Source organism: Diadema antillarum, unplaced genomic scaffold (assembly GCF_040938485.1).
Source record: "Diadema antillarum isolate AM-2024a unplaced genomic scaffold, OU_Dant_1.0 seq00000837_RagTag, whole genome shotgun sequence".
NCBI lineage: Eukaryota > Metazoa > Echinodermata > Echinoidea > Diadematoida > Diadematidae > Diadema > Diadema antillarum.
In genome coordinates, this window is record NW_027271713.1 from 19,760 (window position 1) to 88,943 (window position 69,184).

Genomic DNA, 69,184 nt, shown 5'->3' on the forward strand with positions numbered 1-69,184 from the left:
TTTATTCTTCCCTCCCCTTACATCAAATGGCCAGACTGCAGATTTTATGTGATTCTGAGCATACCACAAATCATATTGCTGTGCATTGCACACCCTCACTTTGTAATTAGATTCTGTTCCACAGAGAACTTCTCTTGAGGGAGAAATTTCAGCATATTTTTTTTTTTCTCCATGGCTGGATATATTTGACAGGTGCCTTATAAACAACCACTTCATGAAAGCATACATTTTAAACATGAATTGCTTACAAGCTTTGCTTTGAGTGATGGTATTACAGGAGCACTGAATTCTTCTTACAGACATTTTGTGACAAGACAAATCAAAGCCTAACATTGTCCTAGATCATAACTATGAATTAAATGTCCCTTCCAATGTATCTAATTTGATATTTGAAGTGTTCATTTACTTCTTATCTATAGTGGCATTCACAAAGATAAAATTGTGGGATGTTGATCACGATCCAAATATCGAGATTTTTTTTCTTCATCTGTTCAGACAAACAAAAATATCTTGCAATTACTGATTGTGATAATATGTCGGCCAAACTGTACATGCCTGAAATCTTAAGAAACGGTGACCCTTTCCCTTGTGAACGTGTGCTGTTGTGATATGTGTTTTGAATGACGGGATACCAAATCTCAAGAGTTTTTGCTCCAGCATTCACACACTAGCCGCGGTGCAAATCATCACACTATCTCTCAAGTTACCACTATACAAGTAATTCTGAAATAATCACAAATTTCTTAGGATATCAGTCGCAATGCTGATTGCACTATTTAGAGTGAGGATTTTATGTCCATACAGGCAAAATTCCTAAAATTTGGATCGCAATGGAAATCTTGAGATTTGTATCCCGCTAATGTGCGTCAGTGTGGATCACACTAGTTTGTAATTATGTCATGCTGATATCAGTTCATTGACATATTGAAGTTCCCAACTACCTCTTACCCCTTCTCCCCCCACCCCCAAAGCTTGGGGGAAAACAGCATCTACACCTCCTTTTGTGAAGAATCATGGAAAAAAAATTAGCGTGACATTTTGAACAAATGAGCCAGTGCCACAGGCCTCGAGATGTTGTGGACACTCAAATAGCTTGCTTCCTTGCTCTAATCTGGTTGATCAATCACGGAGAACCGATGATGCAAATTTTAGCCAAAGCTAATGTTGGAGCATCCATCCATCCCCCCCCCCCCCTTCCCCCCAGGGGAGATAAATGTGTGAAAACAGCACGTACTGGAACCACATGAGTAAACAGACTCACAATATTCTCCAACATCATCAGTCAGGGTTCGGACTGAGCCTTAAAGGTACCCTTCACCATTACAGTGGCTCAAATTCAGAAATTGCAGAATTTTGCTGAATGAGCTATATGATGACATTCAGTACAGCACTGTTGGGGCAACAGAACCTTGTATCTCAAAACTGTCAAACGTTCAGCAGAGCATGGTGACCAAAGCGCTATAAGAAATGGGATCGCCTTTCCTTTGACATGCCATGGAAGGCTCCATTTTGGGGGTGAAATAGCTCAGACAGGACATCACTTGACTATCTGACAATTAATTAAACAAAGAGATTTTCACCAAAATTTGAGATATGCAGTTTTGCCACCCAAGCAACTATTGGTAAAAAAAAACATTCAATACACCCAAATAAACAAAAGCTTTGAGAACTTCTTCTTCCCTATCAAGAGATCTATGAATAAATAATACCACACTAATAAACCATTCACTGAATAATTTATTCAAATACTGCTGTCTATGTGATATATTGAGTACCGTAAATCCAGTCACTCTCTGATTTTTTACTACTTCAGAGTGCTAAGGATGGAATTTCAACCCTGATTTTTTCCTAGCTTCATATTCACACAATATCAGAGACTCTGGTATCACAAGGAACATTTAGCTTGGATCTATCAGTCTGGAAACATTGTTGAATGTTACCTTTAACCCGTTCAGGATGGGCTGATTTTGCTATAACACATAATTTCCATAGATTACTCGGGACTCGTCCTCAACAGGTCAAGACGGGGGGATGCAGAAAGGGCATTAACCATTCTGACGCCGGCCAGTATCATTTATTTTGCAAGGAGTTATGGAAGCATATCGCTTTTTCATTTAAAATACTTGAAGCAGTACACACAAAAATCTTTTGCTTAATATGAGATCTCTTGATTTCAAATACTTTCTCTTTGATTCTACATAAATGAAAACTACAAAATTGTGTTCACATAAAACAATGTATCCACACACACACAAAAAAATCTTCATGTTTCACTGTAATAAAACAAAATTGAGAGGACATATCTCTATAAGACTGTTTGTGACTAGAAAAAAAAAACACTATTTGCCAAACATAGCAACAACTAATATGCAAACTGGGTGCCAACTTTCAATACATTAAGTGAGAACAGATGAATTGGAGATTTCATTGTGAGGTCCCGACTGAAGAAAAAAAAAAGAAAAAGAATTATTGTGAATGCATTAATTAAGGGGTTTATGGTCTTGTGAATTCAAATTTGCAGAGGTTTCTTATCCAAATTCCCCTTCAATGTTTTCTGTACATCACCTGCCTCTTTCAGGCCCATTTCTGGGGCTGGAAAATTCACTGTGAATACAACAATTTCTGACGTAACTTCAGTTTAAAACCAACAACAGGTATTAACCCTTCACCTCCTACAGCTTTCTCATGATGTTAAACTCTAGTCCATTGTAGGAAACAAGTTTGGTTTCCCTCCCCCCCCCCCCCCCAAGAAAAAAAAAAAAAAAAACCCGTTTTTGCATGGGAAGGCAAACTGGTAGTGTATTCTTTATAATATCCAATTGCAGACTGGGTGATACTATATGAATACACAAAACACACAAACAAATGACACACACACTGACAAAGAACACACAAACACACACATACATGCATACAGGGGCAGCCACAGGCAGTCATCTTGTTTTCGTGAGGGGCAGCTGTAGGCAGCTCAGGAGCTTAGGGGTTAACGCCTCTGTAAAAAAGCTTCACGGCAAAGGCAAGCATAAAATTTGAATACACTTCGTATTAAAGTAAACTGGCATCATAATGGGCAGCATCTGCTCTTAAAACGGAACAAAAAAGGAATAAAAACAAAGCTGTCGGCAGTCCCTGCACTCACAGCTATTTAAATGCTAATTAGAAGGAATGGGTGCCTGGGGCCCTTTTGCCCCTCCGCACGGTGCGATCACGATCAGAACTACTTGCAAACTTTCGGACATGATGCAAATTTGGGCACTCATTACCATGGCGAAATGGATGAAAACAACCTGCTGGGTGTGAAGAGCAGATGTTGGATCAAAACAAAACATATTTGGAAACCCAGGAAAAAAAAAATATATATGACATAAATGGTACCCTGGGGTACCAAATAAAAATCAGCCATTTTGTTGAATTATTATTATTTTTTCTTTTTAAGGTTGTACCCCGGGTTGCCAAAAAGTGGGAAATTAAGCCACACAAGATAGTTAGCTGGAGCTAGCGTGCGCTAGCCACTGCACTGCCCTGCACTGCACTGCACTGCACTGAAGCACACGCTATTGCTAGAACAACGTACCATGCATGCACAGTATAACATGCAGTGGCATGGGAATGACTATGTACACGCACACACAGTGCATGCATTTCTCTGCGGCTGTCCTCGAGTGGAGTGGATGTGAGGTGGTGCTACACAACGTGGTACCCCGGGGTAACGTGTGATGCTTCATATACAAATTGTACGTATATATAGGCTAAGCTATCTGTAATGGTAAAGAGTTCAGTGGCAATACTCCAACATGCTGTTTGTGGCCTGTTTAATATTGTATAAGCTGTTATTTTCGCGTACAGATATTTTTGCGAATGAGAAGGTGACAGACATTTTTGCAAGATGTTGTTTTCACGAATTGACACCGAGGTTATTGTAACTGCGCTATGAGCCTAACGCACGGCACCATTTACATGTGTTGTTAAAACTTGCGGTCCAACTGTGATTCGCAAAATTCTCGAAAATTAAACCTTCACAAAAATAACAGCTTATACAGTAACAGCCCATTGCATCGGTGAGCAACATTTTCACTATAATGGTCCAAGCCCCTCAAGACAGCACCGTGAGTGTGAAATATGAATTATCATTTGTTCAGCTACACAAAAAGACATACAAAATATACGCTAAATAGAATATTCTAGATATTACATAATTTACAAATGCTATGCTCCTTTTGGAACGACTGACCAAAACTGAGGGAGCAAAGATTGTGCGTACATTTCATGTACCTTTCTCCTACTACACAAAATGGAAAACCTCCCAATGATTGAAACATATCTAGAATAACCTCACCATTATGATTGTCAATTTTATCCTCTTCACGTTATATATTGGATCAAATCACACAAGATATTCACAGAAAATTCACGCATTGCAAGGTGACTTTTATAAAGTTAAATTACACTATAGTGTGGAACTTCATGGACTCATTGTGAATTTGCCAATCTCACTACTGTGGCCATCTCTGCATCAAACTGATCTGTGTTTAGAATTTTCTTCGAAAGATTGAATTACATGACCAGCCCTCACACTGCTCTCACAAAGTCAGAAAAAAAAAAGATAAAGAAATGTGGAGAAGCTACAAGATGAGTCTTGCCTTGAATGCAATCTTGTGAAACTCAATACCTTCATTGCTGAAGGGTGATCAACAATCCATTTCAGCTCCGAAATAGCCATACATGTCATTTCCATGGCAACTGCATCGTCATGTCCACGCTAAATTTGGCTGCTTGGTGGACCATTACCCGGCAAAATGTGACAACAGCTGTTATGAAGCAAGCTGTAATCCTTCAAAGTCTTCACCATTCATCCGAATTAAATAAAGGATGGGTTCTTTTTCAAGGAAACACAACTGCAGTATAATGTATTGGATAGTCTAGATTTCAGGCTGCCTTTTCTTTTCTTTTTCTCTAAGATCTTCACACTGCTGACAGCAGTGTATTGCACACATATATAGGCCTACATGAATTGCTTCATCCTTACAACTCTAGCATCCAGCCCTTTCTCTGCAGACACATGTACTGTCCACACTGTTTACAAAGCAAAAATATTTTTCAGTTGTTAATGAGTGTACATGCATTTTCCAAGTCAGTGATATGATACATATTGTAGATATTCAATAAAGAAGAAATCAATTGAAGAGTGTGTAATGATTGGGCCTTGTGAATAATATGTGACTATCATAGCCCCTGGTAATGGAACCTACAACACTGATCATGTTCAACACCACCCAGCCAGCTCATTAACACATATGTGTATAGGGACATAAGAAAATAATCTGATAATATAGCAAGTATATACACAAGAACGACAGAAAAACGGCACAGTTTTGAAATCTGCACAAGCAGATAATAAAGGTTAGCTGGGAAAAAAGCCAGAGTAGAGTATCCTTTCCAACTACACAATGATTCCAATAAAGCCCCTATTTCTTTGTGACAAATTTGATTTTGACATTTTGATCAAGCGGAGAGTCTTTCACAGACTTGACCGCCTTCCACAGAACAGCAAGCCTACAGGTCGTCTGCTGAGAACACCCCACAGATTCATTCATTTCAGCACGCAGTGTATTTTCTTTTCCTACCAGAGCTCGTACTTTTTGAAGTAGCGTGCACTGAGACAGCAACAAGCAAGGGCTAAATTGATGAGCTTCCTGCTGTCTTTATGGGAAAGTCGCTGCATCCGAAGTCTGGCGGCAAATCTAATAAAGGAAAACCAGCAATAACTTAACTTCATAGTGCTCATTCCACATTGTACTGGACCCTTCTAGTAGTAGAGCAAAGCTCAAGTAAACTTTGATTGTGCACATACATTTCTACTACACCCCTGTGGAGGCATGTTTTTTGAGTCCTTATGCATGATTTTCTTCAGAGAAAAGACAGTAGTGAAACTGCCATGTTCATGGAGTAAAAGATTTGCTAGACTGCTCACCTGTAGATGGGATGCTGCATCAGAATTAATCTGTCTTGGTCCCAATCCCAGTCTTTCTTCTGCAATGAGAAAAATTAAATATTAACAATAATATTAAATCATCAGCATCATGACAATAATAATGATGACGATAATAATACTACTAATAATAATGATAATAATAATAACAATAATAATACTACTAATAATAATGATAATAATAATAACAATAATAATAATAACAATAATAATAATAATAATAATAATAATAATAATAATAATAATAATAATAATAATAATAATAATAATAATAATGATAATAATAATAATAATAGTAATAATGATAATAATTTCAAAGACAAGTTATGGAATCACAGTCTCATGTTTACATCATAAATTCATCTTTTTTCTGAGGAAGGCTGGGGGTGAACATTTGCATTCAGTGGACAAAGTAAGAGAAAGAGCAACGGCTCTGGTAAAAAATGCAAGTAAAAATTAAAGGGTGTGTAAAGTTCTGGTCGAGGTGAAGATTTAGCTTTTAACGTTTTGTGAGATATTCAGAAACCACTCTATGAGATGTCAAAGAGCTTGCAATTCTAAGGGGTATCAAAAGTTTATTCGATGAAAATCGGTTTTGAAATGGCTGAGATATCCAAAAACAAGGTGAAACAAAGAGGTACTAATAAAGTTGGGGCATGTCGCCTTTTATTATTAGCACTTTTTTGGATATCTCAGCCATTTGAAAACCAATTTTCATCAAATAAACATTGAATCCTTCTTAAAATTACATGCTCTTTCATATTTCATAAGAGGCTTTTCATTATCTCACTTAGGAATGTTCAAAACATGAATCCCTACCTCAACCAGTACTGTACAGCCCCTTTAAACAAAGTATTGTAATACCTTCAGGAAAAAAAATCAGTTGAAACAGTATTCATATAATTCCTATAGTTTACTGTGTATAAAAATATCAGGAATATACTTCCTGGAGAGATAAACAGTAGTTTCTTCCAGACTTTCTAAGTGATAAGATAGGGATATCATGTTAGAACTCATATTGATATTATAACATCTGAAAATTCATTAGAAAAAAACCAGTGCAATCTAATATTTCTGTAGCACATCATCGCTCTACTTTTATAAATCAGGTCGACAACAATGAAGTCAGAGTCTGAGGCTGCGTTTATCATCTTTCCCCTGTTTAAACGGCTTTCAAAAGCTGTTTCCAAAGCCCTTTAGAAACGGCTTCCAAAATAGTTGCGTTTATCAACTCTTCGCGAACACGATAACTGGCCTGTCACTGCACAGCTGCATTGCCCAATTCGACCCGAGGAGAAGAGGTCATATAAGGTGTGCATGGTTTGTAACTGCAGTACAAAGCCGTTTCAAAACAGCTTTGCGTTTATCTCGCTTCAAAAGGCTTCTAGAAACAGGTTTCTGGAAACCTGTTTAGGAAACCTGTTTCGGAAAGCACAAATTTGCGGCTTTCCGAAAAAGGCTTTCAAAACAGCTTTGCGTTTATCATCCCGTAAAAATTGTCTGAAGGTCGTTTGGAAAACCTGTTTCTGCTAAGAAAAAGAGTTGATAAACGCACCCTGAGATGAGAGACTAACATCGGAGGGGCCATGTATAACCTTTTTCCCCCTGCTGGATGTGAAGGATTTAATGTTCTCATTTAATGACGTCTTGATTGGAGCCTTCACATTGACGAGTTCGGCAGGGCCTGGAGAACATACAGTCATCATGACCACCTGACGGTACCTGCTAGTCTTCACACTTAAACCCAAAACAATGAACTTGATAGGTAAGAGGGGCATGCAACTTTGGAGGCAGCATGTTTCTAAGGGCTCCTAATATCAGAGTGACCACAGCATCATTTTGTATCCTCTGAATACCTTTCTTTATAGTGTCCAAATTAAAATGACAAAATATACATTTATGAATTTGCAAGAAGGTATCAACTCCATTTTATACAGAAGGATGCATAATAACCTAATTTGCAACCAACTTTGCTCCAGCTAAACCATGAAACTGTAATTCTATCAAAAGAAAATGTAAAATTAGCAAAAATCATGATCAAAACAAATTACAGGAATCAAGCCAGTAACACAAATATCAAGGTTTCATTCAGAATTTTTTCTGTGCTCTTAATTACTTCTTTAGAACCGAGTTTACAGAATATACACTTTAACTTAGGGCTATACATCCTGAGCTGTAAAGTCTGGAAAACTGAGACTACACAGTTGTATCATGCAACAGATATTACCCCATGATCACATGATTCATGTTTTGTCTTTACCTTGTCCTGTTATTATAGCATGTGCAGGTCTGCCTCTAATTTGCGTCATGAGACGCAGATTGGACGTGAGACAGACGGCTACAACCCATCTTTCGCAGCTTAAAGCGTTAACGATTAACATTTGACTACAGGAAGGGTACATGAATCACAACTTCAAGGTCGGAGATGGGGGAGGGGGAGGCGGGGAATGATACCAATTTCGCTGTTATACAAATAATGCACAGGTGACAGTGCCTTAGCGGAGATGCAGCACACTCAAGGGTATGGTGGAACATGCACAACATTTTGAATACCCAAGAGTGAGCTGCATCTCCACTTACAATGTATTATCACAAACTTAAATCTGTGCATTATTTGTTTTATAAGAGGGGTCTAAGAACTATTCTTTTTTTTTTACCTCTACGGACTATCAGTCAGCTAGCCTACATGTACATAGAACTAGCTCAAAAGCCAAGAAGTCCAAAGAAGTGTTCCAAACACACTGACCACAAACATAGAAATTGTTTCCAGGAAATACACGAGTGATTGAGTGCATGCTGCTAAAGTAACTACATGTACATTGTGACATCATGAGTGTGCAGTTATGTTCTCTGCTGCACACTTTTTGCACACTCATGCATATTAGTAAGAAAGTAAAAAGCACACACGTGATGTATTTCAGCATTTGTGATTGGCTACATTCTTGAACCCAGTTTACAACGCGTAATAAAGCAGTCCTCTCTCTTTTACTCGTCCCACAACTTACATTCTATTACTTCTACAACAGCTACTACTACTACAACTATGCCTACTACCACATCTGCTACACAACTACAACTACCACTGCTACTAACACAAACACAGGAAGACCACTACATTTATACAATTACTACTACTTCTGCTACTGTTACTGTAAAAGCAGGAATTTCCAGATTTTCATGAATGTTCCTTGTCTTAACTCCATGGAAACAAAACATGAAAGAGTGTTTGATGTTTTTCTGTGAGTATTTAATGTTTTTCTGTGAGTAACTCGGCATGGATTTTTGTGCAAAATCTTTTCTGAACTCACAGCGAAAAGCAATAAGAATTTTCTCATTGATTGGCTAACAGATATGATTTCCCCCGATATAGACAGCAAAGTCACAGCACAAATCAAGGGTATTTCTATCACACATTCCATCTGTGTACACTCTGTTCTGAGACAATCCAAGACTTTCTCACTGCAGACAATTTTCAACACTTGTATCCTACTTTTTCTGACAAATCAAGATTTTTCATTAGCTTTGAATATTTAATTACGTATCTCAAGGGGGAAAAACTATGTAGAGGGATAAAGCCAGGTGGAGACACACAATAATCTTACCTTTCTCTTTTTCCGTAGTACGACTCTGATCCCATCAACTGATATCACCAAGTTCACTTTCTTCTTCTTGATTCCTTTGGCTTTGAATTCATACTGGAGAGATAAGATTCAAGAACAAAGACAAAAAGAAATATAAAATGAGAACGAATGAAATTTGAGATAGCACAATATGAATTCAACAAAAAAATTGAATGTACAAGCTGAGTAGTAACAGGACTTCAACCACCATTTGCTTCAGTATTGCTTGACTTGGCATTAAAGTGGGAGCATAAACCTGGTTGAAACTTGTTCCTGTGGCTCACTTGATTATAAAGCCTTGATAGCATAATTTGAGCTCATTCATCAACACATCCATTGGTGTGTGCCAGTATCGCTGATTCCAACGCAACTGTTCTGAAACGAATCATCAGTTACACAGAAATTCTGAACCAGTTAAAAGTCAGTCTGATAAAAATAATTATGAGCACAGCAGTAAAAATTTGATTAAAATCTGGCAAAAAAAAAAGAAGAGAAAACTTATGAAATGTGCCACTCTTGATCAGTCAACATAAAATTAAATATGCATATAAGCGAGTTGATGATGTCATCACCTCATTAAGTACTAAAAGTTTGTACAAAAAATCTTGAAATTTCCACTTTATACTAGCACAGAAAGGGTTTATTACAGACAATATGCTATCTGGGCAAGTTGCAACTACGCCTGTACCAGTACATACATGTACATAACACACATACAAGAAACGGGAAGGATCAAATTCAGGCAACTTTAAAGCGATCGTATAGTTTTGGTTGAGACCTAACTTCAGGTTTCTAACAATCTCTGGTGAGATAACGAGAAACCTCTCATGAAATAAGAAAGAGCATGTGATTCAAAGAGGAAATCACCGTTTATTTGATGAAAATTGGTTTGAAAATGGCTGAGATATCCAAAACCGAGTGATCCTAATAATTGGATGTCTCGGGCATTCCAAAACCGATTTTCATCAAAAAAACTTGAATTCCTCTTAGAATGATATGCTCTGTATACTATTATATGAGTAATTTCTTGATATCTAGCAAAAAGTTAAAAGCCCAATTCTCATCTCCACCAATACTATACCATCCCTTTAATCAGACGCCCTAAACCCGAAGTACTTCAGCGGTCATTTGTGGTTACAGTTGGCCAGGCACGGCTGGACACTGCTATTCATCTGGAAAATGAAAGCTCATTCGCAAACTAATTGATCCAGCAGGATATCATAAATCATCACAACACATTTCAAATGGTCAAAAGAAACCCCTAGTAACCAAATATGGAGGGGAGGGGTGAGTTCAAGGATTTTGAAAACCAATGAAGCAAAAAAAGACTGTAGATAAAGACTGGATGTGTTAAAAAGTGACACACAATATCAGTAATGACAGTATGCTGATTTTTGTGATCCATTTTTCACACTGTGTACCAACTGCAGTTTGTTTTTAGCTACTTGTGTGTGGGTTTATAATTTATTTCGAACATATTGCAGTTCTCTCATTGTTTAATTTTCCTACCCAGACTGCAGGCCTTACTTTTCCTACAAAAATGAACAGCAACCATCAATGAGTCAAGTAACAAATTTGGGGTTTAAAATGATAGTTTAACTACTTAAAGAGACTAGAAAAAAAGAAAAGAAAGCTACTGCCTTCTTTGCAGACGGTAGCACATAAAGTGATCATTCCCAGCAAGTGCAGTTCACCTGAATGCAAGAAAAAAAAAAAGCATCCTTCTTTTAATCTGCCAACAATCTGAACAGATTTACAATCTTTCCTCCAGACTTTACTGAAAGTTTGCCCTTAGCATCATCCCTCGCCTTCCATTCAATCAAGACACCTGTCCTGGAGCTCCTGCTATCACCAAGGACACAGACGGTTGCCATGGCAGCAACATCCATTAGTATTGCATCCTGATGGTATTCATGAGTGGCAACATCCATTTATTAGCTCTTCCTTGCCATTGGGGAGAGCTAAGCACAGCCATACATCACTTTTGGAGACTGGATCATGCCTGTGCCAACCAGCATCCCAAAGGCCGCAGTACTTTGAAGGCCACGCTGCATAAACTCTGCCCTTGAAATACACATTCAGCTTTACTGTTGTCACGCTAATTACATCATGCAGAGAACAGAGCTCAGAGCAAGGGAACATGTCACAGTAAACTGTATTGCCAAAGCAGAACACCAGTACAGCCCAGGTCATGTACAGTCAAACCTGTCTATAGTGGCCACCCAAGGGAGACGGAAAAAGTGGCCGTTATAGACAGGTGGCCGCAATAGACAGGTTATCCAACTTTGTGTACATTGCCTCCATGTACATGTATCATCGTTGTATACATCTATAAGTATGAACGTGTAGGCCTATATTGTACGTGTGTGTCGTGTGTATCATGCATTGAACAATGCCGGTGTTTATGAAATTGTTGCACAGTAACATGTGTACGATGCATTATTATGACTGAATGAGTGATGAATGCAGCGATGGTGATCACGAACGTTTCCCATGAATGACTGGCACGGCTACCAAGCAGAAAACGCGCTGAATTACCGGCTCTTTGGCCGCTATAGACAGGTTAAAATCTACTACGGGAAACAAAATTTGTGGCCGCTGGCCGCGTTAGACAGGTGGCCGGATTATACACAGGGTCTTTAACAGGGTTTTTCTCTCGGGGGGGGGGGGGGGGGGGGATTTTTCAGTGGCCGCTATAGGCAGGTGGCCGCTATAGACAGGTGGCCGCTAAGGCAGGTTTGACTGTATAGTAATCCACTCTCTAACCCTCACCTTGCCAGGGTGACATGAAACAAAGCCATAGTTTGTCTGTCACGGAAGGAGACTGCAGCCAATTTCTTCAAAGATTGAAATATTAGCGACATCTACACTGCCACAACCCACAAAAAAGAAGATAACCACAAACTTTCTTCATGGACCTAGTAGGTATCTCAGCCATTTCAAAACCAATTTTCATCAAATAAACCTTGAATTCCTCATAGAATTACCTGCTCTTTCATATTTCATAATAGGTTTTTCATTATCTCACCAAAAAATGTTAGGAACCTGAAATTATACAATCCCTTTAAACATTTTGAGAAGATGACAAATTTAGGGAGCAACTGAGGAAAGAAATACTCCTGTAAAATGTTTCTCACTGCACCTTGCAAGACGCGAGGCCAGAAGGAAAACAACTTAACAATTTAAAGAGCTTATCTTTTGCTGCAACATTCGTTTTTAGGCAAATGATAACTAGCTGCCTAATCACCCATTGCTATTTGACTAATGTGAGAAAGATGATGTAGCACCCAACCATGGGTTCATTAGTAAGGGACAACCTAATCTACACAGTATGTGTGGATATCAGACAATTGCGAACAGCTGAGATTTGGTGTGTTGCTATTTTGTGCGATGTTTTTGTGTTAATGTTTTCAAATGTGCTCTCTTATTTTCCTTTCTCCTTGCTTAGCACAGCTGTTTCCATGTCAACAAAAAAAAAAAAACTCTCTTAATTTTTGGCATTTTAGTTAGTTATCATGTTTTCAGAAAATGCCCAAAAGAAATTTAAAACATATTTTTCAGTTGATTTCACAGATCACTTTAATTCTGCTGGATCCCCCCCCCCCCATAAAAATACTTGCTTTAAAGAAAAACAACCCCTTGAAATAATAACTGCCAAATCCCTCACATTATTTGCTTGTTTACAGAGTATTACAAACTTTGATGATGACTTCTTCATGGTTCTGTAGTGGACAGAAATTGTGCATTTTTTTAATGTGGACAAGCAAATCAATAAAAAAAACAATCACAACCCACTGAAGATCACATACAGGCTGAAAAAGTCCCAACATATTTCTGAGTATGTGGGATTAGTGCTACCATGTTTCATTCATGGTAAATCCTATGTTAAAAACACTGTTTATGTCCCAAATCTATGTGCACACATCTTATGAACAATTCCTTCTCACGTTTCATATTCAAACAAGATTTCAGTGTTCACCTGACAGATTCTCAAAAAGTGCATTCCAAAGCAATCTCTTTCTGATTTTCTTTTCTATTTTTTTGTGCTCACAGTAATTCAGTGCAAGCCCTCAAAACACTGCATTACAATGCACAGTCAATACCAAGACACAAGTTTTCAAAAGCAAAAATATTAAAGTGGTATGTGATTCATACTTATTGACCCATGAGAGCATCTCAATGAAACAAGAGTCCTTTCTGGGACTACGTAATACATACACATGGTGTTTATACTGCAAACATCTCTCCCTCATCTTAATGAACATCTGCAGCTTGGTCATGAATTTGAGTTCGTCCTGAATAATCCTGCACTTGAAAAATTCTCAGACTCTCCAATGAATGCAGACTCAGAGGCACAAGATTTCATTGGCAAGGAGATTTTGATTTGCTTGGCTCGGGTGTTTGACCTGGAATAATTAGAGACTGCTAAATAATTTTCTTTTTTTACTCATGAGAAAAATTTCAAATGCGGGGGAAAGTGCTTCGGAGAGATAATGAAATATCGACTGCACGAGAGATCGTGCAGAAGACAGGAAGATGGTGTTAGATTGAGGTTCGAGTGTATGTCAGTCAAACACGCTTCGCTCGAGGGCAGGACAGCTGGCGGAAATAGATGTGCCGGTCTGTAGAGGGACGCTGGTAATAGCATTGAAGAGTGCGCCCCTTCCTTGGATCTCAAGCTTCCTACCACCGTTTGCTGAACCGCAAATATGCGGGAAGGAACCAAAGAGCGGAAGGATAACTTCATCTGATTTCTTCCCGCATACCGCATCGACTGAGCAGCATCGATAAGGGCCCTCAACTCTCCGGGCTCATTGCAGAAGTTCCAAAAGTTTGTGGGTTACTTATCTCTCACCGTGGGAAGGGGACAAGCACGACATGACCATGGATCACCAAGTGTCATTAGCGTTCGGAGAGTCGAGCGCAGATATCGAGATCAACGGGATGTTATCTTGGTGACTCTGATGACACGTTTAATTAGCGGTTTATATCTACATGCCTCTCAGATTAAGAGTATCATGTTCATTCCTGACTTTCCTTCCATGTTCCAAAGACTACGTATTAATCAGCATGCCTTTACTCTGATGTTCCAAGATTTGCTTTCAATATCAGGATGTACATATTTTTCTTCTTTTTGTTTCCATTCACAGTAGATTACACACATTCCATGTTAATAATTTCCATCAATACCAAACGGACCTCAAGGTGAAAGGATATTAAAATGTTGGAATGAGACCTTGAGCTTCAAATTAATTTGTTAACTGATGGCGACGTGTGAAGGGCTGTCACATCTTTCACTACCTTCAGATTAATTGCACTTGCCAGTTTTTTTTAATTCAACGTGATATCTGTTGAAGATCACAGGATATGATATCTTCCTACACTCCACCCCCTCTCACCCACGCACACTGAATCTACACTACAAGATTCATAACAGACATATATTGATGTTAAGAGATGAAACTGTAGATATTTGATGACCTAAGGATTTTTTTTCTCTCTCTCTCTTCATTTGCCTGACCATGAAGAATCTCACATTCTCCATGAAACACTTGATTAAGTTCAAATACCCTGATTCCACTGTATGGAAAAGAGGTGCAAAGACTGCTATGGCATTGACTACAAAATTCATTAAAACAATGTGGCTTTGTTGTCTTGTGCACCTGTTACTTACACAGTAGCATGTGCCCCGGAGCATTTACAAAATACAGAGTCAAGGGTTACATACACGTACTGGATTGGAATTTTACCTTGGGCTGTTACAGGGAACAGTCATGTTCAGGCACAATTGGCCATTTATGTGTTGATTCTACCGTGTAAAATATTTCGCTTACACTCTAGAAAGTACACTGCTTCTCCGGAGTGCTGGAAAAATGATTTTTAAAAAGACAAGATACATTTTTTAGCTGTTTCTAGTTGATTATAATTGTGTTTTGACCTTAGATTCTTGCATTATGTAATGGCTAATCAGGACAGAGATTGAGTGATTGGGAAAGAAAGAAAGAGACATTATGACAGTGTGAAATTAAGTCCTGATATATCATTCTTGATACAATATTCCCTTTGAAAGAAAGAAAAAAGTGGATAATCATCTCAATTGTTTACTACATATCTATCTGAGATAATTCTGCAACTTGGAACTAGACTGACAACTTTCTAGGTATGCAAAGGGTTTAAAGGCATAATTTACCATTCGCATATGAAACAGAAACCCAGCATTAGTGCTTAAAAATACTTCTAAAATGTGAGTTACGGATAGAAACAACCAATATAAAAATTTGAATCAATATAATCGATGTTAAGTATTGTTAAATATACAAAATATGAACAATAGTTATAATGAGAATGTTTCCAGACTAAAACTGTCTACAGTTATGGTTTATTGAGTAAAACAGTGATATCTCCTTATATTTTAGGCTTTATTGCGAAAATTTTAAATAGTAGGATGTTTTGTGATACAACTGACCTACACATATGCATCAAATGTGATATCTTGAGCATTATTTAAATCACTGCTCCCAAAGGTAACAGGACCTTTAAAGTAGACCAGAACTTGCCTCCTTCTCCTTCATCTTCTCCCTTCTGAATGTCATCCTGGGCAGCTACGTCTCTCCGTGAGTCATGTGTATACACGAGTGAACATTCGCATGGTGTCCCCCTCGCTTGCCATGATGCAGTTTATAGGCCATATTTGTCTTCCCCTAAATGTCAACAGACTCTTTTGACAACCTCTGTGGCGTCTGCTTTTGAAACGTTTTAATCAAAGTGCGCCCAGGGCGAGTGAAGTCAACGTGTTCGACCAGAATCCCTTCTCCTCCCCCCCCCCCCCCCCTCCTTTTTTCTCTCTCTCTCGTTTATTCTTCTCAACTGGGTGATGTAGGCAATGTTGACTGCTATATTTGCTAACAGTGTTTTCATTTAACACCTAATTGTATTTCAGGTTTTCTTTTGGGTATTGGGGAAAATCGTTTTGGCAAACCTGAAATTTGACTGCTGGGTGAGCAGGCGGCTGCAAATATTCAGTCTTTTCTCCGTCGTCGTGTTATTTTACTGGGGGTTGTCAGCACTGGGGAGGCACAGAAAGGGAGAAGTCGAGCTGTGAGCTGTGCTTCGGCACTACCCTACATCTCCTGAACCTCTGCCGCATGTTCGTGAATCACAATCAAAACAATTGGAGGTTGGGCAGGGGGACATCTTCCCAAAGAGAACAGGTTGCAACAAAAGTAAATCCAAACTGAACACATGTCGTAAATCACTATCTTTACGTAAAATACTGAGTACCAGGGATGACGTACAGTCTGAAAGACAGCTGTATGAATTCTCCAACAAGAGTAAATTCCCACAGTTCTGACCAGCATTCCTCACGTGATGAGGGGAAAATTAAGGAAAGCATTAGAGTTGGGGCAGGGGAACATCTTCCCAAAGAGAACAGGTTGCAACAGAAGAAAATCCAGAGAACAGAACACATGTTCTAAATCACTCTCCTCTTTAAAAGTAAAACACTGAAAATCATGGATTATGCACAGTCTGAAAGACAGCTGTAGAAATTCTACAACAAGGGTGAATTCCCACATTTATGACCAGCATTCCTCAACTAATGAGGGAAAGATCATTGAAAGCATTACAGGTTTCAGATTTTATACAAGAAAAGCCTAAACCATATGATTTCAAGTCTGAAAGAGATCTTATTGGCAATGTTCAAGTCATGACTACGATGGAATATTTCCATATATGAGTTTTCAAATATCAATGATTACATCTTTATACACTTAGAAATTAATAGGAGCGAAAGTAAAATTTAGTAGCACAGAGGAAATTCATGAATAATCATTGCATTAAATTCTGTTACAAAATTTGTGAAGATGGCATGCCATCGACTGAGTCGGGTATGCGAATGAAGCACACACAGAGTTGATAGACAACTCGCATTTGACAACAGTTTACAGTGGGACATCTCTCCAGGCCTCTAACCAGCACATGCAGAGAGGCTTAATCTTCTAGATGTTTTTTTTTTCTCTTTTTCTCTCTTTCCCATTTTTTCTTAAATTTCTAACAGCACTGATTGATCGGATCAAAACCAATGCCAGGATGCACTTCTTGAACCCTGATATTGAAGTTGATATTTTCACAAATTGATGAAGTCGAGGAAAGTTCTTTCAACCCAGCCCTTCCAAGGAAGTTACAATTTGACCTTTGACCTCATGAGGTTATTATATTTTTTTTTTTCAGAGCCAGCCATGCCACAGTGAATCTAGTTCTACCAACAGGTGGTTTGTTACCAATTTCTCTACATCAGAGACCCTTTCACATGAGTCCAGGGTAACACTGCACTTTTTACCACAAGCCTATCCATATTCCCAGCATATGCAAGGAGAAAATACTGTCCAGGAGGACACTTTCGCAGTGTGGAAATTTTTGCGTATTTCGCAAAACCAGAAACTAGCATGAAAATAAAAGCATGAGAAGATTTTTATTTGCCCTACATTCCAGCGGTTAATGTCATAAGTCTGCAGAATCAAAAACACATGACAATGAAATTCATCTTACCTGGCCGAATGCAATTAAAAAATAATAAAAAACTCACACAAAGATATCCACTTTAACAGTAGTGCTAAAAAGAATTCCACTTTATGTTCAGCTTCACTGGTGTAAACAGAGTATTTCAGCTAATAATGGAGACTCCAAGAGCAGTAAACATTTCAGAAATATTGAATAAATAAAGAATAAGAATTTTGATAAGTTGTTTAGTCAATAGGTTTCTACAAATGGGGATGTTAATATTGATAAAATAGCAATCAATTCTGTAAATAAGATGAAGTTCATAGTGTTCTTGCTTCACAAGTCCCCTACACTAGAGGCCTGCATACAAATCTTTACAAACTATCCATTCATTTAGGGCCTACTTCAAAACGAAGAATTATCACTTATATCAAATTCCTGCGATGTTTTAGAGCTGCAAATGGTGTGTGTATCAAAGATAACTCATAAACAGTGAATTTAGAGTTCACTAGATCACAAACAAAAATCATTCTTCATATAGGTTCGCTTACAAAGACTGGTTTGCCCATTCACCTCACAGCTGTGGAATTCCATGAACAAAATGTTCAGGTATATATTAGTAATATTCATTTACTAAACCAGTCACAGAGAAAAAAAGATAGAACTAGAGATATACACTGATACCCATTTATACTGAGGATGAAATTTGGAGACTCCTGGAGGTTTGAAAAAGCAGTCTCTTGTCTGTTTGTGCTGCTCAGGCCACCTGCCCAAAGGGGGCCCAGACTGGCTCTGCTTTCATGGTAACCGAGTTCCCCTAAATGGTGCAGATTTTTGAATTTCTTACATAACTGTGAAGTGATTGAGCGCAAAAGAGTCCAAGTTCTGCTGCATTTATCAGTGGCAGTCTGTCACAAGACGGCTGGTTTGCTTACGTTAGCTGGCCTTGACCTTCAGAGATTAACTTCCTGGTCGGCAAAAGAGCCATTTCTCAAAATATCCAGCATTTATTGTGTAGCCAAGGCTCCTCAAGGCTGTTATAGGAGGCTCTGAAACCACCCCCTGTAGGTGGTTTCAGAATCTGATCATATCCCCTTTTCCGTATGCTGTCTGTTTATAACTGACCTAGAAGGCTGCTCAAAGCTGCTTGAGGAGAATTCAGAACATGATTTTTGCTCAGTATGAATGGGGCATAAGTTTTGGAATGGTTTGGGGACACTGGCTGACCTTGCTAAAGAGGTCAACGAGGTAATGATCCAATATCCCTGGAACATTCCTCAGCTCTGACCACACTGGTCAGGAATGCGTAAATTCTAGTGGTTGTAAAATTAGTCTTTACACAGAAACTTCTGTTAGTTATTACTTCACGATACTTTTATCATACCTGAATAAATATAATAAAGGCTGGGTGATTTCTTTCGTCATATTCTATGTCATGTTTACACACATTTTGATAATAGATATGTCAACTTGACGTATGTATGGGCAGATTGTGCATAAAACTTTACAACAATATTTGCAAAATGTATTTTGAAGACTAACAACGTCACATGCACACCACCTTGTAACTGTGTACAAGATAGTCTACTTTTAGGCAAACTCTTTTGATGATGCATACAATTGTTGTTCATTCCAAAGGGGGGAAAATATCAGAGAATTTGAAATATTTTGTTCTTTTCGTTCTTATTTCTATCACAGACTGAACATTTGAAATCATTATCATCCCTATAATTGTACGATCAAATGTTCAGTTCAGCATAAGCCTTCAAGACACTAATTATATTCAATGGTTCATGTTTTTATATGTAATCTATTGTATAAGACTGGGGTGAAGGGTATTGCAAGACTTGTGCATTTTCTTGCCTGTCGGTCATTGTTTTTGTGTGTGTGTGTGTGTTGTTTGTTTGTTTGTGTTTTTTTTTTTTTTGGGGGGGGGGGGGGGGGGAATCCTCCTATCTCAAAGCACTGTAGAGCTATTCTTGAAAGAACAAGTCCCTAGCAAACATATACAATTTGTAAAATGGTCTGAGCTATATGAATGGTAGACTAACCTTCTCCCAAGGCTGTTAACACACACAGGACTTGTTGAAGATTATGTACCACTTGTACAAATTCCTCAGTACCAGGAAATAACTCCAAACTAGAAAGAGAATGTGCATTCCAATGAAATTGTACACTGTAGCAGCATATAAAAGTACTCAAGTACTGATATGAGTAGTTCCCATGTACTGTAAAACGTGGAATTTTCGCGTGCACTTTAATTTTGCAAATTTCGCGAGCGCCAAGATTCGCGAAGTTAAAATGTACGTGAAAGTCCTTGTTTACACTGTATGCATTGAACGCCAGTGGCACTTCGTGAAAATTTCATGCCACGAAAAAGGCTGTCGGCTCCAATTCGCGAAAAATTCATGCCGCGAATATATCATGTTTTACAGTATATGAGTGTTAAATTTGCCAATTCTTTTTAATGTAATTAAAAATATTAAGTGGATAGCAACAAATGCTAAGATGGATCTGTGATCAGCCACTTTAATAGCCAAAGAGGAGACTAAAAAGTTGGACCCAACTTACAAAATATCTTGTCAGATTTATGACAATTTTGATTGCAATCAGCAATACCGAGGCACAAGGGGACCTCTCTGACGCATTTATGACATAAACACAGGTATCTCAAGCTTTGATTTGCAATCAGCAAAGTGCATCCATACTTCCACGGTGAATTGTACACTGTATTTACATGGGTCTTTGCATGCTGATGTACTCCCGGCGACGCTAGTAGACTTGACGTGTTGGCCAAGCCATAAATTGGTCTCCTATAAGAATCTCGTAAACTGTCAGTAAAATGGGGGAAAGCTATCGCAGAAAGACTTTTATACGAGCAGACATACTTTCCAATAGTTACAAGTCATATATCACCACAGCTAAATGTCATTGTTTTGGCATGTCTTCCGATTGAGCCAGTAATTCATAATAGTGCTGCCTAAATTCCTTTAGTGGTCATGTCTTCATTTCTGCAGAAATCATGAAAAATATTTGCATTCCATTCAGTAAAAGCTATATTACATGTATGCATATATGCTATGGGGCAACCAAAATCATCTGTAGGGCAGGTGAAATAATAGCAGCAGTATTCTGACAGCTGCCGAATTGCCAGATTGATTGAGCCAGTAGGGGAAAAAGTTAACATACACTGCAGTGGCCACAACACACACTGTAGATATTGTTCTTAAAGGCTAATGTAAAACAAGAAATTTCTTACGTGCACTTTCATTTCACAAATTTTGCAAGAGCCAAGATTAGCGAAATTAAAATGAATGTGAAAGTCAAAACGCAAGCAAAGTTCTTACCTACACTATTGTGCAATGGATAGGGGCCTATCGGTGGCAATTTGTGAAAATTTCGTGGCACAAAAAAAAAAAGCCGTTGGCTCCACTTCGCAAAAATTTCATGCCACAAATATTTATTTTACATTATTGTAAAAAGACACATCTATATATTATACACCAAATTACAATATATCTTAAAAATACAACTGTGCACCAGGAAAGTCATATCTTGTATGTGTCTGCTCTCAATATATATTTTTTCTATCTTTTTTAAATTAAAACAAAAATTAAGCAGTTTCAACTTAGGTTGCATTCAATATAGCATGCATACCATGTCTACAGTAAATGAAAGAAAAAAATATAGAGCAATTCTACATGAGGCCTTGATTTTGATGCTTCTAATAAATGACTGTCACATTTCTTCCTGTATCATTCTACTAATCTATCCCATACCTTTATTCACCTCACACTCCACACTTCACTCTTTTTCTCTGCCTCTTTCTATTTCTTCCTAATTTTCATATTATGCAGGTTAGCTCTCAGATTTATTCTTTCTGAAAAAAAAAAGGAAGAAAAAAATCTGCACTTCTCAATCAGAATATGAAATTCACAGATTTTGTGTGACTTTTCTCCCTTGACCCATCTGTCTCCAGCAGCCAAACAGAGTAAAACCTCTCACAGGGTCCCTCCGGTCCCCTCAGAACTCAAATCCTGCCAGTGCCACCAAATTCCGTCACACTAACTCATTTGCATTCACCGAATCGGCTGTGAGATCCAGCTTTTAGCCTCACTTCAATGCCAGAGCACAGTTTAGCTAAGATTTCCAACCTACATGTAAGCAACACCATCATTTTATTGATGCAGTTTCACATTTTAGTAGTCATGTAGTACTCTGTGCAACTTAGCCAGAGGAGAACAAATAACTAGATACCTATCTTTTGATAATCAGTACTTTGAATATATCGTATGAAATTATGGCAAAGAAATATATTCAAAGTCAATCATGATATGAACGGAGAGTATCATAGAATCAAATGAATGGATATACACCAAGTATCAATATTCGGGGAAAAAAACAGACTGATATCTTTTCATCACTCATTTACATTTTTTGATAACCAAATGAGCATAAAAGAGCACACTAAAAATGCTATTCAGTGGGACCTTCGTATAATGTCCAATGCAGAAATTTCTCAATTGGTCTTGAATAAAGGCTAAGCTGAACCTAGCTCAGAGAGAGAGAGCCCCTGTAGCTACGGACTCTACAGGAAAGGAAAAAGAAAGTCTCCTATTTTTAGCCCTGGCAGTGCATTCAGAAACCACTAGGCACACACCTGCTTTCTGCACTCACTCCATCCACTGCTTGGCCAGGGGCTTCAAGAGAGGTTCAATCGCTTTTTGACGCACGACACAGCACTTTCAAAAGAACCCCGCCTCTACCGAGGTGTCCACAGAGAGTGCTGTTGCCATGGAAACAAGTTTTTATTCCTCCCATTAACCAAACTAGGAGCAGGTAAGAGCCTGACACATAAATATTTCATATCTGTGACTCTACCATTTGTTAAATGGTTGTAGATTATCAGCATGATATGCATTAAGCTCTCTTCTTTTTAAGTCAATCCAACATTGGGAGTAGAGCTATAATATGCACTGGATAATATAGGTCCTATCAAATTTCAAGTCTGTGAATTGTGAGATCAACACTGCTTTATCTTTGGCCTCTGAAAACCAGGCAGGATTGATTGTAACTTACACAGGTATCATATCCACATAATATCAGTTTTTCCTGAAAAAGGACATATTTTCTGCCAAAAATATCTCAAAAGTCTACAACTTGTGATCTCCCTATATAAACTTACTTCTACTTTTCCATCTTCTTGTTTTTTGAGAACATTAATTTCAAGAGTCATATGCTGGATTTGAATTTTCATCTGTTATATCATATGAAAGATTCACCGGAATCACTCCCCAATGCCTTCATAAATCAAGTATAATACAATGTATGTAGGTACATGTAGTCTGTGCTGTGTGCATTTTTATAGAGAAAATGCATGGACCATTTACTGTGCTTCACACGCAACCTTCAAGATCAATTTACAGCATCAGTTATGCTCTCTATGTTCAATCACATAATTGACTCACTGGTTGGAGTGTACAGGCAGACAGCTTGATGACATTTAAAACAAGAAAAAAAGCAACAACCATGTGCTCAACTAACAAATGTGAAATCATTCTCAGGTCTGTGAGTGGGAAGCTCTGGCATTATTTGCCAATTCATGAAATATAAGACCATAACACTCCCCACAAGAGTGACGTTGCCCTTTAAATCTTTATTGCTGTTAATCATTCCTTTCCTCCGAGCGGGGCTGCCGAGATAGTTCGAGAGGAAGTCGACCACGAGACATGATGCATATTTCACCGACGCGGAAATCATCGTACGTGCGATTCGCCGGGAGAGGGGGGGTTTGCCGACGATGATGTCATGCATGATCATTTTTTTTTCTTCCTACGATTCCTTCCCACATGCTCACAGTACAGGCTCTGGTGTTGACAGCATCTAGTCCATGAAGTCTGGTTTTCTGATATACCAATCACGGTCACCTTGGCAACAGCTAAAAGACTTAACAGTCCATTACACAGCCTAAAAATAAACAATATCTGTGCAAGAACATTTCGATTTCCAATAATAAACTGGGCAAAGCATTAATCCAATAGGAATTATCTCATTTTTACTAAAAGATTTGATTTTTTTTTTTGAAATATGAACACTACAGAATCCTGCCATCCACTTTTTATGTAAATAACCTCAAAACTAGCCATGTAAAATAGTATCAGGAAAATTTTCATCTATACTGTCAAAAAGATGTTTCCTGGTAGAAGTTACAAATGGCAGGAGGCAACCATGCTGTAGACATGATTAATAATCAAGTTCACAGGCACATCTTTTTTTTTTTTGAGATCTTCACCCCTCCCCCTTCCCAACACACACACCCAAACATGCTCCTCTACAGTTCAGTTCCCTTCTTCCACATTTAAAACCATTAGAATGGTTCTTGATGACGATTCTACGAACCAAAGCAGATGCACGTTGATTACAACAAAGTCTGTTTTTAGACTAGTCCACAGACAGAGAGCTCTGTACCTGGACATCTCGTCTCTTCCATCAATTCATTCACTGAGTATTGAGCCCAGGTTTGCCCCCCTTTGTTAAGGCAATTAATCTATTGGGATATGCTCCATTCATTACCCTCTTCTGGAATGCGGCTGGAAAGCGAACCAGCACATTCTTCTCTGGATTGGAATGACAGATTTGTAGTAAGGACAAAAAAAAAAAGGGGGCGCAAGAGACGAAAAATCTCAATTCCAGATCTGATGGATGCACACTGTGTTAGCGTGATGTTCTGTCGCACAGGGTTAGCTGCTCTTGTTGCGCAGACCAAGCTTGTTGAACAGAAAGCACTCATGTTCATGTACTGTTTTGAGGGGTGGGATATCTCTTGGGTCTGGAACAGTGTTCAAGTTCTCTGGGACCATTGTACCTCAAGCTTCATGCCTTTGCTTGTGCTGGACTGTGTTACCAAGGAGATGGAAGGCTCATTCACACACACCCCAAATTTACATTTTTTTTTGTGGAAACTTCATTTTCACAATGCGATGCGAACTGAGTGTTGACACACACACAAAGAAAGTGTTACCTGTCCTGATAAGCACTTTTGTCGTTTTTTTTTTCTTGGGGGGGGGGGGGCTCTTGCCATAATTTGTTTGTTTGTTTGATTGTTTGTTTGTTTGTTTGTTTTATTTTGGCATGTGTGGACCATATTACATTGAATATAGTTTCACATCACTTGTTTGTTTGTTTGTTTGTTTGTTTGTTTGTTATATTTTATTTTGCCGAGTGTGAACCGTATTACATAAAATTTATTTCCACGTACATCTCAGTGCAAAACCTAATGACTGATCCTGTCTGTGAATGCATGGGAAGATACCACCCTCCCCAGGTGTCCTGTCATGGGAGGCCATTATTTTCTGCATGTGTGTATGTGTGTTTTGGAGGAGCAAAGGTACCCCCCTTCAGGTACATTGAACCAAGGTACAAACTACAGAAAACTGTTTTCCGAGCAAGAGATACTCAACATGTACATTGTAGTGTGGCAGGACCTCGTAGTAATGCAAACTTTAAGACAGGGGCAGCCCCTTGGCGTTTCAGGATTTGATCGACAGCGGATTATCGTGGTATGTGGTGACATGTTCAATAGGCACATGACATCCAATGTGTAATGCCCTAATCATTTTAAAAGACTCACTCACTCATGGGCTAGCTTAACCAATCAAGTCATGGCAGAAGATATGCTGCAGAGACAATCATCTTGACATCATCAGATTGGCAACTATGAAATTTTATAAACAATGAATGTAATCTACAAAAATATGTGCTGCTTATTTAAGAGTCAGTTATGAATTAAACGTCTAAAAAAATCTGTTATTGAAACAATTTTGCATGAACCAGAAAGTGCTCGAATGAAAGATTTTTTTTTTCATTTTCTCTCATGAAACATTACCTATAAAAAGTAAGAATAGTGATTTTAAAGATACACAAAAGCATACATGTATGCAAGACCTCATTATACAGCACAATAGCAAGCTTTAGATCTGCAAAATGAATGCTAAGATGGTGCAGCCTCCTGGGTTGAACAGTGAAAACAGTTACCATGTGCATGTGCAGAACAGCATTTTTAGCCTAAATAGTGTTGTCTTTTATAGCATTCATGTCACAGATCTAAAGCTCGCAAATATCATTCTGCATGACTGAATTCCTGACAAAGAAAGATATAACATTTACAAGACAGAATACAACCTTTACAAGACAATTTTTGGACTGATAAACGAGCAATTATCGGGGAGGAGGGGGGAGGGAATCAATGAGACGAAAAAATACATTTGCCCAAGCATGTCTGGTGATTAACAATGCTGAATGATACAACCAAAAGAACAACAGAAACTCAATATACATTGTAGGAAACTTGTCAATCTCCTCACAGACTCATGCTTCCATTACAATCTCTTTCAACTTCCTCACAGCTTAACATTCATCCATAGCAATGTGTGCAATGACACACATCCTGAGTAAATCAAATTTTTTTTTTTTAATGAGTGTCTAATTTTAGACACAAAGACTTGCATTCATCAAAAAAGAAAACAAATGAAAAATAGTGAATGGGTGGTACGTGTCTTGCATTGCTTCTTCCAACACATTCACAAATCTGATGAGCTACAAATGCACCAAGAAATTTGGATCTTTCCATAATGCTGCATGTCTGCTTGCAATGTAAATCTGTCTGATCTCGGCAAATTGGCAATATGGACTTACGAGGGAGAAGTTGGAGGTGGCAAGGAGACACTGTCCTCGAAAACAGCTGCTGCAAATTGTAAGATTCTGGAATTAACAATTACCGGTTTTAGTGGATGACATCAAATTATAATTAGTTTCACACTTCGAGAAAGCTCATTTGTATATGTGTGTCTTAAATAAAAACATGTTTCATGCAATAAAAGTCTTCTTGAACCGCAGTCTTAAAGGTGCATAGTCCCGGTAGTGTAGAGGGCGCTGCTGATGATACTGCCGATCACCGTTAGCATCGATACGAAAATTAACGAAGTTGAGCTGTCATCAAGAGTAAAGTGCGTAGGTGTTACTATTAAAGTAACGTTGCCTTCATTGTCTTCTCTGCGCATCACGCAGAGAAGTACTCTGTAGTAATGCCAGGGTGCATGCATATAAAATATGTGCTTGTTATTATGACATCACAAAAGAAGTTTGCTAAAGCTGTCATCCCCCTCAGCCGAATCATGAGCCAAACTGTGATCCGACCACTGACTACAGTGAATCGGACTTCTTCGGACTCGGGGAAGTGGGCCACAGCGTAAGTGCTAAAGAGGAGTCAATAGCGTAGGTCTCTATAGGAAACTTGCGCTGTGCGCCCGCAAACGCATTTGACTAAACCAACGGGACCATGTGCCTTTAAAGCAAACTACACATAGTAAATCACATTTTTCCCAAATGCATTTCTCACATTATTCATTTAGCCAAGAGACCGTTTTAGTAATGTGATGAAATTCATGTATGTTTCTTCTCCTAAGGCCTTTTAACCCATCCCCGTCAGCTCCCACAAAAAACGTGGTTTTTATTATTTATGACCAAAAGAGGGCGTCCTAGGACCTCAGGCTTGGCCAGGAGCTTTAGAATAATTTTAGCCAATCACAGAGATCCTTACTGGGACTCAGAAAAATAATTTATGCAAAGAAACATATTTTAGAATGTCTCTTATTGGCCAAAACACCTACCAGGGGTTCGAGCCTGCTGAGAAACTAATCAATATTCATGTTTACAGCGCGCATGTATCTTTGTTGCCCCAGCAACTGCAGTGATTTCTTACGCGCGGTATCGTGATATCGATCTCCTCATAGAGTGCTTGACGATATCTCCTTGTGTGTGTACGTACGTGTACGTGTACTGCTATGCTGGGGCACGGGGGCGTGTGTGTTGAATTCCATTTACGTTAGTGAGTGTGGGTAACTTCTCTAGGTTTCCCGTCCATTTCTCTCTCTCTTTTCTCTCTTTTGCTTTCGTATCATTCTATATCTTTCATTCTCAGAGTACAATCGTACTTCTGAGAGTGTTTTGTTCATTTTTTCTAAGTGATTATCTCGTTTGCAACAATTTAGAGGTGAGTTTTTGTCCTAGTGTTTGTTGAGTTTTTTGATTGAACACGATGTAGCTTATCTACGTATGCGTGGTTTGTGTGGCACCCACTCGTTTGTTTTCCGTGTAAGCATTTTTGCCGTAGTGTCTTCATCGTTCGTCTTCCAAGCATCGTGTTTTCACCCTAGTTTTTCTCATCGTAGTTTTTTACCTCGATTTTTTTTTGGGTGGAAGATGTTCTGTGTATTTTTTTCTACGGTAATATGCCATCGTTGATGATCTTCGTGTATTCATTACTAGTTTTTCACCTCCGTTTCATTTTTGTGTACAACTAATGTCTAACGTGGCGTAGTTACAACTATGTTTGGAGGGACCCCGTTTAGAGCTAGTTAGCTAGGTCTGCGATGTCTGTATCGTTTGCTGATATGTCTTGTGAGCTGAGAGTGACTATGATGGGAGTGATATTCAGGGTTTGGCTGTGGTTGAGGTGATGGCAAGATGTAATTTATTTTGTGTAACCATGTATGACATTGATGATGGCGAGTAAAACTACGACACGAGTAGCCTAGCCTAGGCCAATGACGAGAGTGACACTGAAGAAACGGGGGCTGATGCTCGCTCGTGCACGGGAGTGGTCTAGAGACCTGCATTACAGTTGTGTATTTATATTTTTTTTTCCTTTTTTCTTATTCACTCGGGTATTGTGCTACCAAAATTCGTGTCTCTGAAGAAACTCAACCAAAAGCTTGACAACAAGTTTGCATCAGGTCTATTCTGTAGTACTAGCACTAGGTTCTAGATCTAAATCATAATGGCGATGCTAATTTAGTTTTCATTTAGAACTCGATGAAATCCATTTTCTTTGCTCATTTTTCAACTGATAAATTATTTAGAACTGTACTTAAATTCTGATGTACTGCATTCACCATTGTAATAAAAAAGAGCCTGCTGATCAGGTGTTTCATTGTATCCTTTTCATTTCCTCCCTATCCTTTTGGTTTCCTTCCTGTCACTTTCTTCTTTGACCCTGGATGGAAAAAAAAAATCCCATCTTGCCATGTAAAGACAGAATACATAACCATCATGAAATATCATGACATTGAAATAATACTAAGAAATATTCAAGTGACCAAAATGCTTGTTTGTGAAAATAAATAACAAATGAAAGGTGATTTCTTTATGGAGCAGTTCTTTCAAATGTCAAACAGCTTCGATAATGAAGCAAGTGAAATCTGAAAACTATCCTGGCAACAAGTTGAAATTGATAGGGAATTCTGACAAAAACTGTCACACCATTTGATGTTTGAATTTGTCTTTTTATTGGATGAGGTTATACAACTAAGTGCCGCCGATAAAATAACAATCCTCTCAATTTGAACAAGAGCAGTAGGGTGGTACACTAGTACGACTCAGTAAACAGCTGATTATGCATCGTATCCATGGGCAACTGCGGGGTAACTGCAAGAAGGCGCAGGAAATTAGACTTGAGTCAAGAACGACTATTTATTATTATTTTTTTATTCAAACTATTTTTTTTCTTGGACTGAAAAAAAAAACCAAAATTTTTCATATTACGCTTCTAAAATATAAAATGAATATATGAAGTCTTTTTATCGTGATTTTATGAAGAATTAGAATTATTGAAAAAAAAATATAGATACTAGACGGGCTGAAGAAGGAAGTCTAATTTCACCCCAAGAATTTGCAACACACCGCATCTCGGGTGCATTCCTAGCGTTCTTGCCGCACTCTCCTCACGATCACCTAGCTAGGCCATGTGCACAAGCCAGTCACATGTTCACAGTACACACGTTGTTAGCCAGTTCACCGATCTCATTCCTGATCTCGTGCGTGTAGAAAATTCTCTCAAAACTAAGCCAGACATGATTTTGGAACATACATTACAATGTCAAGACCTTTTCAGTGGACTTTGAATTCGCTATTTGTCTGTTTTAGCTCTTGAATGTACGACTTCGAACGTCCGATTTGTTTTCTACTACACCACGTGGAGTTCGTATTTTTTCAGCCCCATGCTTCTCCACACACGTCACACTAGCACTGTGTACCTGTACACACACAAGCCATCGCGATCGAAGTTTGAGCGATAGCGATAACATGTGCGGAGCAGACATGCGGATTTCAGCACAGGGTAAATGAGTAGTTGAACGTATCACGATTGTAAAACAAATCTTTTTCTATGTCTCTGCAAATTTGAATTAGGCTATCTCAGCATAGATAGATTATGATACATTACAAAATAGATTAGCCATAGCAAGAACTTGCTTACATGAGAGTTATTAGATAACGTTGCAAAATAAAAACCCCGTCATTGAATGGAATGTTCCAGAGCTATCTCGGGGGGGGGGGGGGGGGGGGGGGGGGGCTCGAGGACATTATGGACACGTCGATTCGCAAGTGGGTAAGATGTGATTACAGATGGCTTGAAATGAAGAGGATTTATCGATGAAATACACAGAAACAATATTTTTTCATAATTCCTGCACAATTTATTATTTCTTTTCATAAAATTCACATAAACTAGTGCTGTATTGAGTCAACTAAGTGCATATTAGCACGAGTGTACACGCATCATCCCTCCTGCCTAGTGGGAATGACACAGGCAGTTTTTTCGATGACGTATGAATGCTCTTCGCGTGTAGATCGCGCCGTAGGGAAGATCGCGCCCAAGTTCATGGCCAACTTACTAGGCAGGCACGATATTACAGATTACACAGAGGCCCGTACGTGGATGGGTTAAGGAGCCATTTAATATTCACCTGTTCCCTCCAGGTAAGTTTCAATAGCATTCATCAGTTGTTGCTACGTAGGGTAAGCCATCGGCAAGCCTTGTGGTTGTTTAGACAATCTTTTGGTAACAAAGCATGCATGGCATTTGAATACAATACAGCTATAGTCTATTGCATCAAATTGTGATAATTCCTAAATGAGAATGGTACTATTAAGTGTATTACCGCAAAACATATTGTACATTTACTATTATTCTCTATGGTGTGTATACATATTTCTTTACTTTTTTGCTTCGACATTGTATACCTTGTACTGTAGTGCCTTGTGTTTTATGTAAACAAAGAAGAAATTAAATTGTGAATTGCTGAACTGTGAAATATTCAAAATTTTATCTCTAATTTGAAAATGTTTTCTTTCTACGTAGTGAGAAATATTCTCAAGAGTTCTGAAAACATCTGTGAACTGAAATTTCCTTCGTATGTCAAACTCACCCTTATTCTTCTCATGGCAGCCACGATCTCCACGCGACTGCTTGGTCTGGGGACGTCCAGTGTACCGATGTACTGTGAGGAAGACAATATAAAATAACCATTAATCTTTCAATTCAATCATTACCTTTCAAATTCTACATTTGAATTAATCATTTGTATCTTTTAGTAGATATATACATGTATGATGTACTGTATGCATGGTTTTTAAATGTGTGCATGCATACAGGTTGACCAGATTAGTGGCGAAGTTTCTATTTGGTGTATCTTAGCTACAGTACATGCATGTGAAAGGAATGACTGTAAAATGAGGAATGTTCGGGTGCATTTTGATTATCGCGAATTTTGTGAGCGCCAACATTCGCAAAATTAAAATGCAAGCGAAAGTTCTTGCCTACGCAATATGCACTGGACGCCAAGGCAATTCGCGAAAATTTCATGCTGTGAGAAAGCCCATCGGCTCCAATTCGCAAAATTTTCATGCCGCGAATTATTTATTGTGTTTTACAGTACTTTGCATTTGAATGAAAATAAAACAGTATAGTGCAGTGCGGAAAGCTATGGTAGATCACCACTAATGAAAATTAAATACAAGTCTTCAAGAAAGTCTCTGTGATTATTTCTTATGACTCATTTGTCCTATAACAGATACCAAAATGTGCTGCAAATTCCTTGCATTTCATTGGTACAACATTTGGAAGATGACAAAACTTGACCTCCATTCAACAGAAAAAAGATCTGCAGTTTGGAATCACAACTACTGTCTGTCCAAAATGAAAGAGACTGGATAAAAAACATATTACAGCTTGAAGCTGAAACTGAAGCTGAAAGATTGATGACCTATTCAGAATGACTAACTAACATGTGGTTTTTAACAATTTCTGTACCAGGGACTTTAGACAGTGTGTACAATGCTATGGGGTTTTCGGTGCCAATCAACACTCAAAGCAGACAATATGTAGTTCTTATAAATGTCATTTTTGCAAAGTATGCATTGTTTCTCTTATACCTTAATTAAAGGTTAAACATTAATGATTAAATATCTATAATGCAGAAAACAAACACTTAGGAACATGACACATCAGAAAATAAAATCCTCTCTTAGTCTTATAAATATGGATGTGGAACTTTTTTTATCCCTCTTTTTTCTTTTTTCTTTTTTTTTGGGGGGGGGATATTTTTTCACACTGAGGAAGAACGGGAGTAAGGAGTTTATAAATAGCAGCTGCAAGTCACATCGGATGACCGCAAGAAATGCCGCATTTGCTGGTATGACAATCCCGGTTCGGGTTTCCGAGATGCTTAGCTAAAAACCCACCTCCTTCAAGTACAGACCGCAGCCTGTGTTTATCTTCGAGTCAGACGCATAGATGGCACATCGATATACACAGAGATGTACTCGCACAGATTTACGATTATACTTAATGTATGCCACTGATCATGGCTACATATCTGCAAACATCTTCTCCATTTCTTAATCTCTACCTCACAAACACACACACACACACACACCCATATCCTAGTGTATACCACACATGTACACATACAATACACATACAACTGTACACACATTCACTCATACACATGCACGCACTATTTAGGTCTGAAAATTTGCAAATGATGTGTATTCAACATTTTAAATAGTCGAGATGCCAACCTGTTTGCTGTGAAGACTGAAAAGACATATTTTTGGTGGAAAAGCAGTTTTATTACCTTTTCTACAATAGAAATGTATAGTAAAACAATTTGGAAAATATACTATTTTCCAAGAAACTCACAGTATTTTCTGAGAAAAACCAGTAAAAATGCTGCACAAAAGAGATAGTTGGCATCTCTGACATTTAAAGATACATCACTGAATTAACTTCAATACATTAAATACACTGATACCGCTCTCTCAGTTTACTACGGCTGCATGCAAGTACAAATGTATTTTCACACACAAGATGTAAAGCAGCTATGACTGGGATTATTAATCAGTACCAGTCTGAATCTGAGGCTACTAGCAAGGGCTCAGCTTGGCTCTGGTACCATCTGCCTCTTGAGTATAAGCCACAGGGGTCACATGAGGTCAATGACAATCTACTATAAGTGTGAAATAGAGACTCCATAGTCCCACACACTCACTATGGAAAGTATCATCAATATTAAAAATGCCTGTATTTTACAGTCAAATTTGCTTACGTCGACCTCGCATTTGAGTAGAATAATTGCCCAAGTCAGAGGTCTTTTCCAGTCTTCTTCTCTTCATATTCCACTGAGTTTAATCCCCCATAAGTCAAATTTTCTCTTAGTTGAAGCTATTTCTTCAGTCTAAATAGATTCTATTGAGGTGAGGTTGATTGTACTTGCATTACTAGCTTTTCATACCAATACACTTTGGGCACTGGCTCAACAGTTTGTTGCACATTTCATGTATACCCCAGGGTATAGCATGTGGAAGTCATGTGACAAAAATAAATGAATGAATGAATGAATGAATGAATGAATGAATGAATGAATGAATGAATGAATGAATGAATGAATGAATGAATGAATGAATGAATGAATGAATGAATGAATGAATGAATGAATGAATGAATGAATGAATGAATGAATGAATGAATGAATGAATGAATGAACGAATAAATAAATAAATAAATAAATAAATAAATACATAAATAAATAAATAAATAAATACATAAGTAAATAAATAAATAAATAAATAAATAAATAGAATAATTTTTTGTTAAAGTAGTGAAGGTACTTCAATATTGCAAATCATCAGAGAGAAACTCCATTTTCAGTGAATAGGAGAATTACACACCAGGGTGCAATTTCTCAGGTAGTATTGCCAGTTGGCTTACAGCACATTTGCCTTGAAACTTTCATCGAAATGTTATGGTTTTTCTGACACCAAAGTGCAAACTCTTCTACACTGTATAGAACTAAAGATGTATTTCTTATTGCAATTTTCTTTTCCTGGTTTGGAAGTGTTTGACTCTCATAAGATGTCAATCAAAAGATTTAATGCCAGATTACATGATAGACCTCATGCTTAAATTACATGGCAGACATCATTCTTAATACCATACATGTAAACATGCCAGGTTCATTATGCATTTGCATACAGTGGACTGCCAAGTTTGTAGTGCCATCACGTTCACACTGGTGATTATCACATTATTGTCTCAGCGCCCGAGATACTCTGCAGATTACATACTGCATGCTGGTGCAAACGAACCTTTAGTTTACACTGCCCACTCTGTCCGCCTCTACATGTATGACTATGGTGGATTAGTGATGGGGGGAATCGTAATGCCTGTAATAACATGCTTACTCATCTTCTGTCTTAGAATAACCCTGGCACTGATTTTTTTTTTTTTTTTTTTGAAGAAGCATGCTGGCAATAAAAGCTATCTCAGTACTTAGGAAGTTATTTTCATCTTATCAGCAGCTATATTTTTATTGCAGTCCTAGCAATAAAGGGCATTAAATTAACTGGCTTGAATTAAATCCTGGCTAGCGCCAGCAAGTGGTAATTCACCACTGCCAAATTAAGAGAACAAAGTTAACACTTCCTTTAAAGTGACGAAGTACCTGTATACAAGCATAGAACTGTTCTGACTTGGGCCACATAATTTCTCACATTTCTTTGTTTAAAAAAGGGGGAAAGACAGTTCATACCCTTGAGAAAGCAAGTTCATCTCATGCCCATAAAAGTTTAGTGACCTCATGTCCATCAACCAATGCAGTATCAAGATTGATGCTCATTCCCTGGATTCGCTTACAGGTATTGATAGGGTCACTGTGAGTATTACCACTCTACTACAGACAGAGCAAGGGTTTGTTGTCATAAGGAAAAATGGAAAACATCCTGATTAGACAGGGCGCAGTGACAGCGAGCTTGCCCCCATCACTTGAGATAATGGGTCGGCCATATGTACCCCCCATAGAACTTCCATCATCGGCCTAATGAGCTGCGTGATCTTTACTCATAACTCATAATTCAGCGCTCCGACCGCAGGCGCCTAGTCTGCCCATCACAGACCCGGCCGTGTCTCAGACTAACGCTGTCTCCCGACACAAATCTACTCACATATCCACCGAAGTCAAAAGAAAATCAGAAATCACGCCCTCTCAAAATCATATGTATTTACTTTCACAACATCCACAAATGAAATTTCTGCGTTCAAACTTTCTACCTCTGGGAGTAATACAAGAACCAAAGCAATAGTGCCGTGTGAACAGAGCATCGTTCCAGGTACTGCTGGGGGCTTTCCCACCTCCTTGAATAGTGTGTGACTCAGGAAATGAGGGCATAAGTACATATCAGCGTCTTTTATTCCTAATGGCCATGTCCTGTGATGAAGAAACACTGTAAAACCAGAAATTTCCGTGTTCATAAAACTCTTGTGAATTTCACGACGGGCCAAGATTTGCAAAAAAAGAACAATAAAAATGCAAACAAAAGTGTTCATCTACACAATGCAATGAATGCCAGTGGTGATTGCGGAAAGTTTCATGCTGCAAAAAAGAAGGCTGTCGACTCCAATTCACAAAAGTTTCATGCCATGAATGTTTTTGGTTTAGCAGTGATGTACTCTCTGCTGGGGCTACACTGCTATTGCAGTCACAAATGTGGTCAGACAAAGACTACAGATCAAATGCTACACATGATATTAAAGGACAAGTTCACCTTCATAGACATGTGGGTTGAGTGAATGCAGCAATATTAGTAGAACACATCAGTGAGAGTTTGAGCAAAATCGGACAATTCGTTCAAAAGTTATGAATTTTTGAAGTTTCTGCTCAGTCACAGCTGAATGAAAAGACTACTAGCTTGTGATGTCACATGAGTACAACGATATAAGGAAAGAATAAAGAAAATTCAACATATTTCCATTTTTCTCGCACAACAAAAGAACACTTCACTTCTCTCTTTCAGAAGGCAGGGGGAATAATATTACCCTTAACATACGACAGTAGCAAGTCGAAGAAATGTGCACTTTATTCAAAAAGTCAAGTTTTGTGAAATTCTCTTTTTATTTTCCCTATATAGTTGTACGCATGTGACATCATACACTGTAGTAGTCTTCTCTTCCATCAGTGACTGCGCAGATACTTAAAATATTCGTAACTTTTGAACAGATTGTCCAATTTTCTTCAAACTTTCACTGATGTGTTCTACTAATATTGCTGCATTCTCTCAATCCTTATGTATATGAAGGTGGACTTGTCCTTTAAAAAGGGAGAGGCTGATTTGTGGGTGGATGAAAACAACTTTGAACATTCAGAGGAAAATGGAGCTGTTATGAATACTTTTGATTTACGAGACCTATCAAATAATATCAACAAGTGCTATGTACTCTGACATCAAACAGCACCTGCAGACAAATTTTACTTTTAGTCAAAAGAACCTGCAAACATTGTACTCTGATACCAATTGCCATCTAGAGAAAAACTTAAGCAAGATTTGGAATCAAGAAAGAACCTGCAACACAAGATGGTATGGGATGGTATACTTTTTGTAGTATTGGTTGAGGTGAGCATTCAGTCTTAATTGACTCTTTGCAAGATATTTAGAACCCATTACATGAAATGTTGAAGAGCATACACTTTTTAGAGGAATTCAAAATTCATTTGATGAAAATCCAGTTTTGGAATGGCCGAGATATCATAAAACATAGTGAAACAAAGCGATCCTAATAAATGGTGGGTCCCAACTTTTATTAGAATCACTTTGTTTTGGGATATCTCAGCTACTTTAAAACCAATTTTCATCAAATAAACTTTGAATTCATCTTAGAATTATATGCTCTTTCATATTTCATTGTCTCACAAAATTATCATCAAAAAGTGTTGGAAATCTGAAGTCCCACCACAACCAAAACTGGTATACCTTTCCTTTATGTACTATCCTTAACCAACAACCATCCTTAACTCCCTACTCTCCCAAACTCCACACAAATGAGGGCCTCCCTTCTGGCAAATTGGTAAAAAGGCTCATTGATGGGGTAATGCAATAAGTGTGTGCAGCCATGCAGCAAAGGCAGCCGGCAGGAAATGGGCCAACAATTGGTAGGAGATGGGTAAGGACCGGAGGGGAAAGGGGACTCGTCCTTTTCTCTCATCTCTATCTCTTGCTCTTCTTCAACAGATGTCCCCTACAGGTATCCCATGCCCATCGGCTCTCCACCACAGCCGTACACAAACATTCACACACACACACACACAAACATACACGAGCAAAGAAAGGCATGCCTGTAAAACAGCAGGCAAAAATTACTGTAAGTAGCTCCTAATCTAATTACACGAAAAGGAAGAGGTGGAAAAGTTGTACATGAATGTCAGTAAAGGCTACCGACACACAGCGGACGACGTTCCCCTCTATACCATGGAACTGCCTTCTGATCCGCTGCGTTAGAAACCGCCTTCTCATCCATCGCCTTCCCCTCGTTCCAATCTACACCCCGCCCCCACTTTGCCCTTTTATCATGACCTCTTCTTAATCAGTCACACACCTGGAACCCGATCATGGTTTAGACTGAGCGATCATGATTAACAACATTCTTTAAAGGGAAGATCCGCTCCACATTAAATTTGGTTTTGACAAGCAGAGCCAAGCACATAGGACAGCGAAAGATTCATTACAAAATTAATGTACCATGAAAAAAGAAGAAGGTAAAAACATTCTAAAAAAAAAAAAAAACTTCTCAGATTTTCATGCAGCAGTGAAGTCAGTCACAATCATTTACACCTGTATGCAAATTAGATGAGGCAATGATGTTACTGTCCAACAACTTTCCCATTGGTTTTTTCATATAAAAGCACTATTCGAAAGTGATGTCCATAAGAAAGTTATGTAACTGTAAAGACTTACCAGTTTTAAATGTCAGTGGGGTAAGATCATCAAGAATTGTTACAATCACTGAAAATCATTAAAGTTAATATTCAACTTGATGTTCATACCTTATAACCCAAATGTAATATTAGAACATTCTTGCCATACATATTGTAAGCGTTACCTTTAAAGCTATAAATGTAACTACATTAAAGTGATGCTTTTGTTTGCAGATCTCCATACTGACTACTCCTTAATCTTCAGGGACGAAATATAGGCTAGTAGGTCAACGACCTAGGGCCAAATGATGTTTGATAGAGTGGTCAATGCGATATGTTGATTGTTTGCCAGTACTTGCAATGGTCACGTACGATTAATTCCCTTCCTATAAGCAAGACTATTACATACTTGACAACAAAGCTTAAACTATACTGAGTTTGCATCCAGGTATTGTTTCAATGAATGTGAAAAAGAATTCAAAACACAGTTAACTTTTCATTTTTTTAATGTAACTATAATGACTACCGGTATGTTTTCACAGATTTGATACAATATTGAGATGAAAATGGATTTTTAATTTTATTCTAAAATTTCATTCTGATGAAAAAATTATTGCAGAATTTTAGATTAGAATGGCCTCCTGCACATAATTCAATGCGTCTTGAATCCCAAATCGGTTCATTTTAATTCATCACACCAGACGAACTTTATTGAAACACTCACTGCTCTTCTCACGTCGTCCGACATGGCTCAAGAATCGGTAGGTTGCACATACGTGACGGCACATATTATCAGCCCACTGGGAATTTTCGGCTGAAGTGCGGACAGACCCAACAGCATCCGATGCAGAGCTGAAGTGTTTTCAGAGACTCGCTGAGTCATAAGACAGTTAGAGGAAGGAACCTCCTCAAGCACAGAGTTATTTTGAGTAAAGGCAGAGATATCCCGGCACCACATTCTTTTAACCCTTTAGCACCTACAATGTAGCTGATTCTTGCAAGTCAATCTCTAGTCACTGAAGGAAAAAAGCAGATCCCACACTAGTACTGGAGCTTAAAGTGCAGATTAAGGTAATACCTGGTACAGGAATATAAACTAGGCATAGGAACACTCTGACTCACATATTCACACATCACAAGTACAGCTTACATTTTTTTTAACCCTTCAGCACCAACACTTTCTTGCAAGTCTACTTTTGCACACACAAGGAACTAATCAATTTGACTTTTTTTTTTTTTTTTGGGGGGGGGGACCTTGAAGTATCGAGTTGCATAGTGATGCGATGCAGGAAAGATATGGGCCTCGCTGTAGACAAAGAACATACAATAGTACACATTGCCACACACCCATACTCTAGACAGGCAAACAACAATTAATATTTTGTATTCATTACCATTCAAACATAAGCTGATGCCACTTCACAAAGCAACAAAATAATCTCACTCTTTTTTTTACAAATATATCAAATTAGCTAATTAATCTAACACAGCCTCCATGGTCCTCCAAGAAGAGGGTATACAGTATCTGCCCTGTAGTCATGTGAACAGAATTATAACAAACACACACATACACACACACACACACACACACACACACACACACACACACACACACACACACACACACACCACAGGTGGTTCAGTAATCTCAAGAAGGATAGGTACAATTGTATAAGTAGATTCGGATACTGAAAGGTTACCGGGTATAATACTGCAAGCATCATTATGAGTAGTGTTGGCAAAGTTACAACAGTTTAAATATTAAATTTATAGCTAATCTGAAATACAGTTGTCGCATCCTAAGGTCTTCAAAAAAGGGGGCATAGCGGCCCTGTAATCATGTGAACAAGATATCAATACAGTAAATATCTCCACTTGTTGTAGGCCTATATCTAAAATGAATAAAATACAGACAATGTTTTGTCTACTTCTACTTCGAGGAATTAACTAACTTTGTATTGTTTGGTGTATCTTTTGTGACATGAATACCCATTATTTGTCCTAAGCATAGCCCAAAAATAATAGAAAATATGTCTTTAAAGTAGGCCTACATGTCATAGTGCAGCATCGACATTTCATAAAAACTGCCAATGAGCAGTATCACATAACACTGCATTCCACAATGACAATAACAATTTCCACCACATATAAATATATGTCTGACCTATCACATAAACATAGTGTAATCTCTTCCATCTGTTCCATTACAGCAGGGAGGTGAGACACCTCCCTGATTACAGTGACACAAGTTATATTCATATGTACAGCCTTTTGTTGTGGTACATGTGCAATCCCTTCAAAATGTTGACTGCTCTGAATAGGGAAAAAATGGCTTGTCCTTCATTTAATACTGTATGAGTCACTCTAGACAATGTGTAGGAATTACAATGCTATGGGGTTTTCTGAGTCAACCAGCACTCAAAACATGCAAAGGGTTAAAGGGCTTGTTAACCCAAGACTTACAGAAACCTGGTGGGTCTTGTGCAAAATCTGATGGACATTTCAGAATCTGGGAGGAAATGCGTTAAAAGGAGACTTCCAGACGATCTTCAGACTTTTGTTTCTGAACATCTATAAATTGGTTATACTGGGTTCAGAGTTTCAGAATTTATAGCTAATGTATTGGGATGAGGAATTAGAATGTTTTTAAAATCCATACTAATAAATCAAAATGAACAAGGATGACGATACAGCAGCTCTGCATAAGAATGCATGATTGGGTGCTCAAAGAAGCAAAACAAAGCAGAAAGTAGGCCTATGCATACATTTTTTACAGGTGAACCTGTTTGGTAAATAGTATTGTGATGGAATGACAATGCTACAACCTGTACATTACTGGAATATGTGAGCCTCCTATGTCATAATGATTGTTCATTGTATTCTGTTTTGGATTTTTCAGAGTACTGGTTTATCTTCTCAAGAACCACAATAAATTCCACAAATCTATACATGGCACTATTGATTTATGTACCTCATGATATGAAATTGTATAAATCATCTGGAATGCCCCTTTAACCCTTGAGCTGTTTACTTCCAGGCTAGTGGCCGGTAAGTTAGAACCCTGCTGGGCCATCTTCTCAATTATTCACCACCTTTGTCCTGGATCGAAGTATTCGTGCATGTATAGCCATTGTCAATAATGTTCAGAGCGTTCATTCCAAGTACTCTTCATTTTGCACTCTGAAGAAAAAAAAAGAGAACAGGATCGAGAGTCCACTAATCTCAGAGCTGTCACATTACACCTAAATCAATACCACCCAATCCCAAAACACACTCTCAACCTTGTCGCCTTTTCACGCCCCACAATGGTCCGTTTCGCTCCTTTTCCACTCTCTCCCCATCCTGGACAAAGGAAATTATTGATTTCCCAGATCAAAACAGGTCCAGGAGACAAGGCCCCAAGATCACACTTCCTGCCCATACTTGTGGACTCTCTGTAAGTTGCGCATGGTGGCCCCTTCAAGTTTTGAATCTTGCCACTCAACATGGCTGCCACAGATCATAATGAGACATACCGTACATGTAAAGGTCTATTTGGCAGACATTAGTGTCCAACCTCCGTTATCTAGCCATCACTTTATCATCCAGACATGGACTGGCACACAATTACATTTGCCTTTTTAGCAAGAAATACTGTTGCTAGAGAGAATAAAGACCACGGAGAAGTACATTTCCATGTACATTCCATGAAAATCAGGTTTTATAGTAAATAAGGAATTAACAATTCCTTACATGTATGTATACCCAAATGCAAGTTGCTTAAAACTGTCATCCTTGTAAAATATCTTGCTTATCCTGCAATATCACTTCTATGTGGATTTAGACTAACAGTCTGAAGTGACCAGATAACTGTATGTACAATGTAGGTCACTTGAGTTTTACCATTAAAATGGACATTATCAATAAAGCAGGGAGGTGAGAAGAAAAGTGAGAATTATCCGTGCTGTTTCATTTTTTCATACTATGCCCAGCATTGACAATAATATTCTGAGAGCATGAGAAACAAGATAAACAATCCCAAATGATCACATAGTTTGTTTATCCAATCGCCCATTGTCATTGGATGTAATATAACCATAATCATGACAACATGAAATGAAACATTGTTTAGTGCATCTGCTTCTCAAATAACTCTTATTAACAAAGCTACATTTTTGTACATGTAATTCTAAAATGTAGCCAAACAAACAACAAGGAGACCTCCCTTTGAGCCTCTCTGGGCTACTTTTTTTAATAGAACACAATTGATATTTATATCATATTGCCCATGACACTGACAGGGTACATCCAGTGGCGGTCAATATTTTGCCTAGACCCCGCAAAGCGTCCATGACCATTAAAGGGGTCAATCTGGATTTTAGGCTCAAAACTTACCATTGTCCAGTGGAAAGGCAGGCAGCCTGGAACGAGTGCCTCCTCAAACAAGAAATAACTGAATGCATGAACGTGTGATGTTTTTATACATATTTACCCTCACAATGTATAAGGCCCACCTCAACCCTGACCATGTAATTATACAAAATTTTATCAAAATACAAATATTCCCTCCCGATTTTATAACTAACCTTTTTCATACATCATGGTGGCAACATGAAAATTACAGCACTTAACCTTGAAGGCTAATCTTACTTTAACCAAAATTTGTCCCCCCCCCCCCCCCCCCGAAAAGACATAAAAATGTATGAATGCTATAAATTTAATCAGTGAATTTTTCTGTCATATCTGATCAAGCTACAAAGTATGATGAAACAATGATACTGCATCTTTACCCCAAGTATTACATTAAAGTTAGATTCCAACCACAGTTGACTTTTCATTCTCTTTTACTTTTTGAACAAATTTAACACATTTCATCTTTACATCGCTTTTGATGAAACTCTTGTTGAATACTGCACAGTCATAGCAATAATAACGGGGGAAAAAAACCTATGATCTTGGCTGGAGAGCATACCAGACTGAAGATAAAAGGCTATGGGCTGGGTGCAATTAACACTAGTGGTGAACATGTATCATCTAGAAGCAGAGAATCTGAAAGGTGATCTGATGTAATGGCCAGCAACAGATCATGTTGTAAGAAAATGCCTTTGGACCGGAGAGAAAAAGTACGCCCGTTCCTCTTAACCCCATCATGTCCATGGCTGAAGCTCGCTGATACGAAAGCTATGCCATCTCGTGACTGCGACCCTGAGTGGTTTAAGTAAAAGATGCCATCCCTGGTGCCGAGAAAGCATTTGGAGGAAGATAGCAGCCACTTGCTGCCGATGACTCATCCTCACTGACACCCCACCCCTCTCCTCCCCTACCCTCCCCTCCTCCCCTCCACCCTACAGGTGGATTTCCATCAGCAGACAAGATGAGAGCTGCTCGCATCTTGGCGACATCAAAATGGAGGAGGAGATGGGACTTGGAGGGATGTAATCCACTCAACCTCATCCCTCATGTCTCCTCTCTTCTCTTTCTCTTCCCTCCCTACTCTCTCTCTCCTCATCTCTTTCTCTCACCCTATCTCTCCTCCGTGATATGTTCCGGCATGTTTTCACAGACGGCAACCAGGAGGATTCATCATGAGACAGCTAAGTGATGGAAAGTATACATTATACTCCTCTCGCATCTCTTTCTCTATCTCTCTCTGGCATCTTTCATCTCTTTCTATCTCTCCTCTATTCTCATCTCTTTCTTTGCACCTTTACCCTTTTCCTATTTCTCCTTGACAGTCTTCTTCTCTTCATCTCTCATCTCCATCTCCCTATCTTTCTCTCTATATTATATTTCCTCTCTTGCTATCTCTCCCTCTTTCCTCCTTTCTTATCTCTTTCTTTGCACCTTTGTCATTTTTTTCTTATTCTCCTCTCTCATCTCAATCTCTCCCTCTTCCTCTTCCTCTCCTCTTCCCCTCTTGAATCTATTTCTGTCTCTTCTTCTTCTTCTTCTTGAAACGCTCTCAATTCCATCTCTCCTTCCTTTTTCTTATCTCTCATCTCTTTCTCCCCCTTCTCTCTCCCTCTCCAGCTCCCTCTCCATCATCTACTCATATTCTCTCTCTCTCAATTTCTATCTCTCACTATATGTCTCCCTCACAATTTGCAGATCTTCAATCACCACCTGTTGATATTATGCGGTCTCGGCAAGCATCCATGGAGATTTATCATGAGGATGCACATCCTTCCACGATAGAGGCAGGCATTCTGTATGCAAGCCAAGATGGTAATCTCCGGGACTGAAAAAAGGCCTCCCATTAAAAAGAAAAAAAAAAAAGTTGATTACAAGAGTTTGACCACATCAATCCTCTAATCAAAATATGCAGATCAAACTTGCAGTGGGCAGATCCTCTTCAAGTCAGCTCTACCTGAGCACTGAGCATTTCATCCAAAGTCTCTTACAATACACAGAGCGGGGTTCATCACAAGTTTAATAAGTGAAGCACTGTATGATGCAAGCCTCCACACTGCTATTCTCCCCTTGTTCAGAACCATTTATCTATCCTGAATTACCAAGCATTGTAAAGTATATTAAAACAAGAAAGTATCGGATCCATCTGTCCATGAATCAAAATATGTAGATCAAATCTTGCAGCAGTTTCCATTTTAGATTGTGTCTCTTGGTTGAAATGCCACTCCAAAAAGTCATTACCATCTTCCAGGGGGATTACAAAAATACTTCCATTATCATCTAGATTCCAGCAAGCATCTAGATAGATTCATCTAGATTCCAGATTCCAGAAAGCCTCAGAAGCAATCTCCCTTTGGACTTTGGTTTAAGATGGTCATCTTTCTTAGATTTTCACAACCAGTGCAGTTGATGGATAGGTGCAATTTTTGTGGCAGTACTAATCTGCTCATCAGAATATGCTGATCCTCCAGATTTTGCATCTTGGTCAAAATCCAGGACTTTGATATTGATGCAAAGTTCATTTACAGGCCTGTATAGATGCCATGCATAATTACAAATTCACTTCCAAGGGGATGTAGAGCAACCATTTTGCAAACTTAGCTGTGGTTTCCAAAGTCTGTCAAAATTCAGATCTGCACTATGAGAAATTATTTATATCATCATTGTCTAGGTATCAAAGTACATATCCAAACTTCTAGAAAACTTTGAAATGACTCTGCCTTTTTCCTTTACTCTTTGTAACACAAGCTGCATCTGAATCACACGTGTCCTCAATAGAATATTTTTATATTCTATGAGTCATATTGACTCACTTAGTACTGGCAAATACAAAAAATTTAGTGTTAAAAAAAAAAGCTGACTTTCCAACTATTCAAACAATTAGCACTTTTTTCCCCTTCCAAATGCACATTTATTTGGGTTGAGGGTGATGGAGCGAATATCAAGGTTACATACACTGAAAATATTTCTTTTTTTTTACAGCCATGAGCAAACATGGACACAGATGAATTATTTGCTAACAGTTCGCACCACTGCTCAATACATGAACAAGATTCTTTCTCTGGTTAATTATTTCCTGGTCTGGGGCAAATTTAAAGGAATGATATAGTTTTGGTTTAGGTGGGGGTACAAATTTTCACCTTCTGCAAGATAATGGAAAATTACTTGTGAAATATAAAAGAGCATACAATTCTAAGAGGAATTCAAGATTTATCTAATGCAAATCGGTTTTGGAATGGATGAGATAATGAAAAAACAAAGTAAAACAAAGTGGTCATAATAAAAGGTAGGTCCCATCTTTTTCATTACCTATGCCTCTGGATATCTCAGCCATTTCAAAACCAATTTTTATCAAATAAACTTTAAAATCTTCTTAGAACTGTGTGCTCTTCCATATTTCATAAATAATTAAGAGGTTTCTCACTATTTCACAACACAAGTTGGAAACCAGAAACCCAATCTCAACTAAAACTACAACATCCCTCTAAGGAAATCATGCCTGTACAATGTAAATATCTATAAAAAGATTTGCATTTTTTGTCTATATTCTTCACATGACAAGATGAATTAATATTGGCTGTCAAAAATCTTAATCACATCTAACAAAAGAAGAGGCAATAGGTCTATTCACACATGCAAATTGAAAATAATGGTTTCCAAAAATAGAATTTTAAAACATGATGCAAAAAATGAAAATCTGTTAGCGTGGGAGAGAAAAGAAAAATTAAGCCTACTTACAAATCACATTCCATACACAATGGTCTATGCAAAAATTAGTTCTCTTCTACATATATATTCCTTTTGGAAACCCCAGGGAAAAAATCAGCTTTTTGCAGTGTGTGTGAAAGACATGCAAATGAAATTTGATTCTTTTTAATCCCATTTTCCAATTTGTGACACTAAGCCTGGGGTGGGGTGCCTGGGGTCATGCTTTGGTCATTGTTTTATACACATGCCCAGTTCAAAGATTAACCTGTTCCCTACAGGAACCTGGTGGCCTGTGTTTCAAGTCTATGAGGATTTTAGAATTCAGGATGGAATGGGTTAAACATTCCTTGCTTGCAGTGAAGTTGCTTTTTTTACCATCTGTGAACGGCAGTGAATAAAAATCAAGTTTTTCACTAGGCAAAATACAAAAACCCATAATTTGTGAGAATGGCGAAATGCTCAATTCACAGTTCTTCACCTTTCCTTTACTAAGAGCTTTTGCAAATTTATGAGATTCTACGTACATGTTGTAGATTGATTTCATCCAACATGCACACATTGACTCCAGGAAATTACAGGGCACCCACATTTCAGCGAACAGGTTATACCAAAATTAACGAGGAGGTGCAAACTCATGTCCCAAAATTATTATTATTCAAAGTCTATGGTGTATTATAAGTTTCCTTCAGTTTAAACAAAATTTCAATATAATGAAAGCAAACTGCCAGTCCTGAGGACTTTGTTATAATGACAGTCACCTGTACAACTCAGTATTGGAGAGTAAGGCCAGATTATACATTGTACATGTTCAAATCTTGACGAGGTGAGCTTTTTTTTTTTTCTGAAGACATTTCTCTCTGTCAAAGCGGATTTGGGATAAAAACAGATTTTGTAATCATCGGATTACTGCTGCGGTAAGTCAGATGCTGAGTGCAGGAAATGGGCAATTATCGAAAATCTGAGTGCTTGCAGTAATATCAAAAGAACTTTTAACCCCTTTTTCAGGACTCACTGCAAAAGGTTTCAGTACACTTGCATTCTCTGAAAGCTGGTTAATACACACATTAATGAACAATTTAGCATTGCCACCAAAAATACGTAAGCTATGACGATACACTTGTATGTTTAACTTTTAACCCTCTGCAGGGTGTTGTGTGCATTTGTATCTGAGGTACACTATAAAGCAAATATTTATACAACAGTTAGTGCACAGATATTTGCTCACCTTAATGAGTAACTTCAAATCAATAGTCATTCTGCACAATATGTATTTACTACATAAACTTTTTGTATTATATTTTTTACCAGAAACACAGGAAACATGGCTTTTTATGTATATTTTCATCTCAAAATTCCCCCACTTTCAATAAAAGTTGGAATTGCCCAAAGGAAAAACTGCACCGTGACATAATGAAGGTCATAGCGTGCAGTGAACAAATAAATCTGAAGATAGTGCAACATATTTTCAAGTATGAAATGTCCATAATTGCACTATAAAAGTACACAGATCTATGAAAATTGAACAAGTAGAGTGTAGGTCTGAATTATGAGAACTTAAGGACATTCACAAGGAATAAGAACTTGAATCAACACATCCCATAATGCAAGTAGAGTGGTTCACAAGGGGTTTTACTGCAACCTGAAAAAAAAAGACCAACGTTCTTTAAAAAATGTAACTTTCTAAAGCACCATGTCAAAGATTGATCATATGCAGAAAATAAGAAATTTGCTGAGACAAATGGATTGAAAACTGGCTAAAGATTTGTTTTCTTGAATTGCAGCTCATTCATTATGGTCAAATTATCCCCCCAAAAAATAAGGCTAAGACAACATAAACCAATAGTCCTCAAGCTTCCAGGGCCCTTAAGTACAGGGTAGGCTATGGACCCTGAAGATACTTTACTCTCTTGGGGTGCAATTTGTAGCAATGCATTTCACACACAATATCAAAGATTCTTTTTTCAACGAATCATGCCAAACTTTCTAGTTGTGGATCAGCCTGTTACAAGCACTCTACAGAGTGTACATATTATGATGATACAAAAGTCTTGCCCAGGTAGTTGGTTCCTTTAAGTGATGACAGCTACAATGAACTATTATTAGAACCATAGCATTTATGGCCATACACATGGACCATAAAAATCTGATTACCTGAGAAATCTGGCACACATTGTTTGAGCTTCTTTAAAGTGAAAATCTATGCTACTTTCAAGTTCACTTCATCGAAAGCTGACAAGAAATAAAAAGAATTCTGTTAATTCAATGTTTCACGACCTCTCCAAGAAGAGATAGATATCAATTACAGGCTTATAAATATTCAAATTTCACAATGCCATGATGTCACATCCTTTAATATACAATTCTCCAATTCACTTGCACACAGATCTTTCTCCAAATCTCTCCTTAAATTTAGTTGGTTTTTTTCTTCATATGAATTAAAGAACTGAAGGAATAATATCTATCCCATCCAATTCTTCTGGAGTTGTACCAATATACACGTACAGTGTAGCAGTGACTTTGAGGGGTTCTGTTGCTAAATTCTGACAAGGAATATGGTTTTATGTTAATCTGATGTAAAACACCAACTAGAAAGTTGTTCAATAGATGACATCGTCTTTTCTATTGTAAGTTTCAGAATGAATTCCATTCCTAATAATGTATTATGTATGTAAATGAAATATACACCTCTGTATGTATGATATACCCTATCATCAGCCCGCTTGCCTGGGAAGGAAAACACAGCTGATCATTATGCGAGCTGTAAGCTTGGGTAATTTGTTCTCATCAAGATGGAAGAAGAGGTGAGATCTTTCCCTTTAAGGGAGGAGATTACATTCAGCCTTGACCTAACCCCATGGGAGAATGCACATGGTCACGCTGACTGCCAAGTTCTGCTCGTAATGAGCGGAGGTAGTCAAACAGTTGCGGGTAGCCCACCTCAATAGGAGGAGGGTGTGCGGTTGGCTGTGGATAATGCAAATTGTCTGCAAAGAGAACCCAGATGGGACGATATTATCTTCCCTCATTATTTAAGCGTGAGAAACATTTCTGACACCATGCGTGTGCCTTTCATTAGATGTATGTATAATCTAAATCTAACACTCTCTTAGTCTGAAATAAAGACTAACAAAATGATCTATACATGTATAAAATGAATGTTTTGGTTTGGAAGGGATTTTTAACTCATTCAACTCATGAACTGCTAAATGCACTAAATGGCAAAATCGACATCTCCCTGTTTCCGATAACAAACAGATCTGCAAGAACACTTGAACAAGTATTTTCTTTGTTTTCACAGTATTCTTCAATACGGACAAACATGGATTTATGCAAAGAGCCATTTTGTTGGTCACATCTTTTCACATCCTCTGAAACAACGTTTAAAGAACTCAAATGTAGTTCAGTGGTAATGCTGTCTACGCTGTATCATATCATATCAATTGATTTAATGCTAAAACAAATCAAGTAAAATTGTGTAATTTTGTGAAATGATCATAGTGTTTTCCCCAAGATATTCTTCTAATTTGACAAGATTTTTTCTTTTATATTATCAATACTTAATGACAAAAACATTCTCCACACTGACTTTTCAACTTGTCTGCTCTCAAGTTTATAATTTTCACAGGTGAACTACATAGTTTGCTGTGGAAAAATTGTGATGAAGTCTTGATGTAAGGCCACAAAAAGTCCATCGGTACCAATCATCCTCTTTAAAATGCGCAGGTGGGATGCAAAACGACACAGCCAAGGTGACTCGCGATTCGAAATGCTCGGGATCCACTAAAATCTCCTTAGCTTTCTTTTTCAGAAGGGGGTGTTTAGTCCTAGCTGAGCGCTCCCCAGTAATCCTCCTAAAACCCAAATTAGCGGTCATCTGAAATGTACAGAAATCTCTAAAGCCTCTTTCCTCTCTGATGTTTGCGAGGTGGAGTGTGGGGATTCCTAGATTTCGGGACGAGGCTTGTCCCTGCAGATAATGAAGCACTGACGGTGAGGGGGACACCTGTGTATATCCCACAATGACTGCATATTCCTGAATCTTTCATGAAATCCCTACTTGACGGTCAGTTTTAACCCTGCCTCTTTACAACGTGATGAGTTTCTATACAACACCAACTGCATATTGAGATGGAGGTTCATGACAGGTTATTAGGGACTTTTCGTATTGTGTCCCCGATAACTATACTCAACACACTGGGTGAGAGGGGTGTTGACATTCAGTAAACATGTTCCATGAGCACTGTCGTCTTTTTCACACTGTTTTCATCCTACAAAATCATCCTGTCTATTCATATACTAATGTTTAAAACTTAACAGCTTAAAAAACTAATAACAAAAAACTAATGCAAGTTTCTTGTACATTCCTCAAAGTGTCTGCGTACAGCTCGAACATTTCATACTGCGCATGGTATTAGCTACGTAGGTCAAGACCACACTTCTTGACATTTCACCAAAATTCTCTCCTAGACATCTCAAGATACTGGGCCGAATGCATAAAACAAGCAATTGCTTGTAAGCAATTGCTTTAAGCAAAAGCACAAGCTCGTCTAGCAAAAGGTCTAGCTCAAGCAATAGCTTAAATCCATATTCATAACCTTTTGCTTACAAGTGCTTATACCTTTTGCTTGTCCCGCACAAGCAATTGCTTGCGTTTCCAACAATAGGGACATCACGCCTGTGCGAACACAAGAACAAAGGAGTGTGGCTGCATGTACAAAATTTGAAGGGGCATGTGTGTGCGGAAACATTTCCTGACATAGCAGAAGAGCTATGAAATGACACTCATAAATGCACACACGGACGCATACACACAACTATACACACACATGTATTACTGGCTGATTCCCATCACTGCTTACAGTAGCCCGGATCTTCCAGATCGCACATCATTTGCACGTGGTGAGAGGTCTCTTTGCTCTCCACCGAAGTCAGACGTCCTACCTGTTTTTCATCACATTTTACGTGCTAACCACTAGACATTCCTGTTGTTGAAATGAAAAAGTTTCTTACTCTACTTATGAGTAATTTCTTGTAGATTTGTACCACTCCTTCACAAGCGCGGTCTTTCTTTCATGAATATGAAAATAATACTTAAAAGGGAACGTCCCAGTTAAGCAAAAGCTCAAGCTCATTTTACAGAGCTTGGAAAATCGTAAGCAATTGCTAGCAAGAACTAGCAAAAGGTATGTTTTATGCATAAGTTTTTAAGCAAATGCTCGGCCTCTAAGCAATTGCTTGCGGGCAGCAAGCAATTGCTTGTGCTTGCTAGCAAAAGCTTCTGCTCGCAAGCAGTTGCTTGTTTTTATGCATACGGATTCGAGTAAAAGGCTAGCACAAGCAATTGCTAGCGTTTATGCATCCGGCCCTCTGATCAGCAAAAGTCTGGTTACTGCTTTGAAAACCAAAATCACGTAGCATAAACCCATTTAAAAAAAACAAAAACATAGCAAATCAAGAAGAAACACACACACCACTGCAACTTTCTTTTAGGCATCATTTCTTCTGCACTTTATTGTTTTTCTTTCCTGACGCATTTCAAATACGACTACACACAGGACTTATTCAAAAGGACGCTGAGGTTTTATTGAATGGCTTGGCCTTTCAGTGGATGAGCTAAGCAATTTAAGCCTTGGAAGGCAATCAAATCGTTGACAGTTTCCAGCGAATGATCAGGAACTCGCTGAATGCCAATTAAAAGCCTATCATCCCTGATTAGGAGTAAGATGAAGTGGGAAGGTGAGTGGGAACTGAGTAATAAAAGTATACATCATTAAAAGGAAAGCAATGGACAGTGAAGAGATATACACAGAAAGCAGAGCTGTAGTTTAACTCTTACAGTACCAAGTGAACAGTAAATTCATAGGATTATGTGTGGATTGATGATGCAAAGTTCTATAATATACAAGTCAGGATTAATGATGCAAAGTTCTACAAGTGTATGCAAAGCAAAGAGCTATTTTTCATAGCCTATAGCTGTAAAGCATTTTAACCCGTTGAGGATGAGTCCCGAATATGTATGTACTTGGGCAAGTATCTATGGGAAATATGTGTTTTAGCAAAATGAGTCCATCCTCAATGGGTTAATTGAAGCATTTGTGTAAATTTCTATTCATCATAGATTACTTTTCAGTGATGCAATTACCTTTCATAATATGATGAAGAATAAAGTACATATGTACATTGTTATTCTTTGTATTTGAAGTTGAGAAGTTGTGTTAGGCCTCTAAAAAGAACTGCAGAATCTAAAGTGCTTTCTGAAACATCAAAGCATACTTTGTTTCGAGTAATACTAGAGTGTACAAACTTGTACTCTGATAAAGTTTTACTTCTCATGCAAACAAGTCGCCAAGTCGAATCTTAAATTGGCAGGGTAAGCTAATGGGCTGGAGGGAAATGGAATACCAACAAGAGCAACTTCATGTCTTACATTTTTTTTGTGTGTGTGCTCAGTCACAGTTACAATCCTGCCATGATGAGCATTAACAGCCACGCACATTGTGCAGCACAAAACGACAGGCACATGCATTATTTGTTTTATGAAATCAGGTGCAGAATAAATCATGCCATGTGATCACACACCACAATGGAGAAAATGAGGGCACAGTGCCAGTGTGAACAAGTGGTGGCAATAAAACATTGCAATCTGCCACAATCAATTTCATGAAGATCCCAAGATATTTCCCTACAACCCCCAACCAATCAACAACTGCTCTAAAATATTAAAATTGCCTTGCAGGTTAAGCATAAAGAATGATTTTTGATCAGGTAGAAAATACACTTTTTTACAGCACCCCATAAAAGTCTCTTCATAGCATAAAGTTAATTCAACTTGCAAATTGAAAGATTAATTCAAGAATTCATAGAATGTTTAAATATTCATTGACAGATGATGTCTTCTGCCTCATGATCACTCAACATTGAAAGTATTGATTTTATCCCTTTTTTTGGTGACATACAATGTAAATGTAAAAACTACACGCTGTGCATAGTACTGAACAAGTGTAGCATTCAACACTGGACATGCAAACACAAATAACATCTTTCTTTTGATTTTTCTGCATAAATTTGAATGACAGAATTCAATGAATCTATCAAACCAAGGAACATTTCATCTGCATCTTTCTTTTAGGGGATACCAGGGCAATAACCACCACCTCCCCCCCCCCCCCCCCCCCCCCCCCCCCCCGGCTAAATACTGGTTTGTGATAAGGTTAGAGTAAAGATTGGAGTTAGGGTTAGGTTTATGGTAGGCCTATAGAGTTTGGGTTAGGGATAGGGTTAGGATTAGGTTCAGGATTAGGATTTGGGTTACGGTCAAGGGAAGGGTGGGGTAGGGTGGGGGGGGGGGGGGGGGGTAATTGCCCAAGGGGTAATTGTCCTAGACCCCATGAGATATAAAGCAATAACTTCGGAACAGGTGAAATCTATCTACCACCTCTGCCACCTGTGTTACACTGTACCTCACATTCATCACCTCTCTGGCCTAAATCAACATCATTGCTCTGTGATATTACACAGCATGAACCACCTGGGCATCATAATACCATTCATCATAATCGTTCTTTACCAACAGTACCTCTGATACTGGGAGCAGATTCCATATGTTCAGGGTTTTCAGACAGCGAAAGAGATTTCATTTACAGTTTGTATGATCGCCTTTGAGAGACATGTTTAACAATCACGTGTAGAGGACTTGCGACTATCCACTCCGACCTCAAACCGCAAGTGACATCCCCTGGAACAGCTTGTCGCAAACTTCACATCCCAGGCCTCGAATTAACCGACGGCCACCGACGGCCACCGACGGCCATGGCCGTCGGTGCCCCTCTCGTTGGCCGCAATGCCTTTTGTTTTTTGATCAAAGTTACGGCCAAAAAAAAATGTGCCCTTTTTCTTGGGGCCGTGGTGCCCTTTTAGAATGAAAGTTATTATTTATGACGTATGATATGCCCTTTCTCAAAGTCTCTTTAATAAGCTTGAACAACTTTCCTGATCTCAAATATCATACCTTCAGTTCACTCGCGTCCCGATATATCTGATTCAAACTCAAAGTATCTTTCCGAGATAAGAGACGACGTGTACCTACATGTAAGCCCGACCGGCTTTTACCGTCCCGACTAGTGGACTGCCTCCGCAGCGCAGCGGCCGCGAGTATGTACTAGCTAGGCAGCGCATATTCAGATAGAGTAGTGAAGAGTGAACTCCCAAGTTCACCAAGAAAAAAAGAAAAATCCCACGATGCCAAGGTGTGCCAGACTGGGGAATGGGGAGGGGTGGAGAGAGAGAGAGACCAATCAACAGAAGAAACCGCGCGTACTTGGCGCATTCTTGGAGGTCATGAACTGTCTGTCACAGACTAATCATAGCAATCTACACGCGCACGCAAATTCCTTTGCCTTGTGGTTTTGCCAGCCAGCTGTCGGAATGTGCTTTGAAGTTTCATGGCAGCCTGGCTGGCCTGAAAGGGTGTTGAGTTTCAATCAATACCTACTGTTGTTTTATTCCTGTTTAAAAAAATTTTGTTTCACTGATAGAAACGCGGAGATCGGGAATGTGTTACAGCTGTAGGGAAGAGGTTTTTGTTGTGTCTTGCACTTTGTGTGTGTGTGTGTGTGTGTGTGTGTGTTTGTTTGTTTTTCTCGGTTTGTTTTTCTTCTTTCTTTTTTCATAAACACCAAACATGCCCTTTCCAATGTGGCCTTGGTGCCCCTCTGACTGACTTAAGTGCCCTGGCCTCTTGGAAAAAGTGCCCTTTTCTAAATGGCCGTGCCCCTCCAAAATCCTATTTCGAGGCCTGACATCCTGTCAATCACACACGCTAGTCTTGGCATGCATCAGTGTGCAAGTAGTCATGCATGCACTACATGTGTGTTTCAGAGAGTGCAGAGTTTGGAAAGTTATTGTGGAAGTACTGTAAATAAAAGGTCGAGCAAAGCTACATTTGTATGCCTCACAAACAAACTAAAAATGTTTGTAAAATAAACTCATTCAGACAACAAACACTAGCTCATACATTCGAGCATGACTTGCTTTGGGAAACACCTCTATACCACTATATCTGCCAGACGTAATTACAGGCACGCGATTCAAATTTGCTTTCGGATGCCAACAACAACAAAAAGGGTAGTATTAAATGATAATACCCTCATGAGGATCATGCTCATTTCTACTCGGACGTCTGCAAATAAGAAAGTTGTGGTAGTGAGAAAATGCTTCTACATTGCCAGACAGAGGACAGACGTCTGCCGAGGATCAACTCAGTAATATGGAGGAATCTTTGAATCAAGGTCGCATCTGCCAAAATGTGATTTGGGGGTTATGTTTATTAACCTACTGGATTCCCCAGATGGGAACTACAATAGTACTTGGCCTTGGCAGACTCACCCCTGAAGGAGCCTAGATAACTTTTATTCTTAATATTTCTGATCAGCCATTTTATTTCATGCACAAGTAAAGTGTAATCAGCGTTTTGATACGCGTTTAGTTCAAAACGCGGGTGTGTCCTTGCTCATTTTGATATAAATGCAGTTTCAAAACGTCGTTTCAAAACGCAAAAAAAAGTGCGTTTACGATCGGCGTTTCTGACTAATCACGTTTGACGGGGAAGCATAAATGCAACTCACATCACATTCAAGCATTTAAATGATGTCATCTCCATCGCCTTTCCGGTTCACTTGAAATTCGCGCTCCAGGAGATTTTGAGCGGGGAAATCCACTTTCAAACCACGAGCCAGGCAGAGTAACATTGCAAAGTGCGCATGCGTCAATTTTCGGACTAATTTCCCGAAGCAGGCTGTTCGAGCTGATGAAGACGCACATTCGCTGTATCGGGCTATTTTCTAAGACCGCAAAATGTCCCGCTAGTTTGAACTTCGGGCTGATGAAGACACGCCTATTGTGCAAATTGTGGCTTCATCTTTGCTAGATGGTGGACTTTGCCAGTCTTCGGGGGGGGGGGGGGGGGGGAGGGGGGGTAGAGAAAGAGGAAAGAAGAAGGAAATACTCAAGACCTAATCTGTCAGACTCTCTTCCAAACTGAAGCACATCAACTCGGAGAGTCTGCATGAAATTGATGTTACATTCTTTGCCAGGATTTTTGGAAAAAAATTTATCTAGCTTTTTTATTTACAGGAAGGTTTTTACTTTGTCCCCATCCAACACCTCTTCAGTGGATGGAGACATCAGGGCTCCGTTTCATAAAACTTGTTATTGCTAACAAGTTACGGAAGTTGTTACAAGCTACTGAAATCCTTGCACCTGATTGGCTGAGAGCAAATTTGTATCTGGAAATGTGGCAAGTCATTACTGATAACAAGTTTTATGAAACGGGACCTTGGACGGACAACCCAATTCTATCCCATACTCATGATTACATTGACCCAGAGAAATAAAATATCATATAAATCCAATTGATTCCTGTGATATATGAAGTCCTTGGGACTAGCAGTTTTCTTTCGTTATATCGAAATTTTGCTAATAACCAAACAAATAAGAAAATATAGAGCGTATAATGTTGAGGCCTGAATTTTTACTTCGTTGTAAACAGAATTTCGTTACAACCGTGTTCGTTCTAATGGAAGTGCACTATATCACCATGGAGTCAACAGACAAAGGTGGTGGGGGGGGGGGTGAGGAACACAAGTTTGGAAATTAACAAGGCTGTTCCGACGATGCCGATACCACGCATGATGAACTCCGCAGCCTACATAATGTGACTCTCGTATGCACGGCAACAGCGTATGGAGTGCAGCGGGGAGATGCGATGATGCCTCATAATTTGATCAGTGCTTCGAGGAGAAGACCAGTCTACATTCATGTCAGGAATTCCGCAGGCAGAATTCCAAGGATAATCCCCTATCTTTCTTCATTTTCTTTATAGTTTTTGTTGCTGTTTTTCTAAAAGCACCTAAGAGCTTTACTCTGAATATTTTGTGTGTTCCTTGTTTCATGCCGGTGAAATCCTTTGACTTTTGAGACATCATTTGAAAAGAAACAGGACTAATCACTCCAGTACACCTGTAAAATTACGTTGTACATAGGGATACAATATGTCGTGAGTTCACAGTAAATTCAAAATTAATGGATATAATTTGGTCTACAGTCAGCTCCAACATTACATGCAAAGTAAAAACAATAGCTACAGTTGAATACATTTGTAAATCATTTCAGTGCAATTAAAGCATCACACTTTAACAAATCTGGCATAGAGCATTATGAAGGACAAATCATCAGCTTTCTTTAAAAAAATACTAAATCCCTCACTGTGACATTCACAGTTTGTAGTAACATCGACAATTGAAGTATTACATTTAATACAAACTTATTTTCTTCCAGTATCGTTGGTGTGTCACAATGCACTTGTGTAAATCCTGTTTTCATTCTCATGAGTTCACAGACATTCAAGAAATTAAAAACTCACCAAATAAATATTCCTCCAGTATCTAATAAACAGATTATCCACTTTGAATCAGTCTCAACGGTGACATACTGTAAACGTCAATATTTTCGCGCGATTAATTTTTCGCGCTGCGCGGCTCGAAAACATATTCGCGGGTTCTTAAATTCGCGCTCTGCAGCAGGTTAATACACAGTCGCTGTTTTCATCCAGAGCCTCTGCTATTGTAGCTTGCTATGCCAGCGTACGATAAGCGACGTAGCGAGCGGCGCGAGTGCGAGTACAAGCGCTCAACTACATAGTACATGTATTTTACTCGATACATGTACTGTAGTACTAGTACTGTAGTCGCGGGATGTACTCTGTAGCACACCAATCGGCCGTGGGCTCGATGCGTGCGGTGCGTGCGATGATACTGCTATATGCGTAAACATGTCTGCACTACGTAGCAGTATATCATCGACGAAGCGCACACAATTCAGCCCGTTCAAAATGTGCATAGAAAATTGCGAAGATATATTCGCATGTTTTTGAATTCGCGCTAGCCGAACATAGCGCGAAATCCGCGAAAATTAATGTACCGCGAAAATTTCCACGTTTACAGTATTGCTAATGTTTTCTGTCAAGTTGACAAAATACTGACTTCTTTCTCTGACACTGCTGCTCGATTGCAAATTAATTACACTGCATTCATGGCACAAATTGTATTCTTTTTTTAGAATGATGCACATTGTATGCCCTTGTTGATGGATAAAAATAAAGGCCTTGAAACAACACACAGTGTAGAAAAATTAAACTAACAAGGGGGGATACAACAGGTTGTAGGATGTTAGCTCCACTATATTTAAAGCGCAGTATTTTTTACACCTCTCTACAGACCAGTACAAGCTCGACATCAATAGATGTTGGAAAAATGCGGCCATACAATGTAGTCCTTGCCCTATTTGTACTTCACAATTCAGTGATACTCCACAGAGTGAAGCCGAGTGTTGGTCGTCTGTCTGTCTGTCTGTCTGTTTGTCTGTCTGTCTGTCTGTCTGTTGTCACATAGAAGGAAACTCGAATGACAGTGCAGGAAATAGTAGTCACAGGAAGGAAGGTAATCAAGGAAGACATAATGAGCCAGCTGATCTTGTCTCCTATACATACATGCCTTCAGATGTTTCTTCTTTCATGAGTGCTGTACTTTTTATATCTTCCTGATTTAGAGCTTTCAGCTAGGCTGATGTTTGTTAACATACAAGCTCTCCTCCCCATCTTTATGTGTATGATGGACATACACTTTTTTCTTTTATTCAGATACATGTTTCTCTCTTTTTCTTTCCCTAGATCTATCAATCTATACAATTGTACGTATATATCTCTTGATCCTTTTCCCATTAAAGCTGCACATTGTTTTTCCCTTTCTCTCAATGTTTCATGCTCATGATTGCTCTATGTAGATTCACACTGCTAACATGATGTATTTCAAGGTGCATTAACACATCACCGGCCGAAAGTTTCAGTGTAGTGCTCTGATTTCTAATATTTGAGAGATTTGCCCAGCACAAAACAAACACACTATTTGTGTTACCAGCTGGCTACAGCTTGACTTCAGTTCTAACCAACTGTGAAAAATATCTGGAGAAATATTCCCCAATAAAACTTGTTCAGAAGTAGAGGAATGTGGCACAGTAGCACCACACATTACTACAATCTGGTCATGACCTCGTGGTCAATGACCTTGTGGTCAATGACCTCCATTGACCTTTCAATGTCTGACCAAAATACACACTTGTACAGCATGAACAGCGTGCAGAAGAGGGGACAAACACACAATGTTATCCAATGTACTGTGGTTAATGGTAGACAGTAATAGAGGACCTTGGCATCATATTTGTTTTATCATGTGACTTTTTTTATCTACCATAGCTGAATAGTCATACAATTGTATGTGTTGCATTTAAAAGCAAATAGTGAATCTAATGTCGTCTGGTAGGCCTAATATAGTGCATGTACTTTTCCTGAAAACAGCACATTGTAAGCTTTACTACCCAATACTAGGGCTCTGGAAAATGACAAATATCACATTTCAGCTTAAACAAGACAAGCAACTACATTATTCAGTCTATGCATTAAAAGACATAAAAGTAGCAAAGTGCCCTGCCTTTGCTGATATATCGCAAACACATGCAACAAACAAAGTACACTTCACAACATGATCTTGGCAAATCTCTCTTCGCAATCATTCATTGAAACTTTTAGAAACATGCAGAAACGTGAGTATTGTACATTTTATACACGCTGTGTATGACATGCAGAGACGAACAAGTTCACATAAAATGGCACACATTTTGTGTCCACATGCCTTAAAAATATGCAAATTTACCGGTACATGAACTGGTAAATTTGCACTTGCGAGGTGATACATTAAATTTGAAGAGATCACTCTCACCCATGTTACCATATATCGGTGCTTTTGTCATTATTGTATTATGTACATCATTTTCTCAACCAAACTTGTCACTAGAATGAAATTTTCCCTCTTTCAAATGGGCCTTCTGCTCTATTGTAGAATGGGTATTGTAACTTGAACTTCAACATGGTAATGTCTTCTGTGCGTAATAAAGTGATTTGAACTCACCTTAGCTTGGAAATGTATTCCATGCTGGAATGCCTCTTCGCTATGGAGCGGAATGCGGGTGTCGTAGGCATCCTCAACGAGATTATACTTGTTGCGTCGTGACGGCATGTCTGTGAACTCAATCTTGCGTGATTATTCCGAACAAAATCGCCAAGAAAGTGGAACCCTGCGAGGGATGGTGAGATGCCCACAGACTTTCCAAAGCTCACACACAGGTAAAAGATGATAGATAAATGTCCATCCACTTAAGTTTCACACAGAGAACAAAGACTTCAACAGAATTCCCAGTGCCGGCTGATCCTTGATTCTCCTTTTCCGTTTTTAGATCCCCCAAAAGGCAACCGACCGACATGGACGTACATGTAGTGCAGTGTATCTGATTATTACTTTCCAGAAACTTGTTGGCCATACGCTGGATTGCAACGGATGTGTGATGTACACTGGTTTGGCACTATGACAAGACCAGGATCTATACTTATCCACTCGATAGATATCCGACGTGCTCGTCACACATTAATACGTGGGACAGCAAGGGAAGAAAAGGTGAGTGCGCTACGCAGAACTTTCGCAGGGTGACTACAAGGCCTCCCAGTTTCTTTTTTTTTTCGGAGGGGGGGGGGGGGAGACAAGATTACAGCAGGGCGAAGGAAGCCGAGCCTGGCACGTCCGGACCTCGCGAGGGTGACTCACGTGGGCCGCGGGGGCGACACGACTCATCGGCCGAAAGCCAGAGCGGGGATTGGCCAGGAGGTACTCAGCTCGGCAGCCGTGATCCTTAACGTGGGAGTGCGAAGAACAAACAAGACACAGGGGTGAGGATAAGTTACAGTCCTTCGCATCTCATCGTACATCGCATAAAGATTCTCTCAAACGTACCCATACTGCCTCCAACGGGAACTCCTACTTAAATGCATATTTCCTCTACAAGTCTTGTGAAAGAACATTTTTCCCGCTTTTTCAAGGGCATATACTTTTAAAATGCTATTAAGAACTGAATACATAATATAAAACATGTCAAGAAATTAATGTTAACCATGCAAAATGAAGTTCAATGTTTGATATGCAGATACAATGAAATATAACAATGAAGCACAATTTTTTTCTACGAAAGCAGTGTCTGAATATTACAAAGTAGCTGTGTGGAAAATGCTCAAAATCACCATTTTGTTCATATGAATTTTTATTATGCGTGATGCATTGACATGCAGACCATAAGGAGACTTGGAGAGGCCTTGTAATCTTTCACACTAGCTGGAAGCTGCACATCATCTTTAACTCTTTAATCTGCCGACCTCGGGACGAGATTTACAGGTGGCTTGGAGGTACAGGATGGGGTTGTGTTTTGTCACTCATTACCCACTACAGAGAAGAACTCCTCATAAGGATTACCCCCTGCTATATATGGAAAGAGCTCTCTGATAATTCCAGGTACCTGGGTGGTAGAATGAGCATGTTCCTTATACCCTAATCAAGAATCTATTAAAGGCTGTATCCTTCATTCAAAGATTATAATGGGTGCCTCCAAGCAAAAATCAGCACAGTACTTATCAATCGTTTCTCTGGTACGAAACATACAGCATTTGATTCATGCCAATACACTTGTTAGTACTATAGAAAGAAATATCCCCATTACTTTTTGATTTCTGACGGCCAAACAGGGATGCAGCAGAATTTTCAATCTCAAACAATTTTGTTGTCATGGAAGTTATGATCATCAATTTTGCCAAAGTAAGACACTTTCCACCAAGTTACATAATATAAGGCTTTAATCCTTTGTATGCTCAGATTGAACTGGTATAACTTCTATCATTAGGAATACCTCATCACTCACTATGATTTTGTTTTATTTGCACAAGTCGAAAAAGAGAACAAGTGTGGATTATCTCTATTATAGATAAAAATTAGTTAAACTGAAGGCAGGGGATTTTCAGCACAGGAATGGTGTGTGTCTTTCCTTCCGTATCTATACCAGCTTTTAATTAGACCTATGCCATAGAGAGTGTATCATTTCTACCCTTGGGAATCATATCAGTTTCACTAATGGCCTAATTGGATTTAAAGACTGACTGTGGTCGCTTCAGTGACTCTATACTGACTGGGCTCGGCTTGCTCATATATCTAATGTATTTTTTTTTCTTTTTTGTTTAGGGGAGGGGGTGGAGAATTTGGTATCTGTAGGTATTTACTATTCAAAGTCACTTCATGCCACATGTTGAAAATGCAACAAGTGGTTAATGACAGTATGTTGACAGCTACGAGAAAATGGAGCAAAGACAAAAAGGAAATTCACAAACAATTAAATGCAAAAAATCAAATCATGACTGGGACTACCAGTTTTTACTCACTTTAACCACATAGGGTAAATGAGTAAAAAAAAAGTAAATAAATGGGGTTCTTTGTTGTTTACTTTTTGTTTAGAAACCAAATATGATTAGACTGTTACTTTGCAGGGAGGGCAGTGTTACAAATTCCAGAAATATTGAAATCATTGTATAATTTGTGATTAGTGTATAAAACCAAATGAAAAACAAATGTATTATTATAATGAATACACAGGAATCAGTCAGCAACATTTGAATTGAAGCCTAAAGACAAAAATGTGCAAATGATGTTGGCCTCATTGACTTCCTTGTTGAGTCTGCTCTACAACCTGAAGGTAAATAGCAGGAATGAGTTTCCAGCAGACTTTGCGACATGAAAAAAAAAGAAGATAAAATTAAAGTAAATAAATAGATATGTGATGATTTCAGGGGCGGATCCATGAAGGGGAGGCGCATTTGCAAAATTAAATGGGGAGCGCACACATCCCCCCTCATTTTTTTTTCTTTTTATTTCTTTTGTTTTAACCAAAAATAAAGAGGGGGTGCACGCCCGGTGCACCCCCCTCTGGATCCGCCACTGGATTTGATGTGGTAGTCACCATAGCATGTGATGAGGTGCTACTCAGTAAATCTCTTGTCAAACACCTTGAAAAGCTCACAACCAGAGTAGAAAGTAGGTGATAGACATGGAAGATAAACTGTTGATGAGATATCGGTATTCTCATGGAGTTACTACCTCCATGATATCAATACCACACCGCAGTAGACTAGAAGCTAGTAGTAGTGACTTCCTTCACTGATTAACTTCATTCATCTGTATTGTCAAAATCTTTCACATTCCCAAATAATTTCTTCCTTTTATGACGTGTTTCAACAGAACTCATGGCGAATAGTTACTCGATTAGATCACCTTATTAATTTCTGGATGAACTCGTCGATGTAGAATTGAAAGTACATTTTTGAAGGTCTACGAAGTGTTTACGATTCATGGGAACGTTAAATTTGAAAACACCACACATAAACTAAACACGTCTACATAAACAGTCACTCAAAGTCGGTCCACATACAAATCAATCGCTACAATTTTGGTACACCTGTGTTTCAATACTCACACACTGCCATCCAATTGCAATAGCATGCATTAAATCATTCGAGCATACAGGACATCAAAATCACCTGTCATTGGATTATCATGGTGACCAGTAGTGAGAAAACAACAGCTGACCAACGTATTGATCCACAAGTAGGTAGCCCATATACGGCGGCGGCCGTTGAGCCCCCCGTAATCCCACGGAATCGTGCCCGAGCCAGCGGCAGGGTGCCTCGATGCGCAGCTGGTCAGTTGTACGGGCTTTGTCGATGGTCGCAGACTTCACAATGAATGGATGGCATTGCAATACACAACCATGCATGCATAGTGCATCAGCAGCAGCCCAGCAAACACACAGCTGCGGCCTTGCATGCGCTGGATGGAAGTTGCGGCGTTGCTCTTTGGCTCCTCGTCGAGCGTGTGGCTGCTGTCGCGGAACAAAAAGTTTTGTAGCGCCATCTACGATATCTGACACGGCAGCTAGAATTCAACGCTCGGGAACTTTTTATTGAGCTACAAGTCAAAGTACCAATCATAAAAATACGCTATTAGCGGTGATTTCTTACAAATTATGTCGTATTCTTTTCCAGCATTTGTGGTTTTGTCTAGGCCTAAATTAACAAAAATCAGTATTTTCTATTCTCTGGGGTTTTTTTGCCAGTACAAACTATTAAAAAAATATTACAAAATATCGGCAAATATAGTAAAATATTATTAGTATGCTAGTCGCGCTCTTACATACAATCTTACAAAATTACGCACTTGGATTTCGAATGATAACAATAATAATTATTGTTATCATTGGAAATCCAAGTGCGTAAAGATTGTAATTATAAGTCCAATTATGTGAAAAATGTAGATATTCTTTGGAATCCTTTTCCATTTTTTTTCGATTGGAACTGAAAAATCAATAAAAACTTTCAATTCATAATGTTTTTAATGAAAAAGTCATATGATTTGTTAAGGTGCCTTTGTCTAACATTTCGGCAATATTGTAGTAAAATGCGTAGTTTGCAGAATTAATTTCTTTGTCATATTCCCCAGGAAATATTATGTTACTTGCATGCAGTGTTGTTTTTGTTACTTTGTGTTACTCCTTCCCAGTGTGGTACATGTACACCAAAGTGAAAAAGTAAATTCATCGGGTTTTATGTTTACAAACAAAGGATCGTTACATAAATCGATGCTGAAGGTTTTCCGCGTTGTACATTTTAGTTTCAATCAGTTTCAATGATAGGAAAAAGGTAACATTTATTGTGTCCGTAATTATTGGAAGGTTATTGAATATCTGAGCGTACACTATAATCATCACTCCAGGGAATCTATTATTGCTAGAGCCTACTACCCTCCAGAATTCGACCCTGTTTCATTAATCTATAATCACATACCTTGATCCTGGGAATCTCTAATCGCAACCCTGTACAGCAATATCAAATTCTAAACTCCCTGGTGAACATTACATTAATGTGTATGGTGAAATCGATCTAGAAATTGGACATTTAATCGTATCAACTGGACAAGGTTATCATCAATCCAACGATTCTACAGTTTTATGCAGGCCCCATCAGAGTCATGTTACTTTTTTGAGACACCTTTGTATCATGATATGACCACGTACAACTTTGAGTTCCGTATGATCTTTATTTGCTGCAATCACAAGACGTTGTTGTATTCATTTTGTAAACTCTCTAAAAAAAAATCGAGTGAAAATATTCACTCTTGAAGGAGTGAATACAAAAAAGAGCGAATTTAGAGTGAAATTGGAGTGAATTTCGAGTGAAGATGTTCATTTTCACTCGTTTTAGAGTGACGTCAGGGATCACTCCAAAATCTTCGAGTATCCCTGAGGTCACTCCAAAATGAGTGAAAATGAACACTGTGTCTTTCACTCGAAATTTACCCCAATTTCACTCTGAATTCACTCTTTTTTGTATTCACTTCTTCAAGAGTGAATATTTTCACTCAATTTTTTTAGAGAGTATACTTACCAGGTCCTGTTGTATCAACAATGAATTTGTTATCATTTTCTTTGACTTAAAAAATGGAAAAATGAAAATAAATTGAGCTTAATTGAACTGAAACGCAAGCATATATGCAGATCAGAATGCGAACTTTATACAAACGTCTTATAGTTTGTGATATTTGCTCCATGTGCTTGTGAAGTCTTACATTGATTTTTTTTTTATTAAAGCCCAAACATTCACTTCTTTCAATTCATTGATGTCCTCATCAGATGATCAGAATGTCCAATGAATGTAATATTTATTTTGTCGTCAATTACTACTTCAATTTTTCATCATACAATCAACCAATGTGTACCCAAAATCGTTTGTAAATTTCCTCTTAATATGTTCTTCTAAAAAAAACAAATGGAAATTAATTCCAATGAATTTAACTGGATGCTGAATTTGCGACTGAGTGCAAATTACGTAGTTTTGAAAGCATTTACCTGTGTGTCAGAATATTACATGAATTCCTTGTGAGTGAGTGAGAGCGTACTGATGTACGTTGACATGTGCATCAGTTAAATTAATAGAACACGAATCAAATAGCGAATAAAAACATTATGAAGTTCCTCTTCCCAATAAATTTTTTTGAAATAGCGCTATGACAAAAATGATGATACTAACATGGTTTCCTTCATTCAGAGTATAGCCTCTTGAATGTTGCCAATGTTCTGCCGGTGGCAGTTGTTGTTCTGAAGGTCCCTGATTCCAGAGGTACGTTATTCAGAACAATTGTAATTCCGAAAATGAAAAAAAAAAAATGTTATTCCGAAGGTTCGTTGATCTGAAAACAAATTAAAGTTTGTAATTCTTCGTTAATACTAATCTTTGGATTTTCGGATAGAGATAGAGAACCTTGTTTTTCTTTTCCATTTTTTTTTTCGGACTGAACCTTTGGAATAACCCCACAAATGTTCGGATTCACAAACTCTATTTCATACTCGGATTAATGAACAAAAATCAGTACGGAATTTATGTGTTTCAGAACAACGAACCGCTTCTATTTTCATTTTTGGATTAACTAATCATCTAAACAATGAATATTACTCGCTAGAGCCTGTCGATATCATTTCTCTAAAGTTGCTAGGTACCCATTCATACACCCAGGTCGAGATGGACACAGTCCAAAGAAAATCTTGTCCTAGGTCCTAAGTTTTTGACGGGATTCGAACTCGGGATCTTCGATTGAAAGTCAATAATTTTATCCAGTCTGCTACGGTTTCCCTACATTGAAGAATGGGAAAAAATCTTTCTAACAAAGTTAACCACAATAATTTTGTTTAATGACTGTGATATTACTGGATTTAAAGGGGAAATCCAGTCCAAATATAAGTGAGTCTGATAAGAAAGAGTAAAATATTACAAGTTCAACGGTAAAAGTTTGATGAAAATCGGGTGAAAATAAGGAGGTTATGACGTTTTGAAGATTCACTATTTTTAAGGAAACAGTTGGCTTCAACGGCATATATGAATATTTGGTATGCAAATGGCAAAGTGAGAATGTCATACCCTCAAAACTTGCCATTTAGTTTGTACATAAAATTGTGAAATTTCCAGTTTTTCATTCAAACGCAATTATGCCCGAGGCTCAAATCCTGTTATATCCAACTGTTATTCAGTCAGGAATAACATCATGTTTCAGATTTCAATGACAGAAACATTGAATTTACGTCATTTTATTTATTTATTTATTTTTTTTGTTCAGGATCAATGGAAAATTGTGAGATTGTGGGATGGTTAGCTCACTCATTCGCATATTCATATCCACTGTACAAGAACTGTTTTGAAGAAATTAGCAAAACTTCAAAATGTTATAACTTACTTACTTTTCATCCGAGTTTAGTGAAATTGTTACCGTTGAACTCGTAAGATTTTGCTCTTTTTTTATCAGACTATTTTATATTTGGACTGGATTCCCCCTTTAATCATCACAATTCAAACTGGGCGGTGAGTTAGCTCAGTCGGTAGCCGTGTGTCTCGCGATCCAAATGACCTCGGTTCAATCCCCAGGTCCCACTGAGTATAGTAGTGTTGTGTGTAATCATACAGTCCCCTCTATAGTAAGAGGCAAAACACGCTGTTACTCGGGTATGACGTAAAATGGAAATGAAACAAACAAACAGACTTTTGTTGATATCGTACTCTAATACTTGAAGTCACTCAGTGTTTGTTCACAGAATCTTAAATTCAAAATGAATATTGTAATTTCGTGCTGTATTTCATTGTATTTTATTGTTCTGCTTCTAGGAGTAGAGAAGAAGATTATGGATTCACCGAGTTTGAGGCTACTCTTGGATCTCTCACCGGGACCCCAATCAGGGCCAACTTACTGAACCATTTTGAAGAACTTTGAACCATTTCTTGTACTTTTCTTCTTCTGGTTAAGTCTGCCTCCTTCAATTACTAGTAGCTGAAAATTCTTACAGACTGTGTGTGTTCACCGTAGTTCACGTCCATTCCAGTGTTATTAACATTATGATACAGTTTATTTACACATATTTACAAGCACATAGATAGCAAAATATGAAGAATAAAGACTAGCCACTACAATTTGTAATAGTATTATCAACATAAACCGTCAGTCGATTACGGAATGCTCCCACAGATGGCGCTGCAACAATTTTCGAGGACAGGGAATTCCACCTCAAAATGTTTTCGGAATAACATTTCTGCCAAGTTTGGTTACTAGTTTAATCCGATAATCTTCTTTTTCCCCATGGAATCGATACGAAAAAAAAATTGCTGATGACGCATCAACGCTCAGTGGACGATGGCAATGGACATGAGTTTTTGCGATAAGTCTTTTAAATCTTTGCTTTTGGTGAGCTCAAAATAAGAAAAAGAAAGCCGAAAGGAAGCAGCAAAGGAAAGCTGCAAAGTGCCTGTAGTAATTTTTTATTGTGCGCATGCGTGCGCCTGCTATGACGTTTTTAATACAGGGCGGCCATTGGCTAGAAGTTTCTATTCATGACGTCACCACAGTGTTTACGTTTTTCTACATATATGTACAACACGTAATGTGTACGTACGTATCGAAGGCAAATTCACGTCACCGTTTTTCTATTGGTTTTCTGAGCGATTGGACAGCTTTGGATTGTTCTTCGTATATCGGCAATTATCAGCGCCATTTGGGAATTTTCCTAGATTTCACTGCAGATCGACGCAGATATCAATGTAAGTTGTTGTTTTGTGACATTTTCTATGAAAGTTTTTGCTTAATCTATGTGGAAATTAGCACTTTTCTTTACTGTCCTAATAGGTGATGATCAAGAAAACAGGGAACCGAAAGCAGGTAGTGTTAGTGCATGGCCACTGGCTGGCCGGCCGGTTGCGCTGGCCTGGACGCGCGTGCAGCAAGAAATATACGGTAGAATCTACAGCGGTCTCGTTAGGTCTAACAAGTTAAAGGGACTGGGGAGGAGTGTTGGAACCCAAAATGCAAAAGTGCTATTTCATGAAG

The 69,184-nt window shown here is 38.5% G+C and overlaps 1 protein-coding gene across 1 annotated transcript; it reads right to left on the minus strand.

Annotated features, from left to right (window-relative positions):
* Nucleotides 1–5,809: 5,809 nt before the first annotated feature.
* LOC139740146 (carboxyl-terminal PDZ ligand of neuronal nitric oxide synthase protein-like) lies at nucleotides 5,810–60,662 on the minus strand. Its single transcript, XM_071650734.1, has 4 exons — nucleotides 60,308–60,662; nucleotides 31,374–31,445; nucleotides 9,592–9,684; nucleotides 5,810–6,030 (listed from the first exon to the last, which is right to left on the minus strand). Exons 1-4 carry the CDS (start codon nucleotides 60,413–60,415, stop codon nucleotides 5,968–5,970), a joined length of 336 nt encoding a protein of 111 aa, XP_071506835.1. The 5' UTR covers nucleotides 60,416–60,662; the 3' UTR covers nucleotides 5,810–5,967.
* Nucleotides 60,663–69,184: the final 8,522 nt, after the last annotated feature.

Bases quoted from the DNA above. Each gene is read 5' to 3' on its own strand.
- LOC139740146 (XM_071650734.1), bottom strand. From the start codon at position 60,415: ATGCCGTCACGACGCAACAAGTATAATCTCGTTGAGGATGCCTACGAC. The intron at 31,446-60,307 runs GTGAGTTCAAAT...TCTTCCTCACAG, and splicing joins GAATACATTTCCAAGCTAAG to TACATCGGTACACTGGACGT. The intron at 9,685-31,373 runs GTGAGTTTGACA...TTATCTCTCCAG, and splicing joins CTGCCATGAGAAGAATAAGG to TATGAATTCAAAGCCAAAGG.